The 72,089-nt window shown below is 31.1% G+C and overlaps 5 protein-coding genes and 1 long non-coding RNA gene across 8 annotated transcripts; 5 read left to right on the forward strand and 1 right to left on the reverse strand.

The window, feature by feature from the left end:
* Positions 1–1,508: 1,508 nt before the first annotated feature.
* On the reverse strand, positions 1,509–3,275 carry LOC103490290 (ubiquitin-conjugating enzyme E2 28). The gene is made up of 4 exons (XM_008449738.3): positions 3,033–3,275; positions 2,616–2,743; positions 2,279–2,383; positions 1,509–1,973 (listed from the first exon to the last, which is right to left on the reverse strand). The coding sequence occupies exons 1-4, from the start codon at positions 3,100–3,102 to the stop codon at positions 1,830–1,832; spliced, it is 447 nt and encodes a 148-aa protein (XP_008447960.1). The 5' UTR covers positions 3,103–3,275; the 3' UTR covers positions 1,509–1,829.
* Positions 3,276–6,046: 2,771 nt separating this feature from the next.
* LOC103490291 (beta-galactosidase 13-like) lies at positions 6,047–11,253 on the forward strand. Its single transcript, XM_008449739.3, has 19 exons — positions 6,047–6,706; positions 6,800–6,895; positions 6,978–7,090; positions 7,197–7,263; positions 7,346–7,438; positions 7,538–7,681; positions 7,811–7,905; positions 8,033–8,138; positions 8,234–8,318; positions 8,422–8,540; positions 8,654–8,821; positions 8,947–9,125; positions 9,247–9,356; positions 9,465–9,574; positions 9,668–9,775; positions 9,884–9,988; positions 10,110–10,255; positions 10,361–10,709; positions 10,808–11,253. The coding sequence occupies exons 1-19, from the start codon at positions 6,521–6,523 to the stop codon at positions 10,913–10,915; spliced, it is 2,487 nt and encodes an 828-aa protein (XP_008447961.1). The 5' UTR covers positions 6,047–6,520; the 3' UTR covers positions 10,916–11,253.
* Positions 11,254–12,852: 1,599 nt separating this feature from the next.
* Positions 12,853–19,283, forward strand: LOC103490292 (synaptotagmin-2-like). Its single transcript, XM_008449740.3, has 12 exons — positions 12,853–13,292; positions 14,460–14,558; positions 14,650–14,700; positions 14,900–15,023; positions 15,492–15,610; positions 15,726–15,827; positions 16,187–16,261; positions 16,648–16,724; positions 16,817–17,063; positions 17,152–17,502; positions 17,991–18,122; positions 18,896–19,283. The coding sequence occupies exons 1-12, from the start codon at positions 13,182–13,184 to the stop codon at positions 19,025–19,027; spliced, it is 1,620 nt and encodes a 539-aa protein (XP_008447962.1). The 5' UTR covers positions 12,853–13,181; the 3' UTR covers positions 19,028–19,283.
* A 1,135-nt stretch (positions 19,284–20,418) lies between these two features.
* LOC103490293 (L-ascorbate peroxidase 3) lies at positions 20,419–25,475 on the forward strand. Of its 2 annotated transcripts, XM_051090375.1 has the most exons (10): positions 20,419–20,523; positions 20,647–20,801; positions 21,136–21,260; positions 21,565–21,614; positions 22,601–22,666; positions 22,755–22,803; positions 24,015–24,097; positions 24,183–24,262; positions 24,358–24,460; positions 25,093–25,475. In XM_051090375.1, exons 2-10 carry the CDS (start codon positions 20,689–20,691, stop codon positions 25,282–25,284), a joined length of 861 nt encoding a protein of 286 aa, XP_050946332.1. In that variant the 5' UTR covers positions 20,419–20,523; positions 20,647–20,688; the 3' UTR covers positions 25,285–25,475. The 2 variants fall into 2 exon arrangements, with proteins under 2 accessions (XP_050946332.1, XP_050946333.1); XM_051090376.1 differs by having other exon boundaries at positions 20,461–20,801.
* Positions 25,476–30,851: 5,376 nt separating this feature from the next.
* LOC103490294 (myb-related protein 308-like) lies at positions 30,852–32,328 on the forward strand. The gene is made up of 2 exons (XM_008449744.3): positions 30,852–31,399; positions 31,723–32,328. The coding sequence occupies exons 1-2, from the start codon at positions 31,137–31,139 to the stop codon at positions 32,210–32,212; spliced, it is 753 nt and encodes a 250-aa protein (XP_008447966.1). The 5' UTR covers positions 30,852–31,136; the 3' UTR covers positions 32,213–32,328.
* A 26,945-nt stretch (positions 32,329–59,273) lies between these two features.
* On the forward strand, positions 59,274–60,346 carry LOC103490295 (uncharacterized). Of its 2 annotated transcripts, XR_537834.3 has the most exons (4): positions 59,274–59,520; positions 59,653–59,754; positions 59,828–59,979; positions 60,302–60,346. It is a non-coding gene; the product is annotated as an uncharacterized LOC103490295 (long non-coding RNA). The 2 variants fall into 2 exon arrangements; XR_007823761.1 differs by lacking the exon at positions 60,302–60,346 and having other exon boundaries at positions 59,828–60,139.
* Positions 60,347–72,089: the final 11,743 nt, after the last annotated feature.

A 72,089-nucleotide genomic window follows, 5' to 3' on the forward strand; every position in this document is an offset into this window, starting at 1 on the left:
CTCTTTCTGCTTCGGCCTCTTCCAACCACGCCGCAAGCCATCCACCCAACTCAACTCTCTCTATCTGTGATCGTTGCAACCTCGACGACGACGACGATGCTGACACTCGTCTTCGTCGATACAACTTTGTTGTTGCCTCGGCAATGACAATATCATCTCTTTGTATTTTTCTTTCCTTTCTGTTATTACCAGATTCTCTAATTCTTAGCACTTGATTTAATGCCCCACACTTGACAAGGAAACAATCCATAGGAAAACACAAAAACAAAAATCAAACAAAACCTATTATTTGTTCTTGTTTCACTTTTTTCTTAATATATATATAAAACAACCAAATCAATTTGATTCATCCCACTCTTGTTTAGTACACTGTTCTAAACAATTAAGATAGAGCGAAGTTGTTCGTGGAGAGAAGTTGTATATATATATATATATGATGAAGAAGGCTTTTCATTTGACGATTTTGTAAAAGCTACAAAGGCTTCCATATATATTACAATAATTGGGTAGAGAAACTACATAACAAACCTTAGTTTGGGAAGGTACATACGTATGGTACAACAAATAACTACTCTACTAATATAATGAGTTGTCTTCATACCCCCCATTGACAAAAACTTTGTTAATTAAACATATCTAAATTTCCTACGTTGTTGAAGTATGTAACTATATACACATTGAATATGCATTTTCTTACAAACATACACACATGTATGTGTGTGTCTATATATATGTTCGATCTTTCTATACGTATTCAAAATTATCAAATAGTAAAGTATATTCACTAGTTAATAACACTAAATAAATGGAATTTGAAATTTGATTTGGTTTCTTTTTAACTCAAATTACTTGTCATTGTGTCACAATGATGATGTGTGTAATTAGTTATATAGCATTCTATCTCCTTTGCCACATCATATATGTTCACTCCCACGAAATTACTTCCTTTTTTTAGCCTAGAAAAAGAGAAAAACAATACTCCAAATTTACTTGACACCATCATATTATATGTCCATGTCTTTTTCTCGTATGGTTAGCGTTTTTTTTCCTTTCGACTTGCTCATAAAATATATAATTAGGTTAAAAGAAACATTTTTTTTATCCAAAACTTCCAAGAAAGTAACACTCGTTTTAATTTAATCTCCGTACTTTCAAATTTATAACAATTTTATTCTTTTGACATTGGTAACAATTTAATTTCTATTATGAGATCATGTCAAACTAGGTTATTGATTTATGTGTATAGTTTTTTTTATTAAATCCTACAAATTTATTTTATGGTATGGAATCACTAAATTATTGTAAATTGAAAAATAGATCAACAATTCAAGACCAAAAATATTTTCTTTTAACAAAAATGAGTTGATTATAGTATTATACTCATTTAATTTTGTAAACTTGGAAGTAGAAATAATATTTTGAATCCCCTAGAACTCAATTGATCAGGAACTATGAATTAGTTTAAGCATAATTTCAACAGTAATTAAGTAGATATAGACATACAAAGCTCCCAGAAATATATTTGTTATATAATTATTATCATTAATATTATTATAAATTCCAAGCAAATGTATAGGTGTTTTGAATATGATGCCAAGAGATTAGCCCAAGTTTTATTAGGGCCTATCAATACATATTTTGCTAAGAGAAAATGAAAAAGAAGAGTGATGAGGAGTAGACTAAGGGAAAAGGATTAAATCAATACATTAAGTTATAGAAAAATTGGATTTTTTGTTGTGTTTTAATTTAATTAGTAATTTATAAGATTGAGGGTTTTTTTTTTTTTTTTTTTTTTTTTTTTTTTAATTATTATTATTTAAATTTTAATTTTAACCCATGGCATATTTATGGGTCCAGCTCCTAGCAGTGGATTCATATCTGAGTTTGTCAGTCTTGCACATATGAGCAATCTCAGGAACCAATGGATCATCTGGGTTTGGGTCAGTTAATAGAGAGCATATTGAGAGCAAAACCTACAAAAAACCAAAACCAAATTTTAATTATTTAATTAAAATAAACATGTTTTGTTAGTGTATGTGCTCAACAAACAAGCTCATTTTGAAGTTGAAAACTAAAAATTTGTTAGAAAATTCTGTCTCCAACGTTTGTGATGAAGGGAAGGCCTCGAAAACTTGGGACCTCACCCAAGAATGATGAATCCAACACAAATTAGAATATGAACCAACATCGAAAAGATAGATAGAGTTCACAATTTTTATGACATACGTCTTTTAAAATCACTCTTTCGACTTGATCTAGAGTATGAAGAAAATGTTACCTTTGAAATCGTGAGGGCAGGACTCCATTGTTCCTTGAGGATATCCAAGCATATGTTGCCATTACTGTTTATGTTAGGATGAAACACCTTTGTCCTAAAAGCAACCTGAAGTTAAAAGAGTGTAATTAGTTCACTTTTTTAGGTGTTTAATTTCGAAAACAAGAAGAAATATATTTGAAGATTAAAAAAAACTGTCATTTTGGAATACATTTTTTTTGTTGAGTGAATCCAAAAGGGGTCCTAATAGTGACCAATAATTAATTTCTCTAACTTAATCAAAATTTAATTAACTCATCGAGCATTTAGCCGTTGAAGTGAAAAGGCATAGCATGCTTACTTTAGGAGGTTTGAATGGGTAATCAGGAGGAAAATGAATGGTAACAAGAAAAACTCCACCAGAATAGGGACTATCACTAGGACCAATAATGGTTGCTTGCCAATGGAACATATCCTCTGCAACAGGACCTGAAGAAATGCAGCATATATAATTAACACAAACTCACATTTGATTTGTACAGAAGATTTCCCCAGAATTGTAAAAAGAAAAAAGAAAAAAGAAAAAAGAAAAAAATTAAACGGGTGAATTCTCGATCCTCTAATCCAGTATTATATCAGGATAAAAAACAAAATAGTTATCAAACAATCACCAAATTAAAGGACTCATATTTGTCGAAAACTGGAAACAAGAAAAAGGAACTACAGACATAGAACATTATGATCAAACGGAGTCAAAGTTGCATAATTAACTGTTCACCTGCACTGCAAGAAGTTGGTGGGTCTCTCTGCAAGTCTTTGAGCTCCTTCAATATTCTCTTGGAAGCCATTTTTGCAACCTCTCAGCTTTTGATTCTACTAAGGAAAATTGGAAAGAAGAAACAAGAAATACTTGGTTTATTATTGCACAAGGCAAAGGGATGGAAATAATCCTCTATATAATGGCGAAAAAAAGGGAGAGGGTAAAGCCGATGCAGAACTTGAAGACGTCCATTGATTTTGGGTTTTTTGGACTTCTCAAAGTGGGAACAGAATATATTCTTTCGATGAGGATAGTAAGCTAAGATATTAGGAATATGGTATTGTGTTTTTTTTTATCATGAAAAGGGGAAGAATTTGATACATATACTTTTTGGTTTTTCTATGATTTTAAAACGAAAAAAGAAAACTCTATCTTTTATCCTCTTGAATGGTCAACATCAAGCGTTTGAGTATATAGATCAAGTGACATAAAACTTGTGCCATTGATTGCAAAATTGGATATCGATTTCTTCACCTAAAAAAAAGAAGGACTAGGGAGATTTTGACTCAAATTTGAAAATATAAATTTGTTTATAAAGACGAATATGGAAAAGAAGAAAAAGTTTGTTGTGACACTATAACATCCTATCTATCATGTTTGTGTTAGCAGCTAGTATGTATAAGATTATTGAAATTGTTCAAGATGATAGAGGTACCTTTTTTAATTAGCTAGTTCAACTTCTAGAATATGACCGTAGTTCACTTTTTTTAAAAAAAAATCATATGGTTTTGGATGATCTACATCTCTAAGTTAAAAAGGTTATTGAACAAACTATATATGTATATATAATAATCTCACAGAGAGATGTGGTTTCAAGTTAACTTGCAAGAGAACTCACACAAATGCTCAGAACATGAGCAAGATTATGTCAACGTAATAGGAGTCTTTGAAGGTGCAAGGTTCATATCAGTGAACTTGGCTCTAGAATGTTATTGCCTTTGAGTATAACAATTTGAGGTAGAAAATTCAAACTAAGATATTGTTGACACCGCATGCTATTACTGCCCTCAATAATATGACTAAAACTGACCCAAAATGCCCTAGAACATGTGCTAGTGGACCCTATCTAGGCTTTGTTTTGGACATCATATGAATAGTATACATGGCGTGAAAAAGGAATATGTAAGCACACATTCCAATCCAGCCCATAGCTTGAATTTATATATGTAAAGTTTTGAAGAAGAAATGACAGAAGATGGAGGCAAAATATTCGAAGTGATCATCAGCTGAAGGAATTAGGTAGATGGTGATTATATATACATATACATACATGTATTATTGTTTTTTTGGAAGTGATAGGTTTCATTTGGGAGAAGGGTCTATATCAATACGCAAAGTTAAAAAGAATCCATGATATGGGAAAAAGGAAACCAGATTCACTTGAGTTTCTTCATTTATCCATTCATACATATCTATACTATATACAAATATTTGAAAGTTTGAGAAACTTTTTTCATTTTATTTGTACGCTTGCTTTAAGCTTTGTTTTCCAAATATCTTTTTTATTTAGTGGTAAATTCATTTTTTTTCTTTTTTTAAATAAATTCATATGAACTCTCTCTCTCATTACTTTATTTGTAATAATATATACGGTTTTCTTTTAGGATGTGAAAACTTCGAATTGAAAAAATAAAGTATGAAGAATGTGAAAAGTTTGAAGGTTTTTCATTATTTACATTTTCAAAATTAATTAAAACTAAACATCTTACATTAATTCTAATTAACAATAGAAATTTAAAATTTTTTGTAACACTTTTTTTAACTTTCACTATTATATAAAAGGTTCATTTGATTTTTTTCCAATGACATTATTGGGTATCTTCTCCAAATTTCTATATTTGAAAGTCTATTGATTTGAAAAATGTAACATATGAATCCTATTGTGTGATTAGAGATTTGAAGCCTTTCAATAAATTATGGAATTAAAGTGACCGTTCTTCGAAAAACAAAAGTCCAATTTGCGGTCAAGAAAAAAATCTATTAATTTTGAAACTCATTTTGGTTGATGAAGAGGTTTGTTTTAAAGCTGTTTCTTCAATTATAATTTTTTTAATTCAATAATTGTTTTCATAATTAATTAAAAAATTAGTATTATAATTTTTTCCTAACATTAAAATGATATTTTGTTAATTTATGATTTCAATTCCGACTGGAGCAAAGTGGAGAAGGGTTTAAGATAAAGAAGTGATCGATTATGACAAATTATGAACAGTTGAATGCTGCCAAATTTGAAGAAAAGTGTCTTATGAAATTGTCAAAAATGATGAGGTTGGAATAGTTAAAAAGAAATAAAAGAGGAAATTCTAAGCTTAATTAAGCTCTAATCACAAAATTTCAATTTAGTTGTTGCTGAAAGTTTGTTACGATGAAATTATTGATCTTTAAGATGTGAAATATATTGCATCATTTTAATTTACACATTTTCAAATTAACTATATTACATTAGTTTGGTTGTTATATATGCTTTTAAAATTATTAACTTAAACAATAAAGTCATCTAATAGTTAGAATGTATATAGGAGAAAGTTTGGTAGTTAATATTATCTTGTGTGTGTTTACTTTCATGTTCATAAAAATTATATATGTTCAAATAATATGAGATCACACAATACGAGATTCTACTATATTTGAATATACAAATTCATACTATGCTATTTATACAAATTTAACTATTTTATATACTAAAATAAAACGACAAATTTCATATACAATGCGCTCTTACTAACTAGTATATATAAAATGCTTGAAAAGTGTCTTCTTTATTTATTTATTATTATTATTCCACTTTTATTTTTGACTATTTTGCTTTCTTGGATTCCAAAATCTATGGTCTATTTTAGTCTTGGACACAAAGTTACCAATTGTAACACCATTGAAAGACACCACATATGGAGAATTTTAATTCAAATTTATAAAATATGAAATTTTACTATATTATATATATATATATAGAATAAATATGGTGTCAAATGTTGAGGCCTGGCCTGACCTGAGGTGGAGAAACCATTGATGAAGAGAGAGAAAATATACAAAATAAGTGTTGGCATAATAAAGAAACTGATTGAATAAAAAGAAAAACCCACCAATTTCGAAATACCGTTATGAAAACATTCATTTTGGCCTTTCATTTCTAAGCTGGAAACTCCAATTATGGCAAACAAGTTGAGAGCCAAGAGATTGAAACTCAGATGTAGAGTTTCAATTCCGGCAAATTCTCCCGATCCACGTACCCTTCTTCTAGGGTCACACTATATAGTTTCCTTCCCATTTTCCATTTCAATCAGCTTCTTGAAAGCCTCCAACTCTGAAGGGATGCTAGCCCTTTGAATGCTCATTTGAATCCTCCACATATTTCCTTTTACATCTCTGATCCACTTTGTCCCCATCAAATTTGTTTTGTTTCCTTCCCCTTGTCTCTCTCTATATCTGTCCGCTGCTTTAATTTTATGGCGGTTCATAGAGAGATTCTTCTTCTTTTCATTCTTTCCATTGTACTGCCTTTTCATACTATTTCTCATGCTCATGATGGTAATACTACTGGTGTTACTTATGATGGTCGATCCCTTATCATTAATGGTAAAAGAGAGCTTCTGTTCTCTGGTTCCATTCATTATACCAGAAGTACCCCAGAGGTGTATATATATATATATATCAAACAATCCTTTTGGTTTGTTTAAATTGATTAAAACGTTGTTGAAATGTTATTTGTTTTGGAACTATTGCAGATGTGGCCTGATATTTTAGATAAGGCGAGGCGTGGAGGTTTGAATGTGATTCAGACTTATGTTTTCTGGAATATTCATGAGCCCGTGGAAGGCAAAGTAAGGATGAACATCTTGGACTTTGATTTTGATTCTGTCATTCATAACTTGATTCAACTGTATATTGTTCTGCAACGCGTAGTTTAATTTCGAAGGAAATTACGATTTGGTGAAATTCATCAAGCTCATTGCTGAGAAAAAGATGTATGTTACTTTAAGGGTTGGACCCTTCATCCAAGCTGAATGGAACCATGGGTATTAATTCATCATCCTTACCTTCTAAAGCTTCTAAGTCTTTGTAAATCCTTCTCTCTTCTGTTTTTCTTTTCCCATCTCTTTAATCTTTGCTCTCCTTAATCAGAGGACTTCCATATTGGCTCAGAGAGAAACCAAACATTATTTTCCGTTCATATAACTCACAATTCAAGGTAAAATCTGACTGTCTTCTTTACAGTTTGAATTTGAAGTTGGAAGGTACGTAAAAAAGAAGACTAATTATTTCATTTGCAGCATTACATGAAAAAATATGTAACGATGATCGTAGACATGATGAAGGAAAATAAACTTTTTGCTTCTCAAGGAGGACCCATTGTTTTAGCTCAGGTTTGTATCTCTCTTACATATATATTCCTCATAGTTAATTTATTCGATCTCTTTCTTTTTAAATAGTGAATTTTTTTCTAACAAAATTTTTCAATTCAGATCGAAAATGAATATAACCATGTTCAACTTGCATATGATGAGCTTGGTGTCCAATACGTCCAATGGGCAGCAAATATGGCAGTTGGCCTGGGGGCTGGAGTTCCATGGATCATGTGCAAGCAGAAGGATGCTCCTGATCCAGTGGTAAGTTAATGGGGTTGTTGATTAGTGTAGAAAAAAGAAACAGATATGGGAAGATAAAAGAACAAAGTATTGGAAGTGTTATGATTTCATCCTCGTTCTTGGAACTAAAAAGACAACTTCTATGTTCAGATCAACACCTGCAATGGAAGGCACTGCGGAGATACTTTTACAGGACCTAACAAACCCTATAAGCCTGCGCTGTGGACCGAGAATTGGACTGCTCAGTAAGCATATATACCTCGTTTTGCTGACAATTTTGGAGGGGGAAAACAATGTGAATGACAAAGGAAGGCTAATATATACACGCATAAGTAGCAAACTAAACTTTAACTGTTGCCTTTCATATAACAGGTACAGAGTGTTTGGAGATCCACCTTCACAAAGAGCAGCAGAAGATATTGCCTTTTCGGTTGCCCGATTCTTCTCCAAGAACGGGAGTTTGGTCAACTATTATATGGTAAGACATATTTGGCTTTTCCCATGCCCATAAATCTTCTAAGTTAGCAAATTTCTACTTCAATGGCAACCGACGGGAATATTGTACCTTTGCAGTACCATGGTGGGACAAACTTCGGTAGAACAAGTGCCGTCTTTACAACAACTCGGTATTATGATGAAGCACCACTCGACGAATTTGGTAAGTGTGTTTGCATGTCTAAGTTCAAGCTATCATCTGCCTTTAAAAACGCGCTTGAAAGCTAACTCAAATGTCTGAATTATGCACTATTGTGATGCCCAAGGCTTGCAAAGGGAACCTAAATGGGGTCATCTCAGGGACGTTCACAAGGCATTGAATCTGTGCAAGAAACCTCTTCTCTGGGGAACTCCTGGAACCCAAGTGATGGGCAAGGGTTTAGAGGTACTATGATCATTTATATGCATTCGATATAATGCTCAAGTGAAGGCACGTGGTTGATTCTTCAAAACCACCAAGATCATCGTCAATTGATCAAGTTGTTGTATTCTGTACAGGCTCGCTTTTATGAGAAGCCAGGAACTAACATTTGTGCTGCTTTCTTGGCCAACAATGACACAAAGAATGCACAAACAATAAACTTCAGAGGACGAGAATATCTTCTTCCACCTCGATCAATTAGCATACTTCCTGACTGTAAAACTGTTGTCTTTAACACTGAGACGGTAAAACTCCTCTCTCTTGAAAACTTACAGACGGTTAAATTATAAATCTTTCCGAGATTGAGCTTCATGGCATCTCAAAACTCTAATCGACTCTTCCTTTACCAATTGCCAAAAAAATATCGCAGATTGTATCACAACACAATGCCAGGAACTTTGTCCCATCAAAGGTTGCAAACAATTTGAAGTGGAAAATGTCGCCTGAAACCATTCCAACTGTTCAACAAGTACCAGTAAATAATAAGATTCCATTGGAACTTTACAGCTTACTCAAGGACACCACAGATTATGGATGGTACACCACTAGGTAAGACAAACTCATCTTTTTACAAAAATGATAATAATAATAGCCTAAATGATGAGCAGTAAAACTCTAGTGTTTGAAGTTATTGTCAATACTTAACATCTTAGCATTCAACTAATAACAGCATTGAGTTGGAGAAAGAAGACGTATCAAAGCGCCCTGATATTCTACCAGTCCTACGTATTGCAAGTCTTGGTCATGCTATACTTGTATTCGTCAATGGTGAATACATTGGTAAGCGTTTATTCAAATGTGAAATACTATAATTGAAGATAAGTTTCTCCACATAGCCTACGTCCAAAGCCTGGAAAGCTAAGAACTTGGGGGTCTTTTAATTTCTAGGAACGGCACATGGCAGTCACGAGGAGAAGAACTTTGTTTTCCAAGGATCAGTGCCCTTCAAGGCTGGAGTTAACGACATTGCCTTGCTAGGCGTTCTAGTGGGACTTCCTGTATGGAGATTACAACCCAGTGATTGTTTTTTTTTTCTTTGATTGTATTTTTCAAATTATAATTACTAATTTTTTCTTTTGTCAATCATACAGGATAGTGGAGCATACATGGAACACAGATTTGCAGGGCCTCGATCTGTAACGATCCTTGGTTTGAATACCGGAACACTTGATATTTCTAAAAATGGCTGGGGACACCAGGTAATATTATAACAAGCCCATTCACAACCAACCATAATCAAGTAAATAAAGTTGATTGGAAAAGCATACCAGTGACTGCTGTCTGACTTATATACTCACACTCTGCAGGTTGGTCTCCAAGGAGAGAAAGTTAGAGTGTACACTCAGGGAGGATCACATCGGGTTGACTGGAGCGAAATCAAGGAAGAAAAATCTGCTCTCACATGGTACAAGGTAATAATGTTAATAAGCAGTGGTATCAACTCTTTTCCCAATTTTGGCAATGAAGAGATGTACCAACGTCATGAACAAACACAATCGACTCACACTCAGCTATCACTTATTACTCTTGCAGACATATTTTGATGCTCCAGAGGGAAATGATCCTGTGGCTGTTAGAATGAATGGAATGGGGAAGGGACAAATTTGGGTGAACGGCAAAAGCATCGGTCGGTATTGGATGTCCTACTTATCCCCTCTAAAATTGCCTACTCAATCAGAGTAAGCAACCGTCCATCTCTCTCTTTTTCTCTTCTCAATAACATCTCTAGAATCTCAATACTCTATAAAATTTTGTCCAACAAAACAATTGTTGCTCTTTCTCAGGTACCACATTCCAAGATCCTTCATAAAGCCATCAGAAAATCTACTGGTGATATTGGAGGAAGAGAATTTCACACCCGAAAAGGTCGAAATTCTAGTCGTGAACAGAGACACAATTTGCAGCTTCATAACACAATATCATCCACCAAACGTCAAGTCCTGGGAAAGGAAAGATAAGCAATTCAGAGCTGTAGTAGATGATGTGAAAACAGGCGCCCACCTTCGGTGTCCCATCAACAAAAAGATGGCCACCATTGAATTTGCAAGCTTTGGTGATCCTTCTGGTGTTTGTGGAAACTATGAACATGGGAAATGCCACTCATCGTCAGAGACAAAAAAACTCGTCGAACAGGTAAATATAAACTAATATACAAATAACACAAACAACAAACCTCTTCTTGTTTCTCTTTGATTAACCCTTTCAAATGGTGGTGGGGTTGTTTTTTGCAGCATTGTTTGGGTAAAGAAAACTGTTCAGTGCCAATGGACGCATTCGACAACTTCAAGAATGAATGTGAATCAAAGACACTAGCAATACAAGCAAAATGCAGTGATTAGAATCTGAAATGACAAATATTTTCAAAGAAAGAAGAAGAGATCAGGGAGAGGCTGGTCTAACAAATTCTGTCTTACTGCTAACAAACGAACAAACATGTTGGTTCAAAAATCTCACACCCCCTTCAGAGTTGGGGCTTCTTGAAGCTCAAAGTTATACTTTTTTTCTTCTTTCTTCTTTCTTCTTTCTTCTTCTTCTACGTCTTCTTCTTCCTCTTCTTCTCTTTTTGTTTCCCCCATAATACACACACACACACACACACACCTTTTTCCCATCCCCTTTACAGTCGATTATTATTTAAAATTCATAATCAATAATTGAAAACTTTTCTTTTTGGTTACTTGCCTCTAAATCTCAACTCTTACCTCTTCTTTTCGTTAATATAATTCAACAATTTCTTGAGCATTTTTCTTTTATGTTTTTACTTTTGCAATTCAAATTAAATTTCCATGTCTTCTTGACAAGAATGAGAGTAAATGAGGGAAAAAGGCAACTAAAGTAATATGCCCAACTTCATGACCATGGAATAGTTTTCTTCATTAATACTCAATTAAAGTTAAAAGAGTCCAACATTAATATGGGTAAGTTGATACAAATATCGGTAGGATATAAGAATAATATAAAGGAAATATTGTTAAAGTCAATGTAAAGCATAATTAGCTAACCTATTTAACTCTCATTTAAATTGTCAAAAAGAAGAAAAGGGAAGTAAAAATCTTATATTTCAACCCTTTCTTTTAAAGCTGTCCATCCATGTTATTATATATATTCACATAACAATTTATTTTTTTTAACCAAAATAAAAGTCATTACCAAGGAAAGATAAAACCCAAAGAATGAAAGAAAATTAAAATAAGTCTTTCATCTCTAACGCTTAAAATTAATCTTATTTGATTCTTCATATTTTAAAGGATAATTGGGATTGCATTTCTAGTTTTAGGGTATACACTATTTTAAAAGAATTGGAAATACAACAAAAATATATAAGTGATAAAGTTAAAAACTATTAGGCCTACCACTACAAACTTTTAAAACAATTCTCTCTCAAAAATACTTAAACTATTTGCTTGTTTTTAAATTACAACGTGTGTTTTCTTTTTTATCGCTTGAAAACATATTTCTTGTACAAGATTACCAATAAAATAATATCGGTGGAAATAACTCACTTACATTTTAGACTCAAAGCCCACTAAGGCACATGAGAGTAACACTTTTCACTTGTCCACATAAGAATTAAAAAAATGTATCTAATGATAAATGTATAAAACACCACTTTTAAGTACCGATAGAAGTACGTCGGTGGTGGAAGTATACTCTTTTCATTACTTGCCCTATTACCTTCGATCTTCGGAGATAAAAAAAAAATGGAAAAATATATCGAAAAAATATAAGGACTCCAAATTTGAGTATTGAAATCGTAGGAAAATTACTTCTTAAATGATTTTCTTACTATGAATAAAAATAATTAAATACACCAGAATAGGTTAGTGAGATTGTAGAGAATTTTCTCATCAAGCATGGGAGAGAGAATAAAAGTCTATATGGCTAATTGACCTCTAACAATAAGAAACAAATATCAAATTTATGTATGTTAGTGATTGAACAATTTATATATATATACACACACTAATAATACGTCTACTAGTGACCATTATTATGAATAACTAATAAAACTGTTTTCATTTCTTCTCACAACCAACCATCTTTACATGTTGGATAGAAACGTGGCGGCAAGTAGTATTGAAATTTCCCGCTTTACAATCATTTTTATTATTTTATCCTTAACGGTATCTTTAAAATATATATATATATATATATATATATATATATATATATATATATATAGATTGAGTTGTAGGCCACGCCATAACAACCGCGAATCAAATCGTTGCCTATTTCGGAGATCCTCAAACTAAATCATCAAACAATGTTTTCATTTCTACAATTTCTTGCGAGAAAAACGAAATCGGCAACAAAAAAAACGTAAAATAATGCTTCCATTTTTCAATGATTGCTTATCATTTTTCCATTGACTGTTGCGTTTCGATTTTAACTGTTGTTTTGGTCGTTGAAATCAAGAACGAAGCTTGGCATTTTCCATGTATAATTATTCCCCATCTGTATAATATTCTTATTGATTGATCTACAAGTTTATTCGAAGGAAGCCGCGGGAAAATCGATGAACAGAGGGGGCTATTTGCATTGTTGGAACTGAGTTCAAAGGCCGAAGCTGGGAAGTTTTTCTGAATCCTGAAAACTGGAATTCAAATGGGGTTTTTTGGTACTATATTGGGCTTTTTTGGATTTGGAGTTGGGATCTCCATTGGCCTTGTTGTTGGTTACTTCCTTTTCATCTATGTTCAACCCAATAATGTTGAGGTTAGTGTTCCCTTGCTTTTGGGTTTTCCTCAAATGCGTGGTGCATTTCACTGGGAAAAGAAAATGTTTTTGTCCTAATTAATACATTCGCTTCTATGTAACCAGAGTTTCCGTGAACATGATCTTGTAGCACTTACTAATGAGGGCTGATTGATTCTATACACTTATATTATTAGATCTACTCTTCATAGACAAACTTGAGATTTGAGATTCTAGGTAAGGATAGTTCAGGATCATGGGATCATTTATCCTTTTCCTTCAGATAGGAAATGTTGTTGCACAACTTGTACTTCTAATAAGTTGCTCCATAGATTCTATATTTATTCCTATCGAAAAGAAATTTGTGTCACGAGAGAGGTATTTATTTGTACCAATGGTACTTCGAAGTTAACAAGGATGAAGACATTAACAATGTTTCGTTATCTTTTGAGTTATTCGGATTATTTGGATCAAATCTTAAGGTCAACGTAAATAGTAAATGGGTTTATGTCATGATGATCATTGCTTAGGATATCCTATTGAGTTATCTTGACAATAAAATGTAGTAGGATCATGAAACCATGATTAGATTTGGAAATTGAGTTCACATTGTGAACAATGATCTATTGAATTGGTTATTGAAGATTTTCTTTCATGGAGATGGTGAAGGAAGTTTGTCTGTATACCCAAATGTTTACTTTGCCAGTGAACCAACCAGTCTCTTGGAAAATGATTTTGTTTTTTGGTCGAGTCATTTTTAGAGGGCGTTTGGGATAAGGAGTGAAGTTGTTTAGTGTAAAATTTGTTAAATTTGGAGAATTGTTTCGCCTTGACCCCACAGTATAAAAAGTTGAAAAGTCGCCAAAAATTGATGTTTTAATCGTGGGGTCCACAAATTCATTGGGTAAAACAAGGATTGAAGTTGTTAACTCCGCTCCCCCAAATCCAACTCCTTGAGCTAAACATGCGATTCGAGATTCATAATGTGATCTCCTTGTTACTAGTTGCATCTTGTGCTGCAATCACAAGTTTAGTTCTTCTATGCAAATATAATTCAATTGCTTAACCGGATAGACTAGAGGTAGAAGTTAAGATGGATGGTCAACTTTTCAGTGCTTTGTTCTCTTTATAATGCCTCTCCTACACCCTATCGATTTTGAAGAATTTATGCTGGAATGGCCTCTTTAGGATCATGAAATTCGTCCACTTCTCGAAGAGGACACAATAAGGTTGCAGCAAATGCTTCCTGAGATACCACTGTGGGTGAAATGTCCAGACTATGATCGTGTATGTACAACTTGCTTTTAATTCGTCTTGTCCTATTATCTTTTTTCCTTTCAACTGAATTATCTTATAGCTAGTTTCTGCTTTTTTGTAGGTTGACTGGCTCAACAGGTTTATTGAATATATGTGGCCCTATCTTGATAAGGTTTATCTGTTTCATCAGCAGTGCCCATTCTTAAGTTATTCTATCAACTTTTTTGTTGGTTAACTATGTTAATTCCACTGTCATGCTGCCACATATTTTATTTGCCCTTTCCTTTACCTTTTGATTTCCCCCCCTCTTTTTGTAGCATCTCCATTTCTTATGCATCTGTTCAGAAATTTTTTGTTTTTTCTTGACACAGGCAATATGCAAAACAGCAAAGAATATTACCAAACCTATAATTGCAGAGCAAATTCCCAAATTTAAGATCGATTCTGTTGAATTTGAAGCACTCACACTGGGGTCCTTGCCGCCAACTTTTCAAGGTACTGATGTGATTCAACTTTTCTTGGTTCAATATATTAGCTTCTCCATTGAATGCATTTACACGCTGGAGTTGATTTTAAAGAAATCTTCCATTGCATCTTCTATTTTGTGAATTTAGGCAAAACATTCTATAAGAGAAGAAGAAAGTACTCTTACAGTATATTAGTTATCTATTTCTTAGTTATGTTGGCATCTTCACATCGTAAGGTTGTGATAGACGCTTCTTTCTGCACCTTAGAATGTCTTGAAAAAGAGAAAAGAGCTCAATACAAGACTAGGGAAATAGGACTCTGCTACATTGCATCGTGTGGACCAAAAATCTGTTGGGAGCTTATCATAGTTGAACAAACCAATACTTTTCGTCTTTGCATTTTATCTGTTGCATTCTGAGATTTTAATTATCTGTATCATTATTTCTATTGAAGATAACCACTGATATTATTTCTTATGATCATTGTTCTTGCTAGGCATGAAAGTCTATTCTACCGATGAGAAGGAGCTGATAATGGAACCTTCAATAAAATGGGCTGGAAATCCAAATGTCTTGGTTGTAGCCAAAGCATTTGGACTGAAAGCAACTGTTCAGGTGAGAACGTGAGATGCATTTTCTTTTATTATATGGATAAAATTTTAGATGATTTTTGGATAATGAGACAGAACCCCTGTCTGCTTTTTCATTCTTCTTTGTGTGACAACCACAGATCCTAGATTTGCAAGTTTTTGCGGCTCCACGTATTACCTTGAAGCCATTGGTTCCAAGCTTTCCTTGTTTTGCAAATATCTTTGTCTCGCTCATGGAAAAGGTTTTGTGATCACGAGTCAGCATTGCATTTGTTGTTGGTATTTACTCGAGTTTTGTGACCGGGAACGTGTCTGACCCTTGCCTCTTTGCAATGTCCCACAATGGGTTGGAGAAACTAAATTTTCTGTTAACTATATAGAAAAAAGAATTAGATAAGATGTTCGTATGATATTCAATTTTTCTGATAATTTATACTATACTATTGAAGGAAAGTTCTAATTAATGCTGATATTAATCCAGCAGGCTAGAATTTGGTCTCGCTCTTTCCAACACTTATGAACGATCCTTCTAGTCAAGGTTTTAGACAGCTTATGGTATATTTATTATGTTGATGGACTATTCTGCGGTTGTTTTTGGCAGCCACACGTTGATTTTGGGCTGAAGCTTGTTGGGGCTGACTTGATGTCAATTCCGGGTCTCCACCAGTTTGTCCAGGCATTATAACCTCTCCTTGCTTTCTGCTTTCCTTTTCACAAAAATGAGTGACATGGGAACTATAATCATAAGCTGAACGAATGTGGCTTAAAAGTTCCATCGCGCGTTAATATAGTACAACATTTAAAGTAAAGTTAACTCTCTAAAGTTGTAACATCTATCAGCCGCTATCGTAATTCACTCCGAAGATGATAGCTATATATTTGGATATGATCTTCCTTGTTTTGAGATTGAATGCTCAAAGAATATGCCAAATTCATTTCGATAAGACGTATCATTAGGACAGATAATCTCAAAGTTGTATTCAAATGAGTTTGTGTCACCTTCTGTTTGAAGCCGACATCTGTAAATCATGTTCCTGATTGCATTGAGAACTATAACTGCAGGAGACTATTAAAGATCAGGTTGGCAACATGTATCTATGGCCTAAAACCCTGGATATAACAGTTATGGATCCATCAACGTATGTTCTTATATTCTTTGTTTCAATGTTATTAAACTTGTGTTTAGGCTGTCTTCTTTTATGTGCTAACATAATTGACTTAAACTTCATAGAGCTCTAAGGAAGCCAGTCGGAATTCTAGATGTGAAGATTGTAAGAGCAATGAGGCTGAAAAAGAAAGACCTCTTAGGTGCATCGGATCCTTATGTGAAACTGAAGCTAACTGAGGACAATCTACCTTCAAAAAAGACCACCGTGAAAAATAAGAATTTAAATCCTGAATGGAATGAAGAGTTCAGTTTGGTGGTTAAAGATCCAAATTCTCAAGTCATAGAGTTCCAAGTTTACGACTGGGAACAAGTCAGTAATTTTGATGTTCTTTCTTGATCCTTCTCTATTTAGTCTATTATTTCTTTTTCTGAATCATTTAGTTAATGTTCAAATTAAGGTTGGTAAGCATGACAAGATGGGCATGAATCTAGTTCCTTTGAGAGATCTTCCTCCTGAAGAGTCAAAAGTCTTCACCCTTGACCTGCTGAAGAACATGGACTCGGATGATGTTCAAAATGAAAAGAACAGGGGGCAGATTGTGGTTGAATTGACTTATAAACCATTGAAGGAAGATGAATTAGCTGGAGATTTGGATGATCCACAAAAAGTAAAGAATGCTCCGGAAGGAACCCCAGAAAATGGAGGTCTGCTCGTAGTTATCGTTCACGAAGCTCAAGATGTTGAAGGCAAGCACCACAACAATCCGTATGTGAGGCTTCTGTTTAAAGGGGAAGAGAAAAGAACTAAGGTATATTACTTAGGTCCTATTTGGTGACTATCTGATTTTTGATCTTCGGTTGTCGAATATTAAGTTTGTTCCCTCTCAATTTTTACTACAGTTGCATCTTTATTAAGTAAAATAGTAGAATTTTCAATCAAATTCTAAAAACAAAAACATGTTTTTAAAAAATAATTTTAAAAATCCAAACAATTTAAAGTTGGAAAGAGTGTGTCAATAGCCTTAATTTTCAAAATCTGAAAATTAAACGAAAGATCAAATAGACCAGGCCTTAAGAAATCTATTGAGATTTACTTGTCCTCTCTTCTTTGTGAGACATAGAAATAAGAAACGTATTGAGATAAACAACAGGAATTGTCCATATAACAAGTGAGAGTTTCTAGAGATCAATGTTTCTTAGTTCACTTGTCATTTTTTTTATAATGTTTAAGAGTGTTTGCTCTTGAGGCTCTCAGCCTTTGCATTGCGGATAATAAATTATCCTTTTACATTTGCAGCGTTTGAAGAAGAACAGAGACCCTAGGTGGGAAGAAGAGTTTGAATTTATGCTTGAAGAACCACCCACAAATGATAAATTATATGTGGAAGTTCTCAGCTCCTCATCAAGAATGGGCCTCTTGCATCCGAAGGTATGTAGTTAACTAGCTGTCAACTACTTTTCTTCGTCAAGTCTTTTCTAGTTTAGATAAGAATAGCAAAAGTTTGAATCTCTATCTCCACCTGTGTTATAAACTCAAATGAATAATATTGACAAAAAAATTCAAAACATTTTATGATATAGAGGTTATGGGTGCATTAAACCTCAATATTTTGTTATTCGATGGGTAAAAATACCTAACTACCAATAAACTTTTTCAAGTGAGTTTGGGATAACTTTTGAAAATATTTCTTTCACCTAAAAGAGCTAGTTTTGCTTTTCTATTGAAAGTATTTTTAATGTCTCTAATAGGCTACAAATCACCTTTTACCTTTTAAAACCTTTCTCTACTTTTAAATATGTAACCGTTATTATTAAAAATTTAAAAAGTAGTTATAGATGGAATCCTTTCTTCTATCTTCTAAAGGTAATGTCAAAAAGAAAGTGATCGCTTAGATCAAGATGACAGGATGTGGTTGTGAAAGTTAAGATTAAAAATATCAATATTGAGATTTCACTTCTATAGATATACTGATAACATATTAGTATATTAATAGATAATACTATAAAACAAATAAATTTTAATTAAGTTGTTTTTACTTTCATATTATACTAACAAGAACAGTTTGTTAAGTTTTATATGTATTTATAAAAGATATATGAGTTATTGGTTAATCTATAATATCAATGTCGAATCTCTAACAAATATTTTAGTGTCTAGACCTTATGTAAAAATCAGAAGTGACGCTCAATATTTGGAAACAGGAATCATTGGGATACGTGGAAATCAATCTTTCTGACATTGTTACAAACAAAAGAATAAACGAAAAGTATCACCTTATAGACTCAAAGAATGGAAGGATTCAGATTGAGTTGCAATGGAGGACTTCATCCTGAAGTACCTATATATTTTTCTTCTTGGTTAGTTTTTCAGTCTTCTCTTCTATGGATCAAGTGGGGAATACAGCAAGAGACAAGAAAGACATTTTCCTATACAAATTCATTTTATTATTCTTTCATTGTCTCTATAAATAAAGAGGCATTTAAATCCTTTTCCTAATTTAGGTTTGGTATCAATATTTTGTTTGTAACAGAGTAATAGAACCAAAATATTTCATTATGTTACTTGAAATGTTGATTTTTTTTGTGCCCATTCTCTTCTGAGTCGACAAGTGAGAGTAGATATGAAAGTAGCTTACATTTATATTTTAAGAGTTTGGAATCTCTTACCTTAAATATTTTCTAAAAGAATATCGTTGTGGGAATATGATTTTTCTATTTTATAAATTTGACACTATCGATCAATTTAAACACGACGTATAATTTTAGTTTTATTTTTAGAAAAATAAGCTTTTTAGTTTAAGTTTTTTTTTACGTAATTACTATTGAATCCCTAAAGTTTTAAAATGCTATAGCTTTACTCTTATACTTTGAGTTTAGTTTGTATATATGGTCGATAAATTTTAAGATTATGTACCGTAATTCTAAGTTAAAACATTGCTCACCTCTTGTCCTCAAAGTTAATGTAAATGAAATTATAATACTCATACATAATAGAACTTTTTTTTATTCTTAATTATGCAAAAAGAATAGTGAAGGTTAATTTAGTTATAATCAGTTCTAGAAAATTAACACAAACATTCTAAAAGTAGTTTGAAATTGAGATAAAATGAAAGTCAAATTCAAAACAACGAAATAAAGTTATAAATATGAAACTTTGAAAAATATAGATAAAATTAGAACTACGCATGAAAACTCTAAGACAAATAGACAATTCTCGAGATAGAAGTTTGAAATCGAAATCTGGGGAAGGAAAAATCTTTACATTTCCATTTTATTCCTATATCTACTAATAAGTTTTGTATTAAAAAAGAACATCAAATAGAGTAAATAACTGCACACTAAACAACACTCACCCAACCACCCCATATCTCAATGAGAAATCTTAATGTGAACTACAAAGCTAGGGACAGAAAAATGATTCATTAGATTCCAGAACAATAATAATTATGATTACATTTTGGATTCATTAGATTCCAAAATAATAATAATTATGATTACATTTGGTGTTTGACCTATTTATTTATTTATTTTATATAAATATTTTGTCGAAGAGATAGAAAAAAGGATGCATTTAAATTAAAAAAGAAAAATTATATTGATAAAGAAGAAGATGGCGGGCTGACAAGAGAAGACCGGGAGGCTGATGTGGCAATGGGAATTCCAATTTTCCAATCAAAAACTAAAAACAAAAAAGAAAAAAAAAAAGCAAAATAATTTTGGTTCACTGAAAATTTTCATATAAATACATGTGGCGGTTGATGGCCCAAAGGATGAGCTTTGAAGGTCGCATTATCAAAAGTTTGGGGAAGCAGATTTTTGCTAACTTCGAGGTACTCTCCTCTCCTCTCCTCTCCTCACTTTCCTTTCTCTCTATACTAACTATAATTTCCATTCCTCCTCCATCAATAATTTCTTCATCCTCTTCCTTAGCTAATCTCTCTCTTCTCTACCAGTCAAACGCCCTCCCTTTTGGTGCTCTCTAGCCTCCTCCTCCCATGGCCTTGCCCGTCGTAGACACCGAATACCTCAAGGAGATCGACAAGGCTCGCCGTGACCTTCGCGCTCTCATTGCTAATCGGAATTGTGCTCCGATCATGCTTCGTTTGGCGTATGCTCTCCTTACATTGACTTTCGTTGACTATTTTATCAGGAATACTCGTTTCTATTATATGTCTTGGATTGTTATTTCATTTCTCTATCCATTTCGGTTGATTGAATGAAAGTAGACGGACAGTTGACTTCTGTTGATGTTGATTTCTGCTATTTTTTTGTTCTTTCTTTTGCTGGAATTGCATGGATGAGATTAGTAGGAATTCTTTGATTTCGCTGTTTTTCTCATTTCTGTTGAATGAAGCTTTGCTTTCTCTGATGGAGTGATTTCCGATGGATGATTGTAGCAATTTTATTTTCTAATGTTTCAAACACGGTTCCGTCTTTTGTAGTTGGCATGACGCTGGCACTTATGATGTGGTTACGAAAATTGGTGGACCTAATGGATCGATTAGGAACGAGGAGGAGTTTTCTCATGGTTCTAATAATGGACTGAAAAAAGCTATTGATTTTTGTGGTATGCTTTTTTTTATTCCTTTAGTTTTTTCCTTCTTTGCGTTGTGGATCATGCAAACTGAGAGTCAATCTAATAATTTATCTGAGTAATGTTCGAAGTAACTCCACTGTTGTTAGATTCAAAATTATAATGGAGTTTTTCAAGATTTTGTCTTATTTATAGAGAATGTTCGTTAAGTATTGCAAATTAACATATTCGACTTGCACTTCAAGTATAGGAAATTCTACAGTGTTTTGTCTCTACAAATGAGTGTTGACAACTGATGTTTCTTGATATTTATGATTGCTTCTTTCTTTAATGACAGAGGAAGTGAAGTCTAAACATCCTAAGATTACTTACGCAGACCTGTACCAGGTAAGTGAAACTGTTATGGTACTATTCATATGCCTACATTTTTGTAATTCTAGGACTCTTGGTTTCGCCTTATTTTATGTGGAATTGAATGGAATCTGCATTAAAGGAATCATATGCCTTTTAAATCTTAGCATGAGGAATATGTTATTTTTTATCAACAATATATGAATTGAGATTAGACGAACAGGTCTACCATTTGTCTTTATGCGGTTGATATATATGTTATAGAAAATTATGCTGCTTCAGTGTGTTTGAATTTTCCTTTTTTGTTAATCTTAACGTGAGAAATATGTTGTCATTGAAATTTTATTAGCGTAGTTCATGTACTGTGATTTTTATATTTCTTTATAGTGGAAAAGATGCATGCTTCTTCCAAGTCCATATGCTATATGTCCCTAAGTTTGTATTTTAAGAACCAGTTTTACATATACTTTTTCATAACTCCTAGATAAAAGTTTGATAAAAAGTGCAAATTGTAATAGGAAGATTGTATAACACTGACAAAGTCGTTGAATTAACTTTAAAACTATATATGTTTTGTACTGTAATCAGTATTGTTGAATCTTTTTGGCAATGATAAATTATTTTGTTATAAGTTGCATTTGGAGTTGGGGAGAAATTGGTCAAAATGCTGTTCGCATTTGCTCCCCATCTCACTCCAAACTAAAAGTGGGATGCGTATTTTCATATATTTGTTCCTATAGCCTCCCTGACCAAAAGGTGGGGCCAGTCATGGAGCAAACTAGTGACGATGTAAACTTTAGGCAAATGCACATACAAGAGTTTCAGAAAATCATTTTTACCTGATCTTAGCATCAACAATTTTTTCACTATTATTTACCAAGCCAGACTCAGAGATTGTTATACATTACAATGCATCTACTGTGGCAAAAACAATGAGATTATCAAGCTTTCTCAATTCATCAATGCTAGAGCTGTATACAATTGACTAAGGTCTGATAGTGTTTAAAATATACTCAATTCAGCTAGCTGGCGTTGTTGCTGTTGAGGTCACTGGAGGCCCCACCATTGACTTTGTTCCCGGTAGAAAGGTAAAGTAATTTATTTGTTTACTTTGTGAATGTAGCAGCTGCTGGTTATATTATTTGTTCCAGTAATAACTAAATCCTGGGTTCTCAGGATTCAAACATTTGTCCTAAGGAAGGCCACCTTCCTGATGCCAAAAAAGGTATAATAATTCCTTTATCTTGTATATAGTTTCCTGTCCTGCAAATTGAATGATATCTGAATGCCTTCTCTGCATCTAGTGTGAATGAAAACTATTATGGTTGAGTTTTGAGCTAACTGGTTTAATTTTTTTATTTTATTTTATAATCAATTGTCAAAGAGAGAAAAGGAAGAAGATCTGCAATTGCTTATCGTGTTTTAATTAGTTGCACAATTTTCCGTAAAATTGTGGCTCTTGTGTTTAAGATGAAAGTAAGTTGTAGGTGTTTGGACGGCTTAGAGGTTCTATATGGAATCATAAGGTGCCGGTGCGGCAACCTAAAATGTGATTTAATTATGTTGATATTGTTAATACTTTCACTGTATATGCCAATGTTTTAAAAGGATAAAGGCAGCCTTGAAGCTTTTCCTCTTCAAGAGGGAGGCGTAAGCCTCAAGACGGTATGAAGCGTAAGCCTCAAATAATGAGTTAAATACACTTCACAAAACCTAAATTGGTATAATCAAGTATTGCTAAACATGATAATCATATAAAAGTGTAGAAAGAAACTTCTCCCGCATAATTTTCACTTAATAATAAATTTTAAAAGGACATCTTCAACATCATTAATAATGGGATTTATTTACACTATATATGTGTGCTCTCAGCATTCTTAAGTTCACAACAATAAAAATAGTCGTAGTTCAAATTGTCACAACTCAAACCTTATTATTTTTTAAAATTTAGGCAAATCACTATTATTTTTCTAATCACTAGGCGAGACATAGAGGTTGTAAGCCTAAGTGCCTTTTCACGAAGGTGTAAGCCTCATAGTCATTTGTGAGAGGCATAAGCCTCTTATGGTTCAACAAAGGCGTTACTCTCAAGGCTAAAACATAGTGTTTTGCCTTGAGGCAAGCCTCGAGGTGTAAGCTTCGATAGCTCAAGGCAAGTCTCAAGACGTAAACCTCAATAGTTTTTTAGAACGTCCTATATGCTTTAAATCATGATAATTCATGTTTAGACTGCTTTTTTAATAAAATATTTTGTCCTATTTATTTGTAGTTTACTGGAAGTTGCTTCTTAATTTCTCCTGGGGTTTTATGATAAAGATACATTCAAATTTTACAAGTTTTGTGCATTTTTGCTGTCGTGCTCTAGTTTTGTTAGGAAATTGTCACTTACCAAACTTGATTTCTTAAATGTTAGCGTTTTTCTAATCTTGGTGATAGGTGCACCACATCTGCGTGACATCTTTTATAGGATGGGCCTGTCTGACAAGGATATTGTTGCATTATCCGGGGGTCACACTTTGGTAATTTCTTCACACATTTTATTCTTGCATGGGTTTATTTTTGTTTTACTAATTGAATCATATGTTGTGAATTCTGATGTTATAGGGAAGAGCTCATCCGGAGAGATCTGGTTTTGATGGACCTTGGACAGAGGATCCTCTGAAGTTTGATAACTCATACTTTGTGTAGGACTTGAGCTACATCTCAGACTAATCCCTGTATCATTTTAATAGGCCATGCATGCTGTTATTTCTAATTGTTTGCAATTTGGTGTTGATAGGGAACTGTTGAAAGGAGAAACAGAGGGATTATTAAAACTTCCTACGGACAAGGCTTTACTTGAAGATCCTGAGTTCCGCCAATATGTGGAATTGTATGCAAAAGTAAGGTCTTCTTGTAGGCATTATGGAAAAGTGGGAAACTAAAAATTCTGTAGTCTAATTAAATCAATCTTTAAATAAAGAATTAGTTTGGTTTGGACTATGAAGTTCTTTGAAGTGACCTAAATAGAGGAACTAGTTAAAAGAATACCACCAATTAGAACTTTAGAACTGGCCGGTGTGTATAGTTTCTCAGAAGGTCACTGGAGCGTGTAACTTTTTTAGTACAACTCTGGGTAGGGGATTAGATAGAATCGTGCCTTTCATTTTTTTAGTAAAACTGCAGGATGGGGATTGAGCCTCTGACCTCTAAAGACTGAACTCATGTCAATACTACTGAACTAAACTTATTGTGGCATGTATTTGTTGAAAACTTGGTAGGCTACATGGGTCTTCAGAATTAATGATTATGGTACATTGTACCACTGCCACATTCGTGACATGACAGATTTTAAAGAAAGGATCCAACAGTTAAATGATAGTTCTAATATAATTGATAACAACCGGAAATTAAGGATCCAATTTGAAATTTATGCCATAGTTTAAGGAAGTAATGAATATGACTAAGCCATTCTTCTATTGAGATACCATATATATTGAGTCATTTCTTATTATGTTTTTGCCAATTTGTACAGGATGAAGATGCATTCTTCAAAGATTATGCTGAATCACACAAGAAACTTTCGGAGCTTGGGTTCACTCCAGGTTCTGCTAAGGCGATTGTGAAAGACAGCCTTGTATTAGCACAGGGTGCCGTTGGAGTTGCGGTTGCAGCTGCTGTGGTAATTTTGAGCTACTTATATGAAGTCCGCAAAAAATCGAAGTAATTACGGTAGCAAGGTCGACTAGTTGTCTATATAGCATTCACTATTGAGTTCATTTCTAGACCTGGAAAGTTGTGCACTTGTGATTTGATACTTTATATACTGATTCTATGTATTAGCTTTATAAACACAATCACTCTGCAAGACACTATTATCATAACATAAAAAATTTATGTCTTGCTTTATATGTTTAATTCCTTGCGAACTTTCTTGTTACCCATTTCAGATGGTCACCTCATATCTGATGATTTATTTCAGGTAATTTCTAACTTATTGTATACAAAAGCTTCAGTTGAGATTAGGATAAATTGGCCATTGTTGGAGTCCAGATTCAACAAACAATTATTAGAAGAGCACCTTTTTCTTTTGTTATATGTTGGCAGTGTTTTTATAAGCCCTCCGGGGTACTTGCCTATGCTCAAGCTGTCTGTCTGGGTCCCGATGTATCGCCTTGAAAAGGGTGTGACTCAAGTGTACGCCTTTCGTTGGCTTAAAGCCTTAGGCTTTGATTATTTTTAAAACATATTAATACCTGGGATCCTTCTTTATTAACTAACGAAATCGTTTAGACTCTTCCCTTTTTTTTTTCACACTAACTATGTTCTCTCTTTTTACTATTATATAGTATCCTTCACCAAAAAAAAAAAAGATATATTTCCTTTTAATTTCTTTGGTCTTATATTTAAGCTCGAGGAACATTATTGATCCTTGAATTTGATGAAGGAATGAGACGAGAGTGGTGAGATGATATAAAATAATAATATTGAATGAAGGTGGTCAAAAACAGCCAAAATGAAATGCACCAAAAGATGGACAACTTAATTAACTATTTAGAAAAGATGTCTCCAGTAGATGGAATTGACACCATATACAGTTTGTAAAAAAACAATAAAGAGAATGATTTTAGAGCCCTTTTTTTTGTTTTGGTATTTACAAGGAGGGGATTGTGGTTGTGGGTGGTGGCCGTGGGTATCCACACAAATAACAAACAGCTGCCTTTTTTTGAATTGTGGAATCTCTCTGTTTTGTTTCTTTTTATCATCTTCCAACCCACTCCCAATCCTTTTCCTTACCAACCAAAAAGAAAAGTTTCATTGATTCTAGAAAACACTTTGTAGAGCCAACAGACTGTAGCCTTTTGATTCAACATTCAAGTCTTATTCTTTAGCTATTTAGTATTTGTGTTTTGTTGGATTTTAATTCTTTTTTTGTTATTTTGTTTATACCTTTTTGTGCTCTCCCCACACCCACACCCACACCAAACCCAGGGGAAAAAATGTATTTATATAACATAGTCTATTTGGTCTTTTTTTTTTTTTTTTTTTTAATGTAGATTTAGACTAGACTATTGCATCAAGTCCTACAACCAAACCAAACACAAGAAAGTAAAAGAATAAATGTTAAGATTACACATTATGTCAAATATTCCACTTTCCATCTCTCTAGAAGTCCTTTGTCTAGATTAGTCGTTTTTTAAATTTTTTATTGATTATCACAACTTTTTTTTCGTAAATTTTTTATCTAGATATTATTCAAATACTCTAAGCTTTACTTCTTGTGTTTTTTTTGGTTTGGTATCTTTTCACAATATTTATTTCAAAATTTAAGCCGTCCTTCTAAAATTAGATAAAATAGTTTTAATTTTTATTTATTTATTTTTATTTTAGTATTTGGTGGAGAATTCAAATGTTTCTTTTAACAAAATTAAAAACCTATGAAAGAATTGAGAAAAAAAAAAAAACTTGTCTAGATGGTTAAATGGTTTAATTCCTCGCCTCTTCAATTAGTTTTTTTACTAATGTAAATAAAAAATAGAATACTAGTCGACTAGGCTAGTTAGGTAAATTTTTTGTTAATTGTATTTAATTTATTACTCATATCTTCAAATGGAAGGATTCTATGAAGCACATTCATAAAGCAAAGTTTAGAACTTTACTCTCTTAATCAACCTCAAACACTCCAACTTGCCCAACTTAATTGCCATTCCATATTCCTCTTTTCATTTTCTAGCAAAGTACACATTCTTCTCTAACCATAAAATTTTCAATGCGAATTGTCAATCACATCAACATTATTTATACATTAAAAAGATATCTTGTCATAGTACAAAAAAATTTTCAGCAGGTCAACATACACGACCATCCATCCATCCACCCACCGTACCATTTCTCTCGTCTCATTGGAAAGGTAAACAGCTGTTAAATTTCTTATAGTGATGGGTAGAAGAAGATTCCTATTGTATTCGACCGACGAGAAGGGAAAATATTATTGATCAAGTTAAGTTAGTATCAAAGCCCAAAGGGCAGCAGTAGTCGGTAGTTGGTAGTAGAGAACATTAAAACCACCAGTTTTTGACATGAGAGAGAGAGAGAAAGAATGATAGAATAGCAGTAGAGAGTTAGGTAAGTGCTTTTTGAAAGAGGCCCACGAGTGTATCTTATTCAAATACCTAAACACGTGATCAACTCATAATATATATATATATAGATATAGATATACATATGTGTGTATATATATTATATTTTTCCATTACCAAATTACCCTCAAAGTGCTTCTATGCTGTCTCTCACCGTCACCCATTTTCCTCGTCTCTTTATCTCCAAAGGACACTTTTTTTTTTCTTTCCTTTTTGCAGATTATATTTATGTTAATTGTATTTTGATTCCTTAATTAAATTTTGATCATTCGTACTTTCATACATTCAATTTTAAAATCATATTTTTTTAGAAAAAATTGTCACATGTCAACTTATAATTAAATATTTGAGTAGGCTCTATGATTGCATCCAATTTTTTTTCCTTCTCTTAAATGAGTGGAGGGGCTCATGGTTATTCAACAATTGATTAATTTAACTTCCTTTTTTCATGTGTGGAATCAAACCATAATAAAAGCTGTGAAAATGTTTCATTTTCATGTGAGAGTGAGAGCAGGTAATGAACAGCAGTAAGTTGAGTGGATAGTTTTAAGCAGAAGAAAGGACACTATGGGACACAATAGATAGTGAGTTTTAGTTTTAAGGATAAATCAAAAAGAAAGTTTTTTTTCCTTTTTCCTAAACTAAACTCCATTTGTTTCTTGAAAGGCATTTGAAATGATGAGTTGATTATTATTTTCGATAGTAAGTGGATTCTAATATTTAGTGTTTTGAGTATAAATTATTTTTACATTTTGTGTTTGGAGTATAAATTATTTTTGTTTGATAGTAAATAGTAAACATCGAACAAAAAAGAAAAGAAAAGATGAGTGAGAAATAATAAATAATAATGTAGCACTTAGGGTTTTAAATTAGTATTTATTGCAGTTAATTACAAGATATAAATAGTGGAACACAAGCTATTATACTTGGTGTCCCAAACATATGAAGTATACTACGATTAACTCACTCCACTAATTTTAAGTCGGTGCCTTCAAAGTGTCCACGAGAAGTTTTACACTATTATAGTTGGTGTTCTTCCTTTAAAAGTTTAAAGCAGGTTTTGATAACTTGTTTGTTTTCATTTTTTTTTCTGCTAAACAAGAAAATTGTTATTAAAATCACGAACGAAAATTTGAAATGAAAAAGACAAAGAAGTTTTTAGAAAATGCATTGAATTGAAATGATTTGATGAGCTTTATGAATTGAACTTATAATCCGAAATAGATAGATATATATATTTGAAAAATGAAGGAAAAGAAACCACAATCATATATTTTAATTTTTAATTGTTATATATAGATATCTTTTAACCTTCCATCATATAATATAATTATATGTATATATATAGACAGAAACACACATCATCTAATCTTCCTTTTGGTACCAAACTGCCAACTTTTCTAGAAACCTTTTTCTGTGCATTTGGGTTTTGTATGATATGATACCTAAAGAATAAAGAACTCACAACTACCACTTCTTTTTTTGCTCAACAAAGATTGATAATAATAAAATACCCTCAAAACCACTCTTTGTGACATTTTCTCACAACATAACAAAATTCAGCTAACTAATGTTACCAAATCTCATTTCCCCTTTCAATATCACCAATTAATTGCACCTTCTTGGAAAGTTTTTCTTTTTTCTTTTTTCCTTTTTTTTTTTTGAACTTTCATCAACAAAAAAGAAAGGGATATTTTTTATTATAAAGATAAAAAGAAATCCTATATTTGTTAGGTTCAACAATACAATAAAAAATATATGTGTGTGTGGTTCATTTTATTATTGTATTTGTACTTTAGATCAATAAAAATAATTATCATTTGAACATGCAACTAACACTGCATTTATAATAATGTTTTGATTAGCTTACAAGTTTAGTTTGTAAATTTCCTATTCAATTCTTAAAAATTCAAAAGCATATTTGATCTCCCTAAAAATTTCCTATAATAATGTTTTTGATTAATTTACGTTTTTTCTTTTACTTTGTAAGTTTTTTAAAATGTTGAATACATCAATGTTATTCAACATAAACATCAAAATTCAAAGATTTTTTAGACACAACGTTTAAAGTTTGAAAACTTAATAAATAATTAAAAAATTTTCATTTTAAATCTTCAAGTTTTGAAAAATATGCACATTTTGGTTCCTAAGTTTTCTAGATGCACCTTTTTAGTTACGAGTTTTGAAGAACACGTTTGAAACGTCTCACCAAAGTTATTTATCATTTTAAATAGTTATATGATATTTTAAATCTAAATTAAAAATTAATACTAAAGAGATGATGAGTTTCATTTTAATTTGTAAAAGTATTTTTCTTAATTTAGGATGACATATAATTATTTAAATAATAGAAAAAAATTCAAGGACCTTCAAAACGGAATCGATAACTAAAAAATATAGAAACGTTATGGACTAAGCATGCCTATTTTTAAAAAGTTGGTGGCTAAAAGATTACATTTTAAAAGTTCATAAACAACCAAACACACTTATTCTTATAAAATAAAAATTGATAAGACAATTCTCCTTGAACACTTTTAAATTTCAAAATACACATAAACTTAAAGGTCCAAATACTTCATAATTTATGATTGTTTTCAAATATAACAAAATAAACAAAAATATTTACCAATATAGTTGAATATCCCTACTATCAATAAATGATAAACAATGATAATCCTTGATAGACTATTATGATCTATCATTGATGAACATCAATTAAATTCTAAAAGAACAATAATATTTTGTTATATTTATAAATATTTTCAACAGTTTCACCTTTTAATTTACAACGATTTATCTTAAATATTATATATTATTTATTTCTCATGTTCTCGTCTAGTACCCTGTTTTTGAGTTCACAAAAAAGAAAGAGAAGATAAAAAAGGATAAAGTTACAAAGAGGAGAGAGAGAGAGTAGTACACATATATTGATATATATATATATATATATATATATATATATATATTATATATATATATAAAAACCTCTCACACTTTATACCTACCTTAAGTTTACCCCATGATTTAATGAAATATAGAGTATAAAAGTAATGCCAAATTTTAATCAAAAAAATCAAAATTAAGAAAGGTCCCACTAGCCACTCCCTAATTAAACCTATCTTACCAACTCACATCTAGAAGCTTTATCAAAATCTCTCTCTCCCTCTCCTCTTTTTCTCTCTCTTAATAAACTCTCAAATGAGTCAAAACTCTATTAAAAGCCCCATATGCCCCATTCCTCCCTCCCTCACAATAAAACTTCCAAAATTTTCAACAAACTCCTATGCCTTCCTCCTCCTCCTTCCTTCTTTAATTTATTTGCTTCATTTCTCATATATAAATTTATTCCTTTAACTTTTCTTTCATTTTAGAAAAGCAAATCGACCCATTTCAAGATTTGCAAAACCCATAAGGAAAAACCAAAACTTTTTGTTTTCCCATGGGAAGATCTCCTTGTTGTGAGAAGGCTCATACAAACAAAGGGGCATGGACAAAGGAAGAAGACGACCGTCTTATTGCTTATATCAAAGCTCACGGCGAGGGCTGCTGGCGGTCACTTCCTAAGGCCGCCGGTCTCCTCCGTTGCGGTAAGAGTTGCCGCCTCCGCTGGATTAATTATCTCCGCCCTGATCTTAAGCGTGGCAATTTCACTCAACATGAAGATGACCTCATCATCAAACTCCATAGCCTCCTTGGAAATAGGTATCTTTTAATTACTTACCTATATATGTTTTTACAATACACCATATCGTTCGTCTTTTAAATTTTGAACCTTTTGATTTGCATTTCAATAAAATTGCGTATAGTAACTGTTTTTTGTTTTATTAGAAAAAAAAAACAGAAATATAACTGTTGTAAAAATATTTCAATTACTAAGCACTTTGATTTTATGAAAACAAAAACAAAGAAAAAGAAACTATTTGCTTTTAAGATTCAAGAGTGTTCAAAATCTGCTGAAGGTTTTATTTCTTTTTCTTTTAAAATTGAGTATTGATTAATGGATACTTTTTATTTCATCCACACAGATGGTCTTTGATAGCGGGAAGATTACCGGGAAGAACGGATAATGAGATAAAGAATTACTGGAACACTCATATAAAACGAAAGCTCTTAAGTCGAGGAATCGACCCAACAACTCATCGACCGATCACTGACTCATCTTCGGTAAAAACTCCGGCAACCACCATATCCTTTGCCTCCAATTCTGGGTTGGAGGATCAGGAAGATAGAAAGAAACCAGTTATCAATAACTTTTCTCCGCCAAAAGAAGAAGAGCTTTTGGATTTGAATCTCGACCTTAGAATTAGCCCGCCACCGTACCCGACGGCGATGACGATAAAGAATGAAGTGAGAAATAGTCTTTGCTTTTTTTGCAGTTTGGGGTTTGAGAACAGTAAGAATTGCAGCTGTGGAAATGGTAAAATTAGTGCTTCTAGTGATAGCAATGGTAATGGGTATGATTTTTTGGGATTAAAAAGTTGTGTGTTGGATTGTAGAAGTTTGGAGATTAAATGACACTTGATAATTTTTTTTTTCTTTTTTTGGTTCTTCTTTGATTTATTTATGATAATATATATGTAGTTAAGAAAATATATATAAATGAGAAAAGAAAAAGTGTTGTTGATGATCCATTGTTTGTATGTTTTGAAGGAATTTTTCTTCAAGTTTCCATTTCGAGAACTTTTGAATTAGAAAATGCCCATTGGATAGACGAAATAGGAAAACAAAACCATCAAATTAGTAGAATTAATTTTTCTTTAAATAAATTAAAATATCTACAAAATATTTATAATATTTTTTTTTGTTTTTATCGAAAATTTCATTTTATTAAAAATATCAGTTGATTTTTTAGTTAAAATATTAAAAAAAAAAAATGAAAAGAAGTTTCGATTTTTGTTGAGGTTTTAAATTTTTGGTTTAGTTTCCGAACATTTAAGTAGTAAGTGGACAATATATTTTATTAACATATAAATTCAGGGGTGTGAGACATTGGGGTCAAGTGAAAATTAAATTAGATGAAAACAAAATAAAATAGACCAAAACAATTGTTTTATAAAAAAAACTTAATATCAAAATGGATATTGGAAAGTGTTTGAATCAAAATATATAAAACAAATCTAAAAATTCATACTTAAAATGAAAATTTAGGGATTCTAGAGCAAAATAAACTTAAAATTAAATTACATTTCTCAACCTTTTATCTAGATAAGTGTGGTAAATAAAATAAATTCAAATTTTTAATCAATAAATAATTTTTTTTAATAAAAAAATAAATTTTCAAAAAATAAAGAGACTTAGACCTTAGAAAATTGTTAAAAATGGTAAAGTTAGAGAAAATATTAATGAAAAAATTGTGTAGCAAATTTTTGTTCTTTGCAAAATATTTTATTTTAAAGAAAAAAAAAGGTATTTTTATATATGTGTTTGTTTTGGTTTGGCTAATTATTTTTTAAATTATATATGTTTGGTTTGCCTAATTATTTATAATTCTTTGGTTAGGAGTGTTATTTGTAGTACTCGATCGTATATTATATTTCATTACATTTAAATATGTTTCATTCATATAATATAGGTAATTGTCTTATCCCTTTCCTAAATTTAGGTTTGAACTTTTTTTTCCTAACTCATTAGGTTCATTTCAATTTCTTTTTCTTTTTTCTTTTTTCAATTTAACTATCAATTATCAATTTTCCCTTTTTAACCTTTCTCTCACACAACAAGAATGATCCATTTGAATATATATACAAGAAAAAGAAGAAAAAATATTGTTATACTTTCCAAAATCAAAGTTACGTTGATCATAAATCTATGTGTTTGCATCTTTTTATGTAGCCACCAAAAAGTTGTAATCAATTATCTAAATAAAAAGTAGACAACAAGCACCGTCAAAATGCTTAAATTAAAGAGGATAAATGAAAGTAGGGATCTCCACAGTTTGGTTTCGTTCGATTTTTAGGTCAAACCAAGAACCAAAACTAAAGCCCTTGGTTTACACTGATGGCGAATCATCGAAAACCGAGTTTCGCTCTCATGATTCGGTTTAGGTCGATTCAGTTTGGTTCCAAACTCTTTTTATTGAACAAAAATTACAAATTCTCGTTGTTGAAAATTGGGTGGATGTGAATAGAGGAGCTAGTGTCAGCTATATAATATCATTACATTTAGTGAATATATTATTAATAGAATAAATATCTAGTTTGATTATGTTTTTCATAATTTTTAACAGTTGTGAACTAAGGACCGAATCAAACAATTTGATTATCTTGTTTTTGAAATGTCAATTTTATTTTCTTTTAAAATAACCAGACCACAACTAGTTGGTTTAGTTTGCTTCGAGCCAATTCTCTTTTGTTTGATTTTTTCCACACCTTTAAATGAAAGATTGACGATGTATCCATCTCTGATAATAATTAACAATATGGAAGAAATATATATAAAAATATTTCTTAAGAATAAAAAAAAAGAATTGGAAAATTAAATAAAAAAATTGGAAGAACTAACAACTCTCCAAATTAGTACCATCTTTCAACCAAACCTCCTTAATTAAAATTAGGTGTGTATAGTTCCATTACCCTCCAACCTAACATTTATTTCCAATATTAATTGCAACTTTATTTTCTATGTGTATATTATGTATGTTATGTATACAATATGCATGCATTTGCATTTCATCTTTTAGGTATTTTTGGTTGACTTTGATTTGGTTATGGATGTGTTCATTAAAAACTTTAAAATTTATGGATATAAATGCATGAACTTTCCCTTGTAGGCTTTGATTGTTTCTAATTGCAAGTAGGTCCAATTTTCAAAACTATACATATATGTGTTTTTAAGTTTTGACATTTTTTTTTCTTTTTGTTTGTTTCACAATTATATTAAAACGTATTTATTGTATTATATTATTTTCAATTTAGTTGACACTGGAGTATTGTTATATTTTAGTTAGAAGATACGTGTATATCGAACTTGACTTAAAATGTTTATAACTTAGTTTTAATTGAGCCTAGTTAGTATTTGTGTATTGTGAAAATAAGTAATAAAGAAAATCATATCTAAAACTATGTATTTCTTGATTTTAGTTAATTTACTACAATGTAAATAAAATGTAGGGTTGATTTTCAATAACGTAACTTTTAACGGTAAAAAACCATTATTTTTTCTAATAGTTACCTTTAAGTTAATTTACAATGTAAACATGAATTTTGTTGGATGTGGTAGAAAACTTTTAGACAAATGGGAACATATTTTTTTAAAAAAATAAATATACTTATAATTAAATTTTAAGTTTTAAATATTTTATCTATAGGTATAAATAGATTGGAAAAGGAAAAATTATTTTAGGTGAAAAAACTTCTAAAAATATAGCAAAATATTATAGTTTATTTGTGACAGATCAAGATATGCTAAGTACTATCGATGGTATGATAGACACAAATAGTAAACTATCTCGATTTATTTATTGTAATCCATCGTAGATTGATGGTGATATCTTGTATATTTTATAATTATTTTGGTTGATTATGTTATATTAGAAAATAACCATCGAAAAAATAATAAAAATATATAAATTAATAGAATTAAAATATAGATGATATAATTGAAATAAACGTTTTAATTTATTATAAAAATTCAAATGATACAAGTAAAATTACTTTTACTTTTAAATAAGTGTAAATGCTTGCGATTATTATAAATATTATGATAACATGTGTTAAATGCTCATCCTTGAAGTTTCTATTGCCAAGTGATAATTTATAATTATTCCATTGGTTGTACATGTTTTCTCAATATGACACACCTATGGTGTTAATGTAAATTCCTACCGATTTGTCATTCTGCCTATAAATAGAGGTGTTTAGTGAATTTTGTAAGTGATACATATATCGGTTAAAATTCTAAATTAATTGGAGTTATTGGAGAGAATTTCTTTTCTTTAATTTCTTTAATTTTTTAATTTATATTATTTATATATTTTATTTATTTAATATAATATTATATTTTTTCAATATCTGTGTTCCTATTGTGACTCGATTTCAAAACAATAATTACTTTTTTACTCTCTCGTCTCTTTATTCTTTTACAGTTTTTCCCTCTAATAACCTCTCCTTTTATGTCCATTCATAAGAGAGAGTTTGAAAAGAATGACAAATCTATAGTATATATAAAGGCTTGAATATGGAGAAGAATTTTTCTCTCCATTATACCATTGAGTTTAGTTGTATGTTCCAAATCACTATTTGATTTTATAATAAATTAATTTTTAATTTTATTTTTTTTTGTAATATATATAATTATAAAAGACACATCATCTCCTACTACCTTTTGAATTAATTATATTTAAGTTTCTACTGGAATTAAAGTATGCACCATGTGAAAAGTTAAATGTAAATGGTTTTTCAATACTACTTTTTTAATTAATTATACTTAACTTTAGTGGAAATGTGAAGAGTTGGAATGCAAATAGTTTTTCATTTACAATTTTAGAAATTAGTTACAAATTAAATATCTTATTAATTATAATCAACAATACAAATTTAAAGACTTAAAAGTTGAAAAGTTTTTGTAACATTTTTTTCAACTATATAAAAGGTTTCCTTGATTTCGTTCTACCAACGTTGTTATTGAGAAATTTGGATCCATCTAATGGATTGTGTAATGAGACAAGACTGGTATGTTGATCATTTAACAAAAATATTATACATGTTGAAATAGCAATGGGTGATGAAAGCTCACCAAATGAAAATGGATATCCATTCAAGTTCAAGAGAAAACAATTCTCTATTCATTTATGTTTTGCAATGACAATTAACAAAACACAAGAACAAACAATTCCTATTATTAAAATATATCTTCCTAAAAAAATGTGTTTTCTCATGGACAACTTTATGTTGCACTATCTGGAGAAATTTTAAGACAACAAAAGTTTGGATCAAACTCATAGGTGACAACAAATTACCTTCAAATTGTACAAAAAAATATTATTTATAAAGAAATAATTTTTTTGATACATGCAAGTCTTACATTAATATTTTTATATTTTAATCTAATTATTATAACTTCTTTCCATGTACATCTAATTCTATTACGTTTAGAATTTCGTATGTTTAAATTTAGCACAACCAAAACGTGTACATATAATGTTTACTATAACCTAAAGCTATATATTATATGTGTCTTGCATGTGTCTTTTACTGGCAACTAAAGAGAAGGGTAATTATGAACATTATGAGAAAATAAAGGACAAAAAGGGGAGAGAAATCCTTTCCATTTAAATATGGTTTAGAAGATTAGTATCATAAAACAAAATAATGCCTGAGGTACAACGGAAATACAAATGTCGAAAAAAATGATATTAAAATAAATAATAAATTATGAAAATAGAAAAAATCTTCTCTAGAATCTCTACAACATCCATTCTCTTTGAAATTTTAATGAATATGTATATATCTTATAAAATTGGCCAAATACCATTATTCGTAGATAATTTCACAAGTGTAAAGTGAATTATATGAATATTAATTAAGTGTTTGTATCCCCAAGACACTCGACAATGTAGAATAGGATATGTAAAGGGAGTGACATATATGATATTTTAACACTAAGCATAATGAGCATCTATTTAATAATATTTATAATAACGCTTATTTAAACAAATGCAAAATTATTGTTGGTGAAATTATAAATTTTATTATTTTTCATTAAAGAAAACTATAATCGATTTTCTTGTTTTTAATTTCAATTGTTTGTGCAAGAAACTCGAATGTGTCCATTATTATACTGATGTGGACTTCCTGAGCATCATTCACAAACTAGTTTTTTTTTATTTGATTATGCTTTTCTAGTTGACTTGCGTGGAAGTTTCTAACACTAGTGTGATGATGGAGCTATTACTTCACTTTGATGCGTAAGTTACTACATAAAATATATGGTTGAGTGAAATTAATAAAACTCTGAAGCATAAGTTAAGTACACGATGTGTCTGGTTCGATTAAACACTCAAAAGTAAGGTTTGTCGATGATATTTCCTTAGATGTCATTTATTTGGGGTCGTCGAGTTGTGCTATTTCTAACGTCATATGCCCTATGACACATGCAAGTGGCTATGAGAAACTCTAGCGAGGTGTAGGTAGTTCCAACGTTGAAGTTGCAAGGTGTTAAATCGAAAACAACTCCTTTATTTTCCTATTGGTATACATCGACCAACTCAATTGGTCCACTTGAAAATTGAGACTCTGACTTTTTTCGTTTGGATGCACGCTAGTCTTTGGGCATTGCCTACGACAATTCCTCACTTACTTTTTTTTTCTTTATATACTTTAATATAAGTTTAAAATACCGACATACATAAACTCTAAAACTACTATTAATAAAAGGAAATTAAGCTTTTCTTAATATTAATTTAGAAAAGTATATTTTTCAGAGCTTTTTTGCTTTTAAATTAACACAATGATTTAATTTTCTGAACTCTAGTTTAAAGGTTCATTGCACATAATCTCCGTAACGTTTGAAGCCAAAATAAAATTCTTTTTCAAAAAATATAAATAAAGTTATTATATGAAAAAATTTACACGTATGATTTATTATTTGTATTTCAAAACGAAAATGAATTTGATAATATTATTTAGGATGAAAAACAACCCCGCAAAAATAATTGAAACAATAAATTAGATACATTTATATTATTATATACTGAGATCTTTTAAAAAATATAATAAAGCAACATAATATAGAATAATTTCGGACACGGAAAAAAGCTCATAAGCCTACAATAAAAAATATAAAAAATGTCTCGTCAATCACGCTGTCAACAATGTGCGGAATATATTTGATACACCGATCGTTTAGATTTGACTATTGTTGGTACACGATTATTTAGATTTGATCGTTTATTTTTTCAATTATATCATTTAATTTAGTTAGATGATTTTTTAATTTTGTTAGAGGATCGTTTAGATTTGGGGTAAACGATTTTTTTTCTTCAAAATTTGTTACTAGATTTGGAGAAACGAAATTTTTATAGATTTTTTGGTACACAATTGTTTAGATTTGTTTACACGATCATTTATTTTTTCAAGATTATTTGGTACACGATCGTTTAGATTTGACTAAACGATTTTTTTAATTCTTTTCGTAATCGATCGTTTAAATTTGTCTACACGATCATTTTTTTATATAGATTTTGCTACTCCAATTTAAACGATTTTTTTTCAAAATTCTTTATACACGATCTTTTAGATTTAGTTACCCTAATCTAAACTAAACGATGTAAAAAAAGATGGAAAAGAAGAAAGGCGAAGCAAAGAAATCGCAACAAAAAAAAATAAAAATAAAAGAAAGATGATAGAAAGAAATCAAATTTGGTTATTGAAATCTAAACAACATAAAAAAAGAAAAGAAAAAAAGAAGAAAGACGATAGAAAAGAAATCGCAGTAAATAAAAAAAAAAAAGAAAAAAGGAAGAAAGAAGAAACGATAAATCTGAAATATTTAAAAAGTAAATTCATGAAATTTGTTACCTCATCCGTGAATATTTTAGTAGTTTGTTATTATTTATGAAAAATTATGTTACGTATTTATATTTATTTGTGGTGTAAAACAAACTATAAATTTTTATTTTACCACATTAATACTAAATAAAGTTATATGGTTGAACTCAGAAATATTTTGGTCAACATTCATGTAAGATAATGAATATATGTTATATATGGTATTATATTGTATAAGTTGTTAGATAAAATGATAGTGGTGGCATGACGTAGGAGGTACATATACCTATTTTAGACATTAATACCCTTTAGTTAATTGGATTTATATGTGTATATTATAAAACAAAATCTTGAAGTTTATTTATTTATTATTATTTTTGGGTGTTTTTCTTATTGATCAAATTGAATCTTCAAGTTTGAGTGGGTATATATATTTAGCCAATAAATAAAGTGTTGAAAAGAGAGAGAGCAATTGTATAAGACTTCAAAGGAAACCCTTTTAAAGTTGGGAATATCTATGGTAAGATTTTTCTTTTTTGAGGAAAAAGTTCATTACTTTTTCAAAATTTTCTTTTTCATCTGTTTTTCCCATTTCTCTTTGTCCAAATGGAGTTAGGTAGGAAACATTAATTGCTAAGTAAGAACCTTCCATTTCCATTCTCATTTTCTTTTTCTTTTTTCCCTCTCTTCATTTACATCATCATCCTCCACTTTCAAGTTTCATCTTTATTATATTCTTTTTTTTTTTTTTTTAATTATAGATTTAAGTAATACTTTTGACCTCACTTCCATATTTTACCATCCACCTACTTTTACCATACTCATCTTCGTTCTTAATTATATTTTAGATTTTGGTCCATTTTAATAAGGAAAACTTACATAAATGTAACAAAATTGTAAACTATTTACGATCCGGGTAACAAAGTCTATAAAGTTAGTCATTTTTCAAATATTCCAGATTTGCACTTCCATCTTTCTTTTCTTCCTGCCCATTCGTCTTCTACTCTTATTTCGTCTTCCCTACAATTTCGTCTTTCTTCTTTTTTCTTTTTCTTTTATGCAATTTCTTTCCATCATATTTCTTATTTTTCAATTCTTTATTTATGCCGTTTAATCTTTCCATCGTTTTTCTTCTTTTTCTCTTCGTTTTTTTTCGCTTCGATTTCTTTCCATTGTCTTTCTACTTTTCCTCTTCTTTTTTTTCGCCACGATTTCTTTCTCTCTTTTTTATGCGAGTAGCCAAATGTAAATGATCGTGTAAAAAAATAAATGATTATGTGTAGAGAATCTTGAAAAAAAAAAATCATTTAGATTGGAGTAGCCAAATGTAAACGATCGCGTAAAAAAAATAAAAAATCATGTATAAAAAATCTTGAAAAAAAAAATCATTTGGATTGGAGTAGGCAAATGGTAAAAAAGGTAAACGATTATGAAAATAAATCTAAACGGTCATGTACCAAAACAATTAAAAAAATCGTGTACCAATTTTTTTTAAAATCATTTAGATTTGGAATCGTGTAACAAAATTAAACGATGGAATTGAAAAGATAAATTGTATCCATATCTAAATGATCGCGTATAAATTTTAGCCATATCTAAACGATCGCATTGTAGCTGTATCTAAACGATCGCAGTATAAATCATAGCCATATCCAAACAATTACGCCATATCTAAACGATTGCGTATAAATTATACCCATATCTAAACGATCGCGTTGTAGCCATATCTAAACGATCACATATATATTGAACTATATCTAAACGATCGTGTATATATTGAACCATATATAAATGATTGCGTATATATTGAACCATATCTAAACGACTGCGTATAAATTGTAGTCATATGTTAACGACAAACAATAACCAAATCTAAACGATCACAAATATATTTACGCACGCGTTATTGACGACTTGGTTGATGAGACATTTTGATATTTTACACGGTGGGCCTCTAGGCTTTTTCCGTTTTTGGAATTGTTTTATAGAGTGTAAATATTTTACCGTTTTTTTATATTTTTAAAAAGACCCCTTTTAATAATATATTTTTATTTATATTTTTCAAATTATTCCTATAACCTTTTAACTTAAAAAAATAATCATTTTGGTCACATTGGTGTAATTTTTTTTGAAAAATAATCTTAAAATGATATATATATATATATATATATATATATATATATATATATATATATATATATATTAAAATACAAGGACTAAAATAAACATTTTAAAAGTACATAAACAAAATTTTGATAGAAAATTAAATATACAATGGCCAAAATGAACATATTAAAAAGACAGAGATTAGATTAACCTAGACGAATATAGATTATGATTTCTTGGAATTGATTTCTTCTCTAAACTTTCATAATTATAAATAATGATTTCACATGTTTAATAACTTGCTCTGGCTCAAGAACATAATGTATGTATATATATTAGAAAACTTATGTTTCTAATTAAAAAGCTAGTTGTCAAACAAAACCTTCTTGATCTAGTCCCCGTCTTCTTCTTCTTTTCCCCTTTCTCCAAATTTCACAATTCATTTAATTGGCTCAAGTTAGGTTGGAAAAAAGACATTTGTGTATTCAAAATAAAAGTTCTTGAAAGCCATAATCCAACTAACTTTTTACCTAAAATAGAATTATTGTTTATTACTTCCCACATATGTATGTATGTATGTATGTATTTAGTCTTGGAATTATTTTTTCTTATCCTTTTTCCATCGATTAGTTGGAGAATTATTGGATAAAAAGGAAGGAAAAAGAAGGGTTGATTTTCCAGCCTCTCACATGGCCACATATATATCCATCACTCTTGCATGGTCCTCATAAGTCATAGTGTAGGGTTCTCTCTTCTCTGTCAGTTCCATCATTCCTACCATTCCTAACTTGATGCTTTAGTGTGCTCAACTAATTACTTTTTATATATATATATAAACTTTCGTTAAGAAATCGACAATTAAATTTAAACAAAAAGAGGAAGTTTATGAATCAAGAAATTTATGCGTTGAATAATAATAGTATGCTGACTACGTCGATGAAAAAAGAAAGAGAAGAAGAATAGAGGAAATATCATATCGCGGATATATTCAAAATCTACCGTAGAGTTACGTTAGAGATTTTACTATAGAGCCATAATAGTAAATAAAGTGTAAATAACATAAATATAAATACAACCTAGACTTTAGGACTTGTAAAATATATGATTGGTCGTTTGAAGCGTCGGATAATAGCTTTCAAACATTCCATCAACATTAGAGGTTATATTTGATTATTTTGATTAACTAAAGTATGCTTTGGAAGTGATTTAAATGAAAATAAAGTATTTAGCTAACATGAGCTTAACTCAATTGACATCTATATGCATCTATGAACAGGAAGTCTTCGATTCAAATCTTTCCATTCCAGCATTTAGTTACAATACCTTATAAAAAAACAAAAAAACTATATATGAGTGATTTATAAAATAATTTTAGGATAATTGTAATTTTTGGTTCTACATTTTTAAGAGTGATTTACATGCACATTCTTGTTGTTGTTAGTTTCTTTTTTTTTTCTTTTTTTTTTTTTTTGTGAATAGTCGATGTTTGAGATTTGGAGAGAATAGTATTTTAATTCTACGTAATTCAATAATTTTTGTGTATTAAATTATTTTTATTTGATATTTGAGAGTAATAAACTCATAAACGAAGGTTATAGAGACAAATTTTTAAGAGAGAAACAACCTAAAGTTAAAAAAAGAAAAAAATAAGTGAGTGATAAAGATCTCTCTTTTTTTAGAGTGATTCTAAATTAAATATAGTAAAATCATTTTTTAATTTTAAAATCATTATTAAATATATTAAAAAAGTATAAAAAGTGATTTTAACAGTTTTAAAATCACTTCAAAATACAAATGGATGGAGTAAAAATTAAAACAATTCAGTGAAAATTTAAAAGTAAATAGAGTAGGGAAAAAAGAAATTATTTTAAGTAAAAAAATATTGAAAATTTTTCCAAACTTAGCAAATGATCAAATCTTTTGCCATTTTACTTTATTTGTAAATAAGTTAGCCATTTTGTTATATTTCTACTATATTAAAAGAGACTTTGTAGGGAAAATCTTTACATCCCTCTTTTATCCTTAGTTATATATATATATATATTATGAATTTCCATATTATCTTTCGTTAGGTGGTTATGACTTTTTAAGTGTTGTCCTTCGTTACGTGGTTGTGACTTTTTGAAAGTGAGTGTGCATTTGAAAAAAGGTAGAAGTGACATTTTCAGTGCAATTGATGTTAATGCGATCCTACTAGATAGAATACAATAGATGGTTCTGTTTGTTTTAGGACGAAAGTGAGATTAAGTGAAAAATAAACAAAATAACACTTACATTTGCATACTTAAATCCAAAGTTTAAAGAAAGAATTTAATTGAATGAAAATAACCAGGTGAAACAATGGTTAAAAGGATCATTATCAAATTACATGGAAAGGACATGAGTAAAAGAAAGAGTCTTTGTCATTTTGGTACCAAGTTTTATGGTCGGTGTGGTTGGTGTGGAAACAGCCGTCCTTCTAACAATATCGCGGCCCCATGGTGGCGGTTGCAGCCTCCAAATGTCATTTCCCCCATCCCAATCCCATCCCCCATTCCATACAATTATTTATTTCACATTCCTTTTCTTCTCAATCTCTTTTCTCGTCGTTAACACTTATCTGCTCTAAACAAAACAATAACTCCATTATGTTAATGCTTCTTTTACTTTCAACAACTCATAAACACTAAATTTAAAGCCTTATTCATTTATAAACATAAAAGTACTTCAACTCCAGCTAGGTTTAAAGTGAAGTTGTGAGCATTACCATGATGCATGACTTCTATATCTACATTAGCACGACTAATATAATATCGGTCCATGCATTAACTATAAACTTCAATGACAATTTATTTGTTTGTTTTGCATATTGAAAATGATTAATTAATTAAATTCGATTTGGAAATTAAGAAAAAGATAGCAAGAAAATTAAACATGCTTGAAACCATATCTAGAATTGTAAATCAATCTTGCTTATCACCCATTAAATATTAAACTAAATTCATGCTATGAGATCAATTCCATCCAACAAGAAGTCATACAAAAAGAAAGTTTGGAATTCAATTAAAGATTGAAATTAGAAAGAAAATCAAGCAGGATTCTGAAGGATTGCTAGATTTCTATTCCCAAATAAAGTACCTTGGTTTTTCATTATTTCCAAAGTAATTTTAAGAAGAAATTCAAATAAATGAGATATTTCTGGATGGAATTCATAGAGAAATTTTATTAATATTGGAGAGAAAATTACAAAAAAAAAAAAAAAAAAATCCCTACCCAATGATAAATTTAAAAAATTAACTAAATTATTATTGTGAATTAAAAGTGAAATAGGGCTTAAATAAGCAGCATTACAACATCCAACCATAGCGCCAACCTTAGAAAGTTTGTCCATCCGTCAAAGCACCATGCATATACTGTTTTTCATTAAATTATCAATAAAACAAAAAAATGATGTATCCATTCAATTTTCTTTCGATATCTATATATGAACATATTTCAACTATGCATATAATAATTTAACAATAAACAAATAGAAATAGAGATGTACCATAATTATAATTATTTAGTTAAATAATTATTTCTCAAATCGAAAATACAATTAGTGAACAACTCTAAATTAGCTTTTGGAACCAAACATAATGATTGAAAATCAATTATAAATATTTGAAAATCATTTTAAGAGCTTGGTACCAAACACAAAATTTGATTGTTTAAAAATAAATTTTACGAAATCAATTATACTAAATTTCTCCTTATCAAAATTAATATCCGAACTATCACTTTTTGAAAATTAAATAGACAAAAGTTCTAGGTGACTAAATTTATAATTTAATATATATTTTTTCCAAAACCATCTAAAATTGAGGTTATATTTTCTTCTTCTTCTTCTTTTTTTTTTTTTTTAAAAAAACTTGATTTTTATCTATTTGCTCTTTGAAATATAAAATGCATCTAAAGTGAATGTTTGATGTTTGTTGACTCATGTTCAAGCAAGGAAATCCACTAAGCCAAGTTATTTATATATGTTTCTTTTATTGATAACTAGCTAGAAAACAATACCACGATAGATATTGAGTGTCAATAAATCTTTATTGTTGATTGAAATTGAGTGTCATGGAAATTTTAATTCTGACAAGAACTCGAAGAGTCATTTGTACACTCACATTGATAATGGATTAGAGGACTAAAAAAAAGAGTCACGAAATTTGTTAATGACATGGTTTTAGAGTTATGAAAACCATTTTTTCTTCTAGTGTTATTACCAATTTAAATTTAATCGTCTTTAAACTATTAGAGTTGAGCCTAATAAATTGCTAAACATTGAATTTTTTTTAATAATGTCATTAAATTATTCATATTGTGCCAAATAGACATTCAAACTTAAATTAAAGATCTACAAAAAAAATCAAAAAGTTTGAAAGTTCAAGAATCTAAAGATATTAAAGTTAAAAGTTTAATGACCGAATAAATATAACATTTTAAGTTTTAGAGACCAAAATAATAGGATTAAACTTGTAATTTAATTAACATAGAACGACAATAAGAATAAGTGGATATGATTATGTGTTAAAAGAGAAAAGTTGTTTAAGAGATATAGTGGTATGGTGCAAAAGGAAAAGAGTTGAAGGGCATTCATCAATGGCACATTGCCAAATGGTCCTCCCATCTTTACAATATCTTGTTTCTTCCCAATGCCTTCATTTTCTATTTCAATTCTTCCCATCCCTATTTATTTTATAAAGGCCTAGGTCTTTGGCTTTGTTTGGTATTTTTGTTTTCCAAGGACTAAAAAAAAATTATTAACTTTCAAAAACTATTTGACAGCAATTTTGAATTCGCTTTCAGGTATAAAATCACACATACATATATGGAAAATTTTCATAAATGTAACAAAGCGGCAAACTATTTACGATCCATGTAACAAAATCCATGAAGTTAGTCATTCTTTAAATATTCAAGATTTGTCCTTCCGTTCTTCTTTCTCCTCCTCGCTGTGATTTCTTTCATCGTCTTCCTTTTTTTTTTAGCTGTGATTTCTTTCCATGTCTTCCTCCTCCTGCTTTTTTTTCTATGTCTTTCTTCTTTTCCTCTTCTTTTTTACGTCGTTTAAATTCCAAATCTAAACGACCACGTACAAAAAATAGCAAAATCTAAAAGATCGTGTATAAAGAACCTTCTTTTCCTCTTCTTTTTTTACGTCGTTTAGATTTTGAGTAACCAAATCTAAACGACCATGTAAAAATTAAAAATATCAAAATCTAAAAGATCGTGTATAAAGAATCTTGAAAAAAATCATTTAGATTGGAGTAGCCAAATGTAAATGATCGTGTAAAAAAAATAAATCATCGTGTAGCCAAACATAAACGATCGTGTACCAAATTTTGAAAAAAAAAATCGTTTGCTTTGGGTTCAAATCTAAACGATCGTGTAACCAAATTTAAATGTAACCAAATTAAACGATCGTGTAACAAAATTAAACGATAAAATTGAAAAAATAAGTTGTAACCAAATCTAAACGACCAAATCTAAACGATCGTGTACCAAACAATAGCCAAATCTAAACGATCGTGTACCAAATATATTACGCGCGCGTTATTGACAACGTGGTTGATGAGGCATTTTTGGTATTTTTCACGGTGGACTTGTGGGTTTTTTTCGTTTTCGGAATTGTTCTATGCAGAGTAAATATTTTGCCGCTTTGTTATATTTTTGAAAAGGCCCCTAGATATAATGGGTTTAGCTTTTTAAAAATTTTGTTATATTTTTTGAAAAACAGTGTGAGATAATCAGATAAACCTTTAGTTAATTCTAAAGTAAATAACTGTTGTAATAGCTACAGAGACAGTAGAAGAGTATAACACAACAAACTCTGGTAACCCAATTCAGCCTGTTGCCTACGTCTGGGGAGCTGCGCACAGTCTTGATGAGTGATATTATTATGATCGACACATAGTCAATGTACATTAATACAAGAAATGCTTTCTGATCAACTATATGACTATCTTAACAAGCTTAATAGCTTAAGGCTTCAGGCTCCCCATAAATGTTCAAGTGAATCTTCTTGACGACGTCTTCATACTCCCCCTGAGTTTAAGGTGACCACTTTGATCACAGCTTCGTCTTTCTCATTACTCATCATAAAAGTCATCACAGATCAACACGTCGAGACCATAGATAGATAATCACACTACCTTCTTCCGCTCATAGTTATTGCAATATAGATTCGACTAACAACTCCAAAAGCTTTCTTCGTTTGTCAATCGTACCAGAACCCACAAGTTCCGTAGTGTATATATATATATATATATATATATTTCCTCAAGGATAATCTCAAAAAGATAATAATATAAGATTCCTAAAATAAAGGAGGATCTTTTATCTTTTTGGAATTAAATAACTCATTAATAAAAGATAATCTTATAAAATCTTTTTGACAAAATCCCCACAGACTCCCCCTTTTGTCAAAAAGAGGAGATTTCTTTTCAAGTTCAAGTCAATGCATCTCAAAGACTTCTCATAAAGCAACAATCAGCAAACGTCCATATTCAACCATATAACAACACAATATATTAACACAATCATCATTTCATTTCATGTTCAAGTCAATGCATCTCAGAGACTTCTCATAAAGCAACAAAAACAACTTCAGGATATTGGCTTGCAACAGACTTCAAAACAACATCTGAACTGCACAACTTCAACAGAAATAGCAACATAAACAGTTTCAGGATATTGGCCTGCTACAACTACTTCTGCCAACTATCTTCACAACTTCTCCCCCTTTGAACAGAAAAGAAATACTACTCTTGATATGGAGCACCAGTACTAGAGGAGGGAATAAGTGTCTTCAAGTGACGAACAAGCGAATCAACCTCCAATCTTCTATCAGACAGCAGATTTATAGATGTAGAAAGAGCTTGAGATTCAACTGTAAGCGAATTAATTATTCTGGAGGCTAAGTTACGATGAACAAAGAACCCTTTAACATTCTCATCTACATCATCAGTGTTAAACATACGGAGGTTCCTAGAAGGTCTCATATCATGTTCTATATCAAGAACATGACTTCCTTTAAAAATTCTGTAACTTTTAAGGATAATGTCTCTGGGTCAGGACCAGGAGCATTAACTAGCGTCAGAATCTCAGCATTCAAATGTATCAGCAGGCTTAAGAAAAAAACGGGACAAAGGAATAGGAATTTTAACACCAAAAGTTCTCACGTGTCTCAAAAGCTGGTTATATATAAACAAGTCGGCATCTACAGTTTCATCATTGCAAATCTGATAGAAAAATGTCCTTGAAGCGACAGACAAACTGGAGGCATGTGAAGAAGGAAACCGGTTAGCAATGCCATCTTATGAAGAATTGCATATTTTACACTAAGAGATATAGCTGGAATGAATTTCATTCACAGGCCAAGAAGATAGAGTTCCTTCAGATAAAACAGAAGCTAAAACTTTCTTAGATGGGTGTGAAGGAGAGGAGTTAGATTCAATACTGTTTCCCAAGAACCCATTAATTATTGTTGGAGAAAGTTTAAATTTTAAGCCACAAATGTGCACTGTCTGATAATCCGAACTACTCGTATTGTTAAAGTGAGAGGGCAAGTTTACAATAAACTCTTTGATCAGCTGAGGATAAAATGGCCCGACATTCGATATCTTCTTGGATAGTCCTACCTTTACAATATAACACTTAAACAAGAATGATGTTTATCAGAGACATTTACCTTATCTGCAATATGCCGCTGTACAACGTATTTCCATCTTTGTACACTCTCTTCAAGATGAAACGAAATTCCATGAATGGGGATAGATGAAATACTCCATCAATTCGCCTTTTCAGAATGATAACAAAGCAGAGCGAAGATGCCCGATCGTTCCTATTAGAAGTTGGATCCAACAATAAGAGTCTGATCGCTCCTAGTAGAAATTGAATCGATGATGGCAAAGAAGAATGAAGATGGCCGATCGTTTCTATTAGGAGTTGGATTCGACGGCAAAAGCTAGATCGTCCCTAGTAGAAATCGGATCACTGATGACGAAGCTGAACAAAGATGTTCGATCATTCTTACTAGGAGTTGGATCCGACGACAAAAGCTAGATCGTCCCTAGTAGAAATCGGATCGCTGACGACGAAGCAGAACGAAGATGCCCGATCATTCTTACTAGGAGTTGGATCCAACAGCAAAAGCCCGACCGCCCCTATTAGAAATCGAATTGTTGACGGCGAAGCAAAATGAAGATGTCTGATCGTTCCTACTAGGAGTTAGATTCGAGGTAAAAGCTCGATCGCTCCTAGTAGAAACCAGATTTCTGATGGCGAAGCAGAACGAAGATGCCCGATCATTCCTACTAGGAGTTGGATCCGACGGCAAGAGCTCAATCGCCCCTAGTAGAAGTTGGATCGCTAACAATGGAGTCATCCCTACAAACGATTGGGAGAAAGAAAGAAGAAGAAGAAAAAAAAAAGAAAAAAAAAATTCTCCTTTTGAAGATACATTTGGAAGCAAATAGAGGCGCAATAACTCTAGTTTCTATAAAAAGAAAAAAAAGGACAGAAAGTTAAAAAAATTATTAGAAAATAAAGAAAAATAAAAGAGGAAGAAGAGAAGTTTTTTCTCTCGTATCTTTGTTCTACTTGATGAGGAAAAAATGATCAAGGTATCCGTCTATCAAGTCCAATTCCTAATAGGATTTGGAATGATTTTAAATTTTTTAAATAATAAAATAAAATTAAAATTCAATTATCTTATGTTATTTTATTTTGAAATAAAATCTCGAATTCCACTTTTTTTAGATAATTAAGCATATTTCAAAATTTAGATTTTACCTCAAATGAAAATGAAAATTTAGATTTTACCTCCATTTTTATCTCAAATTTGAATTGGAGTCATAAGTCTAATTTTATCTCGTATTTATCTCAAAACTAAATTTGGTCATTTTATCCCAAAATTAAAATTGTTCATTCCAAATTCTTGTGCATAATAAGGGTATGGTAGAAATCTTATCCTTATCTAAAAAATAATATATGGTTCTAAATTTTATAAAAAAGTTATCAAATTTAATTTTTTATCCTCAAATCAAAGTAAGCCGAGGATAAATCCTTAAATTTTTCTCAAATTAAGGATTGACCATATCTAAACTCATGAACTAAATTCATAGTTTAATTAATTTGATATGCCAAATTGACAAAAAAATGCTCGTATTTGGACTTCAAATTTATCTTTTTCGAGATTCACCTACCCATACACGTGCATAAATCTTGAAAAGGGACATTTGTTGAATAAGAAATTTTGGAACTAATTACAAATTGTCACATCATTTACTAAAATAATTGCATTTGAGATTAACTAAAAATTGGCATGTGTCCCAAATTAAATTTAAAGACAAATTAGCCGATTCTAATAATGTCACATGTCTTTATTATGACAATTGGATCAAATTAATTATTTTAGTTCAATTAAATACTATTTACTATGGCTAAAATTCAATTTAGCAAAAAAAAAACTTAATTTAGCACAAAGTTAAATATGACCCAAATCCATATGATTGAGTCCATGGGTCTGGTCCATGACATCAAGCATATTTCAATTCATATTCTTTACAATCATTATGGTTAAAATGTTAAATCTTATCCAAATTTTAGAAATACAAAACACGAATTTTTAAAAACTACTTATTTACTTTCTAAATTCACTTTAATTTTTTTATAATAGATAAAAAAAAGTATTACAAAGAAAGAAATTTCCATATAGAATAGCTGCCTATAGGGATTATTTTTCATAAACCAAAAATAAAAATTCAAATGGTATTAAACGAAGGATTTTTATTTTAGTTTTTAAAAAGTTTATATATAAACACATCTTCTATCTCTAAATTTACTTGTTAGTCCTGTACTTTTACAAATATTTTTAAAAATAAGTCAAAGTGGTAGAAACTAAAAAGGGGATTTTATAAACTTTTTTTTTCTTTCATTTGTTTAATTCCATTTTTTTACTTAAGAAATATGTCAAATATCGTGAGAAATTTAGAGTAAACGACCATAATCTTCAACAATGGAAAAGAAAGAATACAGAATAATTAGCGAACGACTTTAATTTTTAGTTGTTTCTCTTGTACAATTTACAAAAAAAAAAAAAAAAAAAAAAAACTTTTACCAAATTATTCAAGTACATAAGATATGTATATATTAGGTTGTTTTTCTTGTATAATTTTTTTTTCTATATATTCACTTAGCAAATACTTAAGATATGCATCAAAGCATATCCCTACTTCAATTTTTTTTTTTTAAATAAACAAAACAAACTACCTAAAAGTTGGTACATTAAAAGTCAATTAATTAAATTTAAGATATTAAAGTCAATTAATTAACTTAAGATATTCAAACCAAATGGTTAGTTGGAGCTTTTTGCCTATTGTATTTGAAATTTTAAAAAAAAAAAAAACACATACACACATCCCCATGGGAGTATAAACATGTTTAATTGTTTTTTAGAATAATAATAAACTAATTGAAAAAAATTTAGGGTGCGTTTGGGGGAAGGGTTGATTTAGGGAAGGGTTAGTGTTAAGATAAAACTAGTGTTAAGTTAAACCTAGTTTTATCATAACCCTTGTTTGGGGGAAGGGTTTAAAAAGGTAGTTTTATGATAATATGTGTTTGGGAGAAGGGTTAGGTGGGAAGAGTTAATGGGGATTTTATGATAAAATGTGTTTGGGGGAAGGGTTAGGTGGGGAGGATTAATGGGGATTTTATGATAAGATGTGTTTGGGGGAAGGGTTAGGTGGGTAGTTTAATGGGGATTTTATGATAAAATGTGTTTGGGGGAAGGGTTAGGTGGGTAGTTTTATGGGAATTTTATGATAAAATGTGTTTGGGGGAAGGGTTAAGTGGGTAGGTTTATGTGGATTTTGTGATAAATTTTATTTGGGAAAATTGTTAAATGGGGTGGGTTAATTAATTTTTTATGTTGTATAATATTTTTAAATTCAATTGTAAATATCATAAAAAAATTATTGCATATTTTTTTACGAAATCCTCGAATCCGTATTATTCTCCTATTTTATTTGTTGTATGTGTAATGTTATTAAATTAATATATACAATTGGCCAAATTAAAATTAATTTCTGAACATATTGTGATAAATTTATTACAATTAATTTCTTATAAAGATAAAAAAATTATTCAATATTTCGAATGGCCGATAGCGAAGTCATCCAATTTTAAACCTATATAAATAGCCGTTATAACGCTTTTCGAAAATTCTGACTAGTTTCTTTCATTTAAAATAAACATTAGGAATGAACAAAAGAAGTTCTTGACAATACAAAATGCATAAACCATCGAATACATGATACAGAAAAATACGTAACGAAATAATAAGCAACACAGGTCACTACAAACAGAAACTATCTCTCTATGTCTCGTAGGAGGACTCTACAGAAGCCCTCCCTTTCATCCTCAGGCATGAGTACGAAACCCCGGAGGTCGTCCATACGAGACAAAAGATGCCTTTGCAATAACGCCCTATCCAAACTCGTAAGTTCTGGCATCTCACGCAATATGCGGAAAAATTCCGTGCGCACGTGGTTGTCATTTGCAAGGTTGCGTGCTGGCCACTGCGCCAAGGCAGTTCTGCAGGTTGAAAGGAACAGAATGAATTAACTGCGATGTACCTAAAGGTCAATTATAGTGAACTTGTAGGATGCCCACCTCGAAACACTTCCAACGTTGATCATTGCAGTTACTTGTTACCGGAACAGGTCTTTTTATCAACTCCTCGTACAGTCGAAGAACAGCCAACAATACGATGTTGAAATGTCGCGATACTGTCTCACCGGAGCGTACAAATTCTCGTTGTATGACGCGGTTCTTCACGTCATGAGCGAGGACGTGCAAGAACATTGCTACCATTTCCTCAACATCGACAATTTCAGTTGAAGAAAGACCAGCGACATTTCTAAGTAAATGGCATAGAATTGCGAATGTTCGCCTATCCATCCGCGTGCTTTGCCGACACACAAGATCTGACTCGTGTATCATGCGAAAGTAAGCAAGCTCCCTAATTCTATGGCGTGTATCGGGCGGTGTATGTGGGAGACGCTTATTGTTGTTCATTAATAGCTCCAACGTTAGTAAAATCTGACGTTGGGCCAACGTGAATGCAGTTAGAACTCCAATAAGTGTTTGTTCATCCATTACAATGTATGTAAAGTTCCCTAAAAAGATGTACTATTTAAAATTAGTACAATATCGATATATTGTAAAAAAATATGTAGACTTAGTAATATCCCTATTTAGTAAAACTATAAACATAGAACAAAAAAATTAGATTATTTGAACAATTGAAATCTAAACAATAAAGAAGGTTATTTCAACCATTTTTACAATCTATTTTAGTTGTAAAATAAGTATTTTAAAAATACAAATGAAATTTTGCACTACACAATTTACATCAAAGTCAATACTAACTTTAATATATATATGAATCTGTAATTACTACCCCTATTCATTATCATGGGAGTCTCCATTTTTCAAACTTAGAGCATTAAATATCTCCAAATGCACCTATTCTTTTTCCATTTCTCCTATTTTTCCACATCTGACTAAATCCACCTATACAACAAACCATCCTAATCATAATTAACTTTTAACTTAAATACCATTTGAATACTTCCAATTTGATCTTAAGTACTATGAAGAATAACCATTTTTTTTCTAGTTTTTTATTCTATGAGATTAGATTTCAAGGCTTCTATATTTTTAAGTATGAATTTCCATTAAATTCTCACTTTCCATCTCTATAATATTATTGTCCATCAAAATAACTATTTCATTGTAACTAATTTAAATTAATTAATAAATATCATTTTTAGTAAAAAAAAAAAACGAATAGAATGAATCCAAAATTTAAAAATCAAACTAGAACAAAATTCGAATTTGAAAAGTACAATTTGAAATAAATTTAAGACAAACTATAAATATAATAATGTTTCAAGTAAATTCATGCTTCTTTTTTTTTTTTTTAAATTTTATAGGAATTATCCAAATTAATTTTGCATAAAACATAATTTTATACAATAGTTTTTATTACACTTTGTAATTATTTGTTGGTAGAAAAATAAAAGTTATAATTTATGTTTAAAACGGTTTGGAATAAATTACGAAAAAAAAATGTGATTAAACGTTGGAACGTGTGTACTAAATTTTGAAAGCGTCAAACACATTTGTACAAACTTTATTACTATATAAAAAAAAAATTGTTAAAAAACAGAAAATTAAAAGGATACATTATGTAACAAATTAACCGAATGTTCTATATACAAAATGTTTATTATAAAATTATACAAAACCGGAAATAAACGAAAAAAAAAAAAAATACATTATCAAAGCCTACAAACGGCTATTACAAAAGTACCTCTTCAAATAATTTCGAACTCCTTCGTCGCAACGTCCTACATAAGAAAAGAATATGATTATTATTTCTAATTAAAACACAATAGAAAACGTATGAAAAAAAAATTAAATATACATACCTTTTTAGGACGATAAATTTAACTCGAAATGAAGATTGAATCGGGAAACCGTAAAAACAAGATTCATTTTAATTTAGTAGCCTCAGAGTTTTGATTCCATTCCAAAAAAATGAATGGAATTCCATCATAGTTATAGGAAAATAAATAAAGGACAGAAATGTATAGAAAACATATAGCAAAAAGCACAGAGATGTGATAAGTTACAAGCACATAGAGGGTACAAAAGACACATGGTAACAGTAAAGAAGAAGAGAACTTACAGAATGTAACTTAAAAGCACAGAGATGATACAAAGAGGAAGAAGAATGCAGTGAATGAAAAGAGGAAAGGTGCCAATATATAGGGGAAATATGGGGCAAGTTGATAGGACTTAGAGGGAGGTCAACAAAAATATAAAGACCAACTGACATAAAGCATAGCATAGTCAAAGCCTATATACTAAAACCTATAACAGAAGCATACCCTACAAAAACATGGAAGAGACAACACTGGACAGAAAGGAAGAAGAGACAACACTGGACAGAAAGGAAGAAGAGACAACACTGGGCAGAAAGAATACAGAGAAGATTAAAATATATTTTGTAACAGAACAATTAAATAGAATAGAAGAGTGAAATTAATTTAGTAAGGAAATGTGAAGTCAAATCCATAGACTAAAAATACATGGAAGAGACAACAGAGAGCATATACAGAACAATAGATAGAAAGAATCCATATACTAAACATCCATATACAGAACAATAGAGAGCATAAAAATCCATAGACTAAAAATCCATAGAAAGAATACATATACAGAGAGCTAATACTAAAACAATTGTAAACAAAAAACAACAATTGTACAGAAATTTCAACTCATCATGAACTCAACAATTGTAAGAGTATTACAACAATAGAGGTAAACAATACAGAACAACAGAGAACAATTGTAAGAGTATTACAACAATAGAGGTAAACAATACAGAACAACAGAGAACAATTGTAAGAGTATTACAACAATAGAGGTAAACAATACAGAACAACAGAGAACAATTGTAAGAGTATTACATAAGACATAGGTAACAATACAGAACACATAAGAAATTGGTAAACAATAGAGAACAATTCAGCAAAAAATATTACTCATCATCGGCTTTAAAAAAAAGTGGATTGAGAACTCCAAACCTCCCTACCAAGCTCCAATGGGTACGTGAAGAATCTGTCCTATTGCCAATCGAAGGACCCGAGAGCATACAGAACACCACGGCGGCAAGAAGGTTTCAAGGAGCCAAAAGCCACGATTCCAAAAAGGAAATCGTGTTCGGAGCCAACGAATTCGTCGGCTTCAACGAACACAGAAGCCCTTTCGGAGTGAGAGAGACGGATGAGAGAGATTTAGAGAGAGATTCGGCGTCACGAAATCCGGTTTCATCGCGAAAACGCAAGGGCATAATGGTTTAATCGAGGGAGAAGACGAAACCATCGAATGGATTAAAGGATTTCCACGGAAAAAACCCTAATCGACCGGACAAAATATTACGAACAGAAACCATACAAAAATTGAGGGAGAAACCCTTTCGGAACGAGTGTATTAGAGGATGAAAGGAAGAAACAAAAATCGACCGGACATTAGTAAAATGTACAGAAACCCTAGAAGACATGAGGTAGAAGACGAAACGGTTCGTGGTTTCCATGCGGGAAATGACAGAAACAAAGAAAAAGGAAAAATATCGAGGACTTTGATGTTGAGAAGAAGATGAAATCGATTTCAACGAAAAATCGAAAACGGATTGCGCTGAAGGACGAAATGAAATCGGTTTGAGGATGAATTTTTTCGAGGAATTTGATGTTGAGAAGAAGATGAAATCGATTTCAACGAAAAATCGAAGACGGATTGCGCTGAAGGACGAAATGAAATCGGTTTGAGAATGAATCGAAGACGGATTGCGCTGAAGGAGGAAACCGGATTCACGAAAACGCGTTATCGGCGTTCGAAGGAAAATGAAATCGTGTTAAGGAAACCCTAACACTAGGGTTTCCTTAACTTTGGGCCCAAACGGGGGTTAGGGTTGGGCTAACCCAACCCCACAGCCCAAACCCTAACCCCAAACAGCCCCTTACTTTTTGTTCTTTAGTTAAGAAAAGAAAACAATAGCCCACTGAAATAAAATAAGACCAAACCCATATCATATTAATATATTATATATAGCTTTTTCAAATTCATTTCAACAAAGTGAGATTGATTAATCTTTTCATATTTGCATTTTCATGATAATATAGTTTCTTAGAACTTTCTTTCCCATAGGAAAAATATAAGTTGAATCAACCTATTCAAGATATGATTTCTCCTTTTCTTGACTTTCATTTTAATTTACCATGCTTTTTAATTTAATAATCACAAATTCAATACATGAGTTTGAAAATAAAGTTGAAAAGGTAGATTCATACAATTTTCCTAATATTTTCAAATAAGTCAACTTATTTACATATTTAAAAATATTTTCAATCGGTTTCTCTTGCAAATATTATTTTAATTTCTATAATGTGACAGTTTTTGAATTTTATTACTTATATTTTTTTTTGATAAATTTTAAATCTAGTCTAACTTATTTAGACTAAATTTAAGATATCAAATGTAAAAAACTAAATTGAACAAACTTTAAAATATAAAGATCAAAATGATATTTTAACATATATACATATAGTTTAGGTTGATTAGTTAGGGTAAATTAAATATTATACCAATAATTAATACTCACTCTCGGTTGTAGGCATTGGACAAAGAAACTCAAAATAATATACTTTGTCATCGTGTTAAATCTTCGATAAATCCACACTAAATTTAATATTATAGTACCATTCTAACACTACAAAATTACAAATCAAAATTGCATTATAACCAATTTTAACCCAATTTAAGTGAAAATTAGAAAAGAGTCCACATAGTTCAATCAAATTAAATTTATAATCTTCCATAATGAAATAGTTTGCCAAATCAAACTAGAAATTACTAAGAAAACAAAATATTAAGATATTGTTTATATAACGTGTCACACCTAACAAGGCCCAAAAGGATGAATAATACATTTTTTGGTCAAATTCAAAAATGTAATCATTAAGTTGAAAAAGCAAATATATCCAATGATTCCTAAGGGCAAATTGCTATAAACAAAAATAAAGAAAGAAAGAAAAAAACAATTAAAAAAAAAAAAATTCATTAAACACAACCAACAACCATCACCAAATTTAATTTTTGAACTAAAAGTTGGTAGAGGAAAAAGGCAAAAAACAAAACTTTATTATTATGCACAATTACCTCATGCTTCATTACATAACATTTTTAATTGTTAATGAATCTATATATGAGTTTACAATATTAATTTTTTAAAATAAATATAATTATAATTTCTTTCTCTATAAACCTAAACTAACTTCATTGCAGTGTAAGCAAAACATAGACGTCTTAAAGAAAATATGTATATTGGTTTTGTAGAAAAATGTTTCAACATGATATTTGAAAATGTGTTTAGATAGTTCATATTTATTTTTTTTTTATTTCAATAATATTCACTACTTATATTGGTTTATATAACATATAACAACCAATTATGAATTTATAGAGATATTAAAGAAAAATGGGTGCTTGAATTTGAGGTTCATTGAGTTTTTTAATTTATTAGAGCATTAAATTATTGTAATATAGTTTGGTATGTGAAGTTGTTGACATTTGAATATATTGATGGGTCCCTCTAAGATGTAAGAGGAAGAGAAGGCAAAGAGTTGAATAATTGTTATCGAAATTACGAAAACATTTCATTTAGTGAACATTATTATTAGTTGTTCTTCCCTAATTTCTAACCCTTCATTTAATTTTGCTTCCAAATTTCATTTGGTATTGTTGTAGCTTTTATAATAATTGTTACCATTTACGGTTCTATAAAACTGGCTCTATTGAAAAGATAATCTTTAATAAATTTCAGCTTAAACATGTGAAAAAGTAGGTCATGAAGTTTTGTGAATAAAAATAAAAATTATAACCAATTTGTTTCTAATTTAAAATTTAAATTTAGTGTTTAGAAGGATGGTTCAATCACAAATTGTCACATCAATATATATTTAAATTATTAGTGAGATTACGATTCATTGTATTTGGATTAATTAAAAGTTATATATGTATCTAAAATTAGAAACATAAATTGACAAATATTATCAATGATGTTTTTTTCATCTCGACCGTTCAATTGAATAAACACTACAAGAAAAGGTATCTACTATGACAGTTCATTCCATCCAAAATTAAAATAAGGGAAGAAAAAACTGTTATAAAAGGTCAAAATGCGCGTTTTTGGCAGGAAAAGGCGGAATTTAAAGAATTTATGACAGTTTTTAACTGTCATAAATCTATGAAAAATTTTAACTGTCATTGAATATAAATAATAAAATAATTTATTAATTATATATTTTCTTATCTCCTTTCTCTATACATCTCCACAAAAGGCTCCAAAAACCCTAATCTCAATCCTCTCCATCTCCACCCTCTACCGACTGGCCACACTTCTCATCGACAACAAACCACGAAGCCCCGAAAGAAAGCACATCTCGATCACACTACTTGGTTTCTCATCGATGTCGACCCATGACATTTTGGCTGGCCCCTACTCGATTTCTCAATTAGACAGCGACCCACGGAGCTGACGACCCACAAAGCTGATGTATATATGATGAAGGCTCTAATCTGGTAAGGTCTAATCTAGTAAGCTTGATTCCCCTTCAACTTCTCTCAAAATCCAAACACCAACATTCACAATCTGAAGATCCTCCATATCAATTCATTGTTGCTGACATTTCCACCGCTAACAACAAATCTCAGTTCCGTCTCATTCCATCAGTTACTACTAGATGCCGCTAGCAGTGGCGGAGGAGGAAAACATAAGAGACTGTTAAACTCTTAACACGTTGCTCAGTCAAAAAGGTATTCTTGTGTTGGTTTTCTTTTCATTCATCTTTTAAATGTTCATCACCGAGTAATATTTTTGCTTGATCAGTTATCAATGGTGGCTAGTAGTGAAGATGGGTCGACGGTAGAACAAGATGTAATAGAACTAAAGCACCACAGTCCCGTCTATGTCCTCGATGGCTCGTTATATAGAGATGATGAAGCATCTCTATGAAAAAAAAATTACGATTTCACTTCTTGGTAAACTCTTGTTATTCAACCATTTGTGGCAGCTGCTTTGTCAAAAGTTATTAGTCCAATTAAACTGACTTAGTAATTTTATTTGTCTGATTTTACTCTATGATAGTTCAAGGAATGATAATCCATTTGTCTAAACCTTCAAATTTTTCAAGGATATAAAAATTGTAGTTATAGTTGTTTGTTTCTTGACTGGTTGTCATGCTATGCTATGTCCATTTCTAATTTTGTAATGGGTTCTAAGTTCAATAACAGGTTCTCTTAGTGCAATTTTGTGATCTAAAACTCTGGAATCATTGCATCTATAATTAAATCTGGTGATCAGGATAGGTTGCGAGTGATAGAAGTTCTCAGATTGTGTTGCTTCAGATTGTGTTGCTTCAGAGGAAACCAAGTCAGTTGCTCATGTTCCAAATAATGGTAATAATTTTGTGTTTGTTATAGCTTCTTGGGAATTCTAATGCTTATGTCTCGTGTTCTTTTTTCCTATGTAGAAAGTATAGGGAAGAGTGAGTGTGATCTGCCTGCATTTCACAAGTTCCATCTTCCATATAATCATCTCTTCCATTTTTCGAGTCTTTCTCCTCCACTTGTGCCATTATAGTAAACAACAGAGAGGCAAAGTACTAACAAATGAACTTTCTACAAGGAAATTGTTGAAATTCATGTGAGTTCTATTACCTTTTTTATATAATCTTAAGGTAGCTATGCATTTTTACACAACCTCCCTCTTCTCCCAATAAAAATAAATAAATAAATGAAATCACCACCACAAACTTATTTAGTGTGAAAGTTTAATAACATTAAGTTAAAGCAAGTAAATTATGCATGCTTATGCTGGCTGTGAATTAGTTTTCGTTTTGTATTGTCATTGTCTGAATGTGATGCTTTGTTTAATTTCATCATCCTATCAACTAAATTTATGGTGAGGCCTTAAGCTTATTGATCGATATGCTGAATGATGATTCAGTTTCTGTCCGCTTGCAAGCTTTCGAAACATTACATCATATGGCAGTCTAAGGTATAAATGATCGTATATGTATATAACTTTTGTATCTGTAGTAGTTTACTGTTGAAGGTTTCAAATGTACGATATCATACTAAGCTATTCACCACGCCACACATTAAGTCATTCAATGAATCAATTTATTTTGTGTGAATACTTAAGATAGGAGTATGAAAAACAATATCTATATTCGGTTCACATTATTCTTATCATTGTTGGGGTTTTCTTTGCAGTTTCTTAATGCTTTAAAAGACAATGATGGTCACATAAGATCTGCTTTAAGGAAACTGAATTCTGATTATAGACCTTTTAATTCGTTAATTTAGAAAATGAATTCTGAAATATATTTCTCATATGTGTCATACTTATGATTTTTTTTTTGTTTGGACCACTAATCATGTGATGCTTCTAGTTTTCATAAAAGCTTCTCTATTCTCATCGGCTTGTTCTTCATTGACATTTTACCGAAAATGGGATTACTGGAAATAAAACATGGTTTGCTTCAACTAGCAGAGTCTTTAAACTTTTTTCATACCAATGCACATCTCATTCACCGTGCTATATCTCCGGAGGTATCAATTTTATTTCAATATATTTTTTCTTTTTTTGGTAGTTCATTTATTAAGTTTCTTGGGAGTATTTGGAGTTTTTTCTAGTGCTTCATTTGAGAACTAAAGTGTTGAATGATACAAACACCATACAAATGGAAAAAGAAATTACCCCCACCCTCTACTCCAAAATAACAAAGAAGGTTGATCAGTATCAATTGAGCAATAGTTGTTACTACGTCGTTAGTTCATTATCTACTGGTTGCTTGTTAATTTTAAACATTGTAAAATGATAATAAGGGATGATAGAAAATGAGATGAAATCTTCTCTAAATAATCTTCTACTTCTTGTTGCAATTTTTTGGTATTTTAACCTGGTTGTATTTGTTGTTTAATCTGGTTAATTAGCGATATAGATCTATTGTTTGTTTGGTTCTAAGTTTCTTCTCTTGAATTCAACTTGCTTTGTTTTCTATTCGTAATTTGAAATCCAATTACTTGCTTATGGTTTGGAATTTTGCTCTGTTATGCCTTCGTGTGAAAATATTACTTGAATTTCTACCTGTGACTGATGCTTGTGTTGTTACAGTAAAGGAGTGTGTTATCATCAATTAGGTAGAATACCGAGTTGAAATATATGTCATCTACCTTCTTTTGTCGATATGGAGATGGATAGGTAGTGGATTAGTAGGATTTGGACTTTCTTGTTTGAGATACACGATCATTGTTTATGATTTTTCTTTACTAGTGCTTATACTTATTCTTATTCTTATTATTTATATTTTTAGACTCTATGTTGAAAATTACACTATATCTCCATATGGAAATTAATTGGTTTTATTTTATATATTTTCTTATGTGTCCAGAGCCTCTTAGACTCACAATCAAGGTGTACTTTACAAACTATTTTAATTAATCAGATTTGTTATTGGATTTATATGTTGATTATGATTTAATTCCTTTATTTTTTTTTTCTTTTTAATAAAATAGGTTATGTTGAGTAGAGTCTGCGGACTTGCCAAATAGGCTAAAGTTCTATTGTTTGTTTAGCTCAAAGATCAAAAAGAGTAAAGTCTTTGGACTTGCACCGAACAGAGCCATGGTAAATTTTATTTTCTAGATATATTACACCCTTCAAAGTGTCTAGTATTTCAAAAACTACTTGGAAGGGTTAGTAAAATATGTTGTGGAAAGGGAACTGCTTGAATTGGATTGAGTACATAAGTTTTAGCACTTTAATTGAAGATAATAGTCATGATGTTTGATTATAGCAACGCAAGGTGTTTTGCTACATGAGTCTCATGCTCTTTCAAGAATTTTAGTAGATGAAGTTGAATGAGAAGTTTGATTGTATACCAATCTCTCTTTGTCTCTCTACAATTTTGTTTTTAGAAAAAAGGAGCATACTTCTGGTAACAATCAGCTGTTGTGAATTTGTGTTATTTTCATTCTTCAAATGGTTTAAAAGATTTTCTGGATGGAGAAGCACTATGTGAGTTAACTGTTTCATCTACTGTGAACATTTTTGTTTGTTCGTTTCATTTCAATTTCAATACTGGCACTTTACTAGCTTACTTCTCTTCTATCTATAGAAGACTTGTGCTTACTTTTGTAAAATCTAATAATCATTGTCGTTCTTTTGTACATGTCTACAAATTTGGTGTGCTTTATCATTTGGTAGTAATGTCAACATGCTCTCTTCATTGAAATTAGTATATGTGTTTGTTTTGGTAGGGCAATTTGGATTCTTTCATCTATCATTCACAATATATTTTCTTTAGTATAATTGTATATCCTTTCTTTCATTTTGTGGTTTACTGTTTGTTATTTTGGTTGTTATAAATGTGGTCAACCGTAAACGACCATGTTTATAAACTCAAAAGATCTGGACGTCTCTTTTCCTTTTTATCATTTAAATGTAGGGATCTATATTATCATTTCGTTGTCTTGTATACTTTTGTCCTGTTGATTACATTTACTTGCAAGGTGCGTTAGCTTATTATTAGAGATGTTATATAACACTTCTCAGGCACCCTACAAATTATGAAGTTGAATAGATGATTTTGTGGCCTACCTCTCGTATAAGATTGAAATTATGTGAACTGTAAATTATGAAATGAAATAAAATAAAATAAAACCAAATCAAGAACTGTTATTTTCTACTTTTTGTATCTCCTGGCGTCTTACAAAGAGAGAAAGATCATATTGAAGGTTTTGCTCCTGAGGTGATGTATATATAAATTTGAAATGCTTATTATCTTTTTGTTTGTTTGTTTGTTTTAATTATTATTTATTATTTATGTATGAGATATGATTGTTTCATTTATATGATGAACTTTGATATGCTTACATCTTTGTTGTTGGTCCAATATACTAGTAAAGTGATAGTATAGTTGTCATGGTTGTTGGCTTATGAATGTTGTCTCAATCTTCGTTATGTTTAGAATGTTCAATTGCTTTAGGTCAAGCGATGAACTTCTATTGCTTTAGATGTACTTTTTTTTATAAAATTTTAAAGACCCGCCCTCTTTCCCCTTTTAGCAGTTCATTAAGAATTTATGTAATGATGAGTAATCTTTCTTATATTCTTATTTTTGTTTCTAAGAAGTCTTTTCATTTCTTATGTTTTGTTCATTCATTTTTAATTTTTTCGTTGATAAAGGTGCCAACTGTAACGACCCAACTCCTTATACTAAGTCGAAGTCATTACTAAATGTAAACAACGTAATTAAAGTTATAAAGTTTGGCTAAAACGAACAAAACCTCAAAATTTTATTTATTCAAAAACCAAATCAGGGTAATGTGCGAAATGTAAACAAATATTAAAATCCTACTCGGGCCCTAACTACTTTTAAAGAAGCGAAATAGTAAATAAAGAATAATAAAACTCAAGTACTAAAAGTTAAAACGGGGTGTAGAGCGGAAGCAGAAATCCCTATGGCTCGCCACGGTCACTTCTGGTCGCCCGCCAGCTTGCCCTTGCCCTTACCCCTGCCTCTACCTAAAAAATGTGACATGGAAAGAGTGAGTATAAAATACTCAGTAAGGAACCCACTACTAGTCCCACTAGGTGCCTGTTAACTTCTTATTAGAGTTTTGAAAATAGTACACAATAACTGGCACGTTCTCGAACACGTGCAACATGCGCTCCCGTAGAAACAGAATCTGGTCTTTGGTGTCCCGAGGGAGCACCTAGGACATACTGGTTTGTAGCGAACCCGGAGGAAACGCTAAGACAATCGGGCTGTGAGGATCCCGTCGAATCACTCGAATCATATCTATATCCATGCCAGACTGGCGGTCCCGTCAAACTACGCAATCCTAAATAGGTGGTGATCCCGAAGGACACCCATGTAGGTACGACTCTAATAGGCTAAGCTAACAGGTACCCTAACCATAACATACATATAACATAGCATCATCTCGTAATCATATCAGTCTAATCATCACGTCACATCTCATCACGTCACATCTCATCACAATATCCAACATAAAGTCATAACAGGCCACGTCATCATATCAAATCACATCATCAGTCACATCATGCCCTCATTAATTAACATATCGTTATACAGTCTAGTCCTCAACGTGCATAACTAGGAATGCATGCGGTCTCATGATTCTAGTCGTAGAGCTAGTAGTAGAAATCTCTTACCTGGAGATTTGCTCAACGAGTTTTAACAGCAAGAAAATGCGCTTTCCAAGCAGTGAGGTCCTAAATGTTTAATAACGCCAATTTTCATAATTAATTCACCAAACGACCCAAGACCCAAAAATGTAGTTGAGATGACTTACCCTAGGTCGAGGTTGCAACGCTTGAGCCCTTACTGAAGAAATCCAACGCTCCAAAGTCAATTGGTCCAAGATGTTCCTTAAAAGAAATAATTTAATTTAATCCAAATTAATTATTTAGGTTAAAAATTCAAGTCTTGGCTGGGTATGCAAAAAAACCCATTTGACTTACCAAAATAGGTGCAAAGGACCGAAAAAAGGCTAGGTGGATCAAAAGGGTTTGACGGCTCGGCTGGAAAAGCAGGGATCGGCTCAGTTTGAAGGCAGACGTCGGCTCGGCTTGGAATCGGCTCGCGAAGAAAGGCACTGGCGCGGATGCGCAGGGGCGCGGCTTGTGGGTGTACGCGGCGTGACTCACATGCGGACGCGGCTTGCGGGTGTACGCGGCGCAGCTTATACGCGGGTGCGGTGTGGAGCGGGCGCGAGGTGGCTGGACGTTCAGGTCGGGTGGCGATGCAGAGCGGATCGATCTTCACGCGGTTGTTTGGGTCGGCTATGGTCGCGGGTGGCATTCGGCTCGCTCGGGACGATCGGCTGGACAGGCGACGGCGACAGCGACGACCGGCGAACTTCACGGTGGTGGCATTTGGCTAGGGCACGACGGACGACGGACGATGGAGGGATCGACTAGAGAGATGCGGGTCGGCTTCTGATCTGCGAGAGTGGCGGCTTGGATGGGTGTCGCTCGGCTCGGCTACCAGCTCGGCTTGATCTGCGACGGACGCCTGATGACGAAAACTGACGGAGAAGGGAGAGGAGGCGGCGACGGCGGTTTAGGGCTAGGGTTTTTTTTTCTCCTTCTTAGTGAAGATGATGATGGTGCATTAATTGCACATCCCAATGCCCAATTTAAATAAAATAAATCCTTTTATTTTATTTTGTTTTATTTTATTACTTTACTCCCTTTTCCCCAAAATCTTCACGCTCTCTCTCTTTAATTTCAACCAATCACATCAATCCCTTCTCTTTCTTTTTCTTTTTCCAAATAATATATCACTACTACCTTTAACAAAAATCAATTCTCTCTCTCCTCAACCCAAATATCTTTATTTACCACAATAATTCTACCAATATTTTATCCTCCAAATAAAAAAAATATAATCCTCAAAACTTAGTAAATCACAAAATCAAAACATAATTAATCAAGTCTCCTCAAGTAAATTCAAAATTTCAATAACCACACTTAAGATAATCAAATGAAAAAAATCTAAATTGTTGGGGCGTTGCATTAGAAAACCCAAGTCTCTGTTGCATAATACTTTTGTGAAAATTGTGCATTGTGTATTTAAACAGTAGCATAATTTTGTGACCCGTATATGTAAGACTTTCCATTTGAATACCCTCTACATTTCCAATACCAAGATTAGAAGTTATAGAAAAGAATAATTTACTGCCAAGCTTAGAAGTTACTATTGTTGAAGTGTGTATGTGTTGTGTTGTTGAAGTGAATGTGCTGTATTGTTGAATGAATTTTGTTTCCTTTTATTTTTTCTTACTAAGTTTTGCCAGAATCCATTGGAGCAGCGAAGCCAAATTTGCGGCAATTCATTGACGTATAGGCATTTTTTTAGGTTTGGTAGAAAAATTTCTGGTTTAAATGTAGTTATTTAAATAGCTTGTTCGTAACAAACCATATATGTACCAACACTTAAAGCGATATTATAAAGTGTATGTTTCTTTATATTAAAGTGTCCATTGTTTCTTTCCATATATGATTGTATTGGTCTGTGTAATGGCAGGGCAACATGAAAAACAGGATTCAATAAAAAATAGTGCAAGAAAAAAATAATGACTAAAAACAAAATTATGACATTTAAATGTAAAAAAAAAAACTGACATCGAAAAAGTTTTATTAATAGTTAATTAATGTAATGGAAAATGAAATGATGACAGTTAATAAGTGTCATAAAAGATAAATAATGACATTTAATATCTGTCATACAATATTAACAATGACAGTTATTCGCTGTCATAAAATGTAAACAATGATAGTTATTCGATGTCATAAAATATAAACAATGATAGTTATTAACTATCATCGAAAATAAATAATGACAGTTATACTTTTTCATAAGATATTGAATTCGTGACATTTATTCTATGTCATGAAAAACCACATTTCGTGACAGTTTTGGAGAACTGTCATAAAATACTTTCCATGACTGCCGCATCAATGACTACAAAAAACTGTCACGAAAGCTTTTAATGACAGCATTTAACTGTCATCGTAGGCCATTTTTCTACTAATGAAAATAATTTGGTTCTATTAAATATTAATATTTTTGTTAAAGTTTATTTGAGCAAAAAAAGCCAAATTTAATTTAGCCTAAAATATTAATTAAGGCTCAAATCCAACTACGGCTCAAGGATTAGGTCCATAAACCAATGAAGCTCAAACCCATAAAACCTATCTAAAACTCAACAAATTGAGGAGGTCAGAAATTTTATATTGTAGAGACTATAGAGATTTTTCCACAATCACATGATTCCCTAACTCCAAGATTTCAACTCATGCATTCAATAAAAAGAGAATCAAATGATCAAATTTTAGAGATCGAATCACATCATATCATAAACTTACAATAAATATAAATTCAACTTTATGAAATACTTGTCTTTGAGAACCAGTGTGAATGATGATATATATAAAATAGAAACTAAATGAATGTTGGGTTTGAAAGAAAGCTAACAACAAACCAGGAACTAAATGAATAACAAAAACCAATGAAGGGAAGAAAGCTATGTAAAATAGCAAATAATAAGGTGTCTGACCAAGATCAACAAGTTAATCCACCCACAACATCTACTAAGATCATATCAGAACCTACAATACCTGTCCAAATGTTGAAATCAGAGATGTAGATAGATATGATCCCATGTGGCAAGTGGATCCAAAATTATGGAAGGCATACTTATCGTGGAAAAGATAAAAAAACTACTCATGAAGAAAGGACAGTAGTCTTCACAACCAGAAAGAAATTTTTTTTCAAAAAGCTTGAAGAAAACACATGCATAGTAGATGATGTAAGTACTCTTTCCAAATTTCATTTTATATATAAAAATACACGATCGAGTACAATATACTTTATCTAACCAAATGATCGTTTATACATATTACACGATAGCTTAGTAAGCAAACGATCACTTGTATTTTCTAAAAATTCGCTTATACTCTTGTTTCTATTCACTAAACGATCGTTTAATTTTCTTTGTAGACCATGGATTTGCTATTGCCCCACTTGTAGAAAAAATGTTGCATATCAGGCAACTTTGCAAGTATACTTTTAGAGTAATAGATGTTATTCTTTATTTTTATCTTTTTTTTTTTTTTGTATAGAAGTTAAACTGCATAATTATATTTTGACTAAATTTTTTTTACTTGTTTTTCAAGACTGGAATCAATAAGCTACACTGCATAGTTTGGCAACGACTTTTGATACTCATGTGCTGACAAGAGACAATAAGAAAGTTGAATGGACAGACACAATAACACACTTAAATCTATGGACAAAAGAAGATTTGGAATACAATTTCAACACAGCTGTTGGTGATTTTCAAGATAAACGAGGCTGGGGAGATGTCAACTACGTGATTGGCTGCATCAACATAAGAGAACACTGGTTTGCTATTGCAGCTGAATATGAGGAAATGCAAGATTTACGTGTTTGACTCAATGCCAAATTATGTTGAGAAGAAACTTATTGATCAAGCTCTTGAAATGTCCGCATGATGCATCCCCTCACTCGCAATTGCAATTGGAATGAACCTTCATTCAAAACGTTTCAAATATAGCCCTTGGCTAGTAGTCAAATCAAATACCACATTACAGAAAGGGCGTTCATTGGATTGTGGCATTTTCTGTTCAAAATTTATTGAATGCCTTGTAACAAATGCTGACCATAATTGTCTAACTGTGGAAAACATGAAACTATTTAGACAATAGTATGTACTGGAACTTTGGGCAAATAAATACTTTTGGTAAATAAATATATATTTGGTTCTTGTACTTTTGAGTTAATGTTTGTATTCCTTTAGATAGATATCACAAAACAATTGTATAAAAATATAAAAACATTCGTGTAGAGAATACTCATCATGCATATATCTTTAAGCGATCGTTTAGTAAAGTCTAAATAATCTTCTTAATAAACATAAAAAATATTAAGCGATCATTTATATAAATCACACTAATATCTAAAAGAATATTAACGATTTCCTAAACGTACATGTGAAGAATATTAAACAATCGTTTATATGTATCACACTAATGTAAGCGATCATGGATATATCTTTAAGTGATTGTTTAGTAAAGTCTAAACGATCTTCTTAATATACATAAAAAATATTAAGCGATCGTTCATATAAACCACACTAATATCTAAAAGAATATTAAGCGATTTCCTAAACGTACATTTGAAGAATATTAAGCGATCGTTTATATGTACCACACTAATGTAAGCGATCGTGAATATATCTTTAAGTGATCGTTTAGTAAAGTCTAAACAATCTTCTTAGTACACATAAAAAATATTAAGTGGTCGCTCATATAAACCACACTAATATCTAAAAGAATATTAAGTGATTTCCTAAACGTACATGTGAAGAATATTAAGCGATCGTTTATATATCTAATGTCTAAACGATATCAACTCTCCATCAAATTTAATATCAAAGGTGTATACATAATAATGAAAGAGAGAGAGTACACATTTTCATTAATTGTTCAAACCTTGCCTTGCTTACAAGTCCCACTATTATGTCCTTTACGATTACAATTGGAACATCTGGTTAAACTATTAAATTCGCTAACAGATAGAATTCTTTGTTTTCTTGGTCTTCCAGCCTACCGTTTAAAGACTGGAGAAAATATTTTCATGACAGAATCTACAACTCTCCAATCAAAATGAGATCCAACAAGTTCAATACAATCATTGTATGTCGATGATAGTAATTTTTCTATAATAAAACTCAGATACATAAGAATAGGTATCTAAATTAAGCATTCGTAGAATAGCAATAGCATGTGCACAAGGAATTTCTTTAACATCCCACGTTTAACTTCACAATAAATTGTTGATTTCCATCCGTTACTTAGTATTCAATTATACTTATTGGATCAACCTAATAAATAACACAAATAAGGACAATCAATAAAATAAGAACAAATAGATTTCAATCTCTGTATACATCAGATATATATAGATATCAATCTATCAGTGCCTATCTGAGATAGGAACAGATAAATTGTTATCTTTATCTATTGGATAGACAAAGATAGCAATCTATCTCGACAAAGATAGCAATCTATCTTTAACTGTTCAAGATAAAAAAATCTTACCAATAATCTTCTCGACTTTTCATGTTCTAAACGCAGAATGTTCTCAGCCCAAGAAGTCAAATGACTCTTCATTGTAGAAGCAGCTTTACTTCGTTCATAAAACCACTTTTGCAATACATCCCTAATTGAACAAAGCATTGTTGCCATAGGTAGTTCTCTAATATCTTTAAACACTAAATTTACACTTTCTACACTATTTGATGTCATCATCATATACCTTCGTCTACGTGAATATGTCCGAGACCACTTCTCAAAACCAACACTACTAAGATAATCTTTAATATTTGAACAAACAGACTCCATGCATCTCATGCGGTACTCAAATTTTTCAACAGTGTAGGCATAAGCATAGCTAAAGAAATACTTATCAAGTAGTGGATCCTTAAAATGGAGTTTCAAGTTACTTAAAAGATGTTTTGTGCACACACAATACTAAACATCAGCAAACACTCTTAAAACTCCTTTGGGTATGCTAAGATGCCTATAAAAAACAATGACTAAATTAGCCCGCTCTAAAAAACTACCTCGTATCTTCTCAAAAAACCATGTCTATGATTCATCATTTTCAAAATCTACAATGTCAAAAACAAGAGGGAAGATTTGATTGTTACCATCTTGTGATGAGGATGTTAATAGGATGCCACCAAATTTACACTTAAAAAATGTTCCATCAACTGAAATAATAGGTCTACAATATTTCCACCCCTCAATTGATGCACCAAAAGTCATAAAGCAAAACTTGAAATGACCACTATCATCCATTTCTAAAGCAGTGCATGTACCTATAATAATTAAAAACACATTCTATCAGCACAAACAAAAAAAAAAAAACAGAAAGAATATGAAAGATGTTAATATTGGTCTATCTAGATAGATTGTGATATTAGTCTATCCACATCTATCTGCAAATCAATTTAAATTTGATATACAAAAATGATCATACCTAGGTTAGATTCAACCAATTTATCAAAGAATCTTGGAATCAAAGAATATGATTCAACTGTGTCACCATGTAATAACTTTACCATATGTTATTTTGCCCTCCAAGCTTTCTGGTAACTTATATTAACTCTAAGATTTGTACAAGCCTTATTGAAATGATGAATTTTTTCTTGAGGTAAGTCGTTATCAAAATGATGGGTTGTTATGGATGTAAGTATGCAAAGCAAGAATTTATTCCTAGTCTCAAATAAAAGAATACAAGAATAGAGAAAGACTAGATGAAATATGAGGGTTAGGGATTACCTCAATTACCTTTCAAAGTTAACTTTTTAACCCTTCTTACCTTTGTGGAAATTGAAAGTAGTATAGGGAAGAAGGGTGTCGAACCCTAGAGAGCACTTAAGATTCAAAACTTCAAAATTTACAAACAAGGTCGATTAGTAGCTTCAGGATCTAACAGAAAATTAGAAACACAAAAGGGGGGGTT

This window comes from Cucumis melo, chromosome 1 (genome assembly GCF_025177605.1).
Source record: "Cucumis melo cultivar AY chromosome 1, USDA_Cmelo_AY_1.0, whole genome shotgun sequence".
NCBI classification, from domain to species: domain Eukaryota; kingdom Viridiplantae; phylum Streptophyta; class Magnoliopsida; order Cucurbitales; family Cucurbitaceae; genus Cucumis; species Cucumis melo.

What these genes read in the sequence shown, in the direction of transcription:
- LOC103490290 (XM_008449738.3), bottom strand. Translation starts at nt 3,102, where the DNA reads ATGGCTTCCAAGAGAATATTGAAGGAGCTCAAAGACTTGCAGAGAGAC. An exon ending in ACCAACTTCTTGCAGTGCAG is followed by an intron (nt 2,744 to 3,032) that starts GTGAACAGTTAA and finishes GCATTTCTTCAG; the next exon opens with GTCCTGTTGCAGAGGATATG. An exon ending in ACCCATTCAAACCTCCTAAA is followed by an intron (nt 2,384 to 2,615) that starts GTAAGCATGCTA and finishes TTTTAACTTCAG; the next exon opens with GTTGCTTTTAGGACAAAGGT.
- LOC103490291 (XM_008449739.3), top strand. Translation starts at nt 6,521, where the DNA reads ATGGCGGTTCATAGAGAGATTCTTCTTCTTTTCATTCTTTCCATTGTA. An exon ending in CAAGCTGAATGGAACCATGG is followed by an intron (nt 7,091 to 7,196) that starts GTATTAATTCAT and finishes CTCCTTAATCAG; the next exon opens with AGGACTTCCATATTGGCTCA. An exon ending in TGATGGGCAAGGGTTTAGAG is followed by an intron (nt 8,541 to 8,653) that starts GTACTATGATCA and finishes TATTCTGTACAG; the next exon opens with GCTCGCTTTTATGAGAAGCC.
- LOC103490292 (XM_008449740.3), top strand. Translation starts at nt 13,182, where the DNA reads ATGGGGTTTTTTGGTACTATATTGGGCTTTTTTGGATTTGGAGTTGGG. An exon ending in TTCAACCCAATAATGTTGAG is followed by an intron (nt 13,293 to 14,459) that starts GTTAGTGTTCCC and finishes TGGCCTCTTTAG; the next exon opens with GATCATGAAATTCGTCCACT. An exon ending in GGGAAGAGAAAAGAACTAAG is followed by an intron (nt 17,503 to 17,990) that starts GTATATTACTTA and finishes TTACATTTGCAG; the next exon opens with CGTTTGAAGAAGAACAGAGA.
- LOC103490293 (XM_051090375.1), top strand. Translation starts at nt 20,689, where the DNA reads ATGGCCTTGCCCGTCGTAGACACCGAATACCTCAAGGAGATCGACAAG. An exon ending in CTTACGCAGACCTGTACCAG is followed by an intron (nt 21,615 to 22,600) that starts GTAAGTGAAACT and finishes TACTCAATTCAG; the next exon opens with CTAGCTGGCGTTGTTGCTGT. An exon ending in TATCCGGGGGTCACACTTTG is followed by an intron (nt 24,098 to 24,182) that starts GTAATTTCTTCA and finishes CTGATGTTATAG; the next exon opens with GGAAGAGCTCATCCGGAGAG.
- LOC103490294 (XM_008449744.3), top strand. Translation starts at nt 31,137, where the DNA reads ATGGGAAGATCTCCTTGTTGTGAGAAGGCTCATACAAACAAAGGGGCA. An exon ending in CATAGCCTCCTTGGAAATAG is followed by an intron (nt 31,400 to 31,722) that starts GTATCTTTTAAT and finishes TCATCCACACAG; the next exon opens with ATGGTCTTTGATAGCGGGAA.